The sequence below is a fragment of the Crinia signifera genome, chromosome 5 (genome assembly GCF_055691185.1).
Source record: "Crinia signifera chromosome 5, ASM5569118v1, whole genome shotgun sequence".
Classification (NCBI taxonomy): domain Eukaryota; kingdom Metazoa; phylum Chordata; class Amphibia; order Anura; family Myobatrachidae; genus Crinia; species Crinia signifera.
The window spans coordinates 135,226,081-135,298,169 of NC_139221.1; the positions used below are offsets into that span (position 1 = coordinate 135,226,081).

General features: G+C 43.7%; 1 pseudogene; it reads right to left on the bottom strand.

Annotated features, from left to right (window-relative positions):
- Positions 1-31,400: 31,400 nt before the first annotated feature.
- Positions 31,401-54,953, bottom strand: LOC146005738 (polymerase delta-interacting protein 3 pseudogene; annotated as a pseudogene).
- Between the last annotated feature and the right edge of the window lie 17,136 nt (positions 54,954-72,089).

Here is a 72,089-nt window from a genome sequence, read left to right on the forward strand (position 1 = left end):
CGCCAAGCAGTGCCCTCTGCATCACAAACCACACCCTCTCCTGAAATGCAGAGCCTTCAGAGAAAAGTCCCTGGAGAACCGTAAGGCCTTCTTAAGAGAAAATGGTATCTGCTACAAATGCTGCTCTTCCTCATCTCACCTCGCCAAAGATTGCAAGGTTAGTCTTAACTGCACAGAATGTCACAGCACAAGTCACAACACAGCTTTACACCCTGGGCCTCCCCCATGGGCTTTACAAAACAGCCACAGTGACACAGAGCATGGCGGGGAGCACAATGCAGAGCAAAAAGACACTAATGCAGCAACACCAGAGATGACTGTGCAATGTACCGAAGTCTGCAAAGATGCCATTAGCAACAGATCTTGCTCCAAAATCTGTTTAGTCAGAGTCTACCCCAAAGGCCAACCAGATAAAGCTGTCAAACTTTATGCAATCCTAGATGACCAAAGTAATGGTTCTCTAGCCAGATCAAACTTCTTTGAGACCTTTAACATCAGAGGCCCCAACACCCCTTACTCCTTAAAAACCTGTGCAGGGAGTTTTGAGGCAGCAGGAAGGAAAGCCACAGGCTATATAGTGGAATCCATAGATGGTAAGACACGTCTTCCCTTACCACCAATCACCGAGTGCGATGATATCCCAGAGAAAAGGTCTGAAATTCCTACACCAGATGCAGCCTTTCATCATTCGCATTTAAAACGTATAGCACATCTGATACCAGAACTGGACTCACAAGCCCAGGTATCTCTACTCATCGGGAGAGATCTCCTACGAGTCCACAAAGTCAGAAGTCAGATTAATGGTCCACACAATGCACCTTATGCTCAACGTTTAGACCTAGGATGGGTCATAATAGGAGAGGTATGCCTTGGAAGTGTGCACAAACCAGCTTCTATCAATACCATGCTTACTTGCACTTTAGAAAATGGACGCCCTTCTCTGTTTCAACCATGTCACAACCACTTCCTCATTAAGGAACTACCACACTGTACTCCCATAGATTCTCTTAGTGACGACCAGATCTGTGACAACTACCAAGATCATCTGGGATTCACAGTCTTCCAAAGGACAAAAAGGGATGACCAAGTAGCAATGTCAATAGAAGACAAACTATTCTTGGAAATAATGGAGGAAGGACTAGTTAAAGACAATACCAACAGCTGGGTTGCCCCTCTACAATTTAGAACACCCAGACAACGTCTACCTAACAACAGAGAACAAGCTCTCAAACGTTTCTCCTCACTTAAACACAATCTTCACAGAAAACCAGAGATGAAAGATCACTTATTTTCTTTCATGAGCAAAATATTTGAAAACTGTCACGCTGAGATAGCTCCCATTCTTAAAGAGAAAGATGAATGCTGGTACCTGCCAATGTTTGGAGTATACCATCCAAAGAAACCAGGTCAGATCAGAGTCGTATTTGACTCCAGTGCTAAATTTGAAAGTATCTCCTTAAATGATGTGCTCCTGACAGGACCAGACCTTAACAACAAACTCCTTGCAGTACTCATACGATTCCGAAAAGACTCTATTGCCTTCACAGCTGACATTCAGCAAATGTTTCATTGTTTCCTTGTGAGAGAACAGGATAGGAATTTCCTAAGATTCCTTTGGTTCAGGGACAACGACCCCTCTAAGGACATTGTAGAATACCGCATGAGGGTACACATCTTTGGTAACAGCCCTTCACCCGCAGTTGCCATTTACGGACTCAGACGTTCAGCTCAAGAGGGTGAACTAGAGTACGGTTCCGATGTTAGACAGCTCATAGAAAAAGATTTCTATGTGGATGACTGTTTGAAATCTATGCCAACAGAAGAGACCGCAATCAGCATTCTCAAGAGAGCTCAGGAAATGCTTGCTTGTTCCAATCTCAGGCTTCACAAAATAGCCTCCAACAGCAAAAAAGTCATGGAAGCCTTCCCTACACAAGATCATACCACTGACTTAAGGGATTTGGATTTAGGAACTGATTCGCCACCAGGCCAACGTAGCCTTGGACTCTTATGGGACTTAAAATCTGACTCCTTTACCTTCCAAGTAAGTAGTGAAGAAAGGCCCTTCACTCACAGAGGTGTCTTATCTACTGTCAATAGCTTGTACGACCCCTTAGGATTTGCAGCTCCTGTCACCATTCAAGGTAAAGCCTTGCTCAGAGACCTAACCTGTGAATCATCCGACTGGGATGCCCCTCTGCCTCAAGGAAAAAGGGAATTGTGGGAAGGGTGGAAAAGTTCTCTGTCCGCCTTAACCAACCTTTATATTAGATGCCCATATGCACCTGTACCTTCCACAGAAGTACAAAAGCAGAGACTGTGTGTTTTCTCAGATGCCTCAGTTCAAGCAATTGCTGCTGTTGCATATCTCAAAACCATGGACAATAAAAGTCAATGTAACATTGGATTCGTCATGGGCAAAGCAAAGCTAGCACCTCTTCCAGAACACACAGTGCCCAGGCTAGAACTTTGTGCTGCAGTACTAGCCATAGAAGTAGCTGAATTAATCTCATCTGAGTTGCTTATCGAACTCTCAGAAACAGAATTCTACACTGACAGCAAAGTAGTATTAGGGTACATTTACAACGAGACCAGACGTTTCCATGTTTATGTCAGCAACCGTGTGCTAAGGATCAGGAGATCTACCAATCCAAAACAGTGGAACTATGTATCTACTGCTCATAACCCCGCAGATCACGCCACAAGAGCCGTTCCAGCCAGTCTCCTCAAAGACACCACATGGCTCACGGGACCTGAATTCTTGTACAAGACAGATTTGATCAATCCAGAGGACCCATTTCTACTTACCCCTGCCACTCTTCTTACTCAGAAGACTGGGACTGCTTATGCTCCTTCAGGAGATTTCAACACCAAAGACTTATTTAAACGTCAATGGAGACAAGTTCAAAGCCTTGCAAACACCTTTTGGGACAGGTGGAAAAGTCAGTACTTATCTACCTTACAACCAAGAAGCAAATGGCAAGTTGCCAAACCCAACTTAAAACCAGGTGACATTGTGCTCATCAGAGACTGTCAGGCACAACGTAACGAGTGGCCTTTAAGTCTCGTCACCAAAACATTCCCAAGTAAGGATGGGAAAGTCCGTAAGGTGGAGGTCAAGCTATGTAAACAAGGAGAGACTAAGTTCTATCTCAGACGAGTATCCGAACTGTTCTTACTGTTATAATCTTAGAGTTTAATATATGGTATCAGTGATACCAGACGGGGAGTGTCATGCCTTCAGCATAAGTTTCTGTTGTGTTCTATTGTTTCTCTGTTTTGCATAATCCACTCCTTCCTGTGGTCAGTACAGAGCTACTGTATGCTAGGTAGTTTGTCCCCCTTAGCTTTCTGTAGCTAGCTAGCTAGCAATGCATTCTGGGACAAAGATGATCATCAGGGGCCATATTAAGTTTCACATGTATGCAGACAGACACAGCTCACATGGTCCAGCCCGATACAGCATTCGATGTTTTATCCAATTCATTGTATATGCAACTTCTCCAATTCATTGTATATGCAACTTCTCCAATTCATTGTATATGCAACTTCTCCAATTCACTTGTATATACACCATCTAATCAATCATCGCATATATATACATGATCCCTTTACTGGATAATAAATACCGTTCTTCAGACATCGTATCAAGATAGATTATTGAAAAGTAAAGGAGGGTTATGCTGTAGGTTTCGAATTTGCCAAGCTGCTTAGTGAGAGACTGAACAGTTTGCAAGTATGCAGTAGCACCTTGACGCATGTGCAATACAAATGCAGTATGGGGCAGTACGGATGGTGTAATGGTTAGCATTACTGCCTCACAGCACTGAGGTCATGGGTTCGATTCCAATCATGGCTCTAACTGTGCAGAGTTTGTATATTCTCCCTGTACTTGTGTGGGTTTCCTCCGGGTACTCTGGTTTCCTCCCACAATCCAAAAATCTACTTATAGGATAATTAGCTCCCAACAAATTAACCCTAGAATGTCTCTGTGTGCGTGTACATGTAGTAGGCAATATAGATGGTAAGCTCCACTGGGGCAGGGACTGATGTGAATGTTCAAAGATTCTCTGTAAAGCGCTGCGTAATATGTATGCACAGTGCCCTAGCTACAGTAAGGCAGACCCCGCTGCTGCTTGGGGGAGTGAGCCACAGCGGGGTGTGTGTGGGCGCACAGTAGCTCTGACATTTGGTTGCACCGCTGCTCCCGCTGTGGGTGCCGACGCACAGTCGCGCTGACATTTCCCTGTGCCGCTGCTCCCCGCTGAGGATTCAGCCCCAGCGGGGTCTGTGTGGGTGCTGGCGCACAGTCGCGCTGACATTTGCCTGCACCGCTGCTCCCTGCTGGCTGAGCTGACACAGGAGGATAGTCCTGTCAGCCAGCAGGGTCTGTGTGTGGGCGCTATCATCTGCCCAGCGCGCTGCCGATGCCAGTGATACAGAAGAAGAGTCAGCCGCCCTTGCTAATCCAGATTCCTGCAGTGCAGTCACCACCAAAAACTTATCAGCCAGCACATTTAATGTAAGTTTTCAGATATGTGATGCCAGGCAAGTGAATTTGTGGAAAAGAGCTGGCTATAGTCATTATCAGGTGAATAAGGGGTGCTATAAACATTGTAATATTGCATAGAGTTGGTTAAAGATTATAAAGTGAATGTGGGGGGGGGGGGGGTTTATACATTATAAAGTGAATGTGGGGGAGGGGAGATGATGTGTTATATATTGCAAGGTGAATGTGGGGGAGGGAGGTTGTATACACATGGCACAGTGAATGTGGGGGAGAGGGTCGAGAGCGAGATGCCAGCATTAAATTATGCACCCTAGCTGGTCTGTCTCTTTGCCAGTGTTCCCGCTAGGTGTTTTTTGCAGGGAGCACGTTTTTCTTACTTGTTAATGCACCATGCCCATGTTGCTGCCCTCCACCGTGCAGGCTGAGAGCGGCAGGGGATGGGATGCGGCTGGAAGAGCAGAGCTGATAGACGCTCTCACCAAAGTAGGTGAGCAGGCTGGCGGGCATCTGGAAGAGCTGATATGCTGCTGAGCTTAGCTCCTCTGATGAGAGCGGCAGTCAGCTGTTCTAGCTGCATCCCGCTACCCCACAGCACTGACATGCCGCTACCCTCTAATGAGAATGGAGTGTCATCTCTACCATCTACCGCCATCACAGATGGTAGAGATGACACTACACCACGGGGGGGGGGGGGGGAGGAAAGTTTATAGTTACGCCACTGGGTATGCACTATATAAGAAACTGATAATAAATAAATAAATAAATAATGCAGCACGTGCACAGTCTGCTGATTGCTCAGTTTTGTGAAATATCAACTTTGCGTCCATCGTTTAATTATTATTTAAATGTCTAAGTCAAGCAAATATACATACTCATGCAAGGAAATTCCAGCACCATGGTTTAGAGAACAATGGCCCACCAATTGAATTAGAATATCTAATGGACATTAGAAAAGGCAATGTAAAATAATCAAGCCACTGGGTGGAAATCAAAAATGGAATAAAAACATCTCAACTCCTGCACAAGTAACATGAGCCATGGAAAGGACACAACTGAAAAAAAGAAGAGACAAAAGTTAACACATTTGCTAGAAGCACTTTGCCAGAAATGGCTTATGACACATTATCGTGCAGACTGTACCATCAACAGAGCTTTGAGAGATTGGCAAGCATATTCCCCAATTCCAGCACGTGCAGTTACTGTGTGAACCTGACAGAGCTAAAATGATTTGGCCATATGAACTTATGGCTCCATTATCCCTGTATAACAGCATAGCAAAAAGCAGAGATAATAGAGCAATTCTAAAAGGTATGTGCCCAAAAATACGGAGGTTTTATTGTGTAATGAATGATAACATAATTCTTCATGTGATTACTATATACAGTAGAATAGTATATTCATTGACACTAATGTCAGAATATTTGGTACTCTTTACCTAGAAGGGCGCCCATCGTGGCCATCTCGGGCATTGAATGCACTAAAAAATCGGGTGCGATGCGACCGACGCGATGCCCGCGATTTCCCATAGGGAACAATGTTAAATGTCTCAATTGACCCGATTTTCCTGTTCAATGCCTCAATTGACCCGATTTTTCCATAGGAAACAATGTTAAATGGGCCACAGAGGCCAAATAGGCACCCTGAAGTGTGAATTGGCCACCCCAATTGGTAACGCCACCCCACGATCAACGTCAACCCGAAGCGTGGCGAGCGCAGCGAGCCCGTGAGGGGCGGCGGTACGCGTCCTACGACCTTTACATACCCCCACTATCCATGTCGGCGTGGAGTTGAGAATAGAAAGTGTGGCGAGCGCAGCGAGCCACCGAGCCCGAAGCGTGGCGAGGGGACGCGGATACCTTCACAGGTATCCGCGTCCCCTCGCGGGCTTCACAGCTGTCCGCGTCCCCTCGCGGGGCACGCTGCGCTCGCCACGCTTCGGGCTCGGTGGCTCGCTGCGCTTGCCACACTTTATATTCTCAAGTCCACGCCAACATGGATAGTGGGGGTATGAAAAGGTCGTAGGACGCGTACCGCCGCCCCTCGTGGGCTCGCTGCGCTCGCCACGCTTCGGGTTCACGTTGATCGTGGGGTGGCGTTAACAATTGTGGGGCCATTTCACACTTCAGGGTGCCTATTTAGCCTCTGTGGGCCATTTAACATTGTTTCCTATGGAAAAATCAGGTTAATTGAGGCATTGAACAGGAAAATCGGGTCAATTGAGACATTTAACATTGTTCCCTATGGGAAATCGCGGGCATCGCGTCGGTCGCATCGCACCCGATTTTTTAGTGCATTCAATGCCCGCGATGCACGCGATTTTTTACTAACGATGCCCACGATCAAAATCGTGGGCGCCGTTCTAAGTAAAGAGTACCGAATATTTTGAAGCCTCTAGGAGCTTAAGTATTCAGTAAACTTGATCTGAGAAGAGTATACAATTTAATTTCTATTCTGGAACATGAAATCAGCTTCCATAACCAGACAGGACCACTTTTAATATAATGTGATGCAATTTGGGGTGGTCAGTGCACACACAACTTTTAACATTTTGTAAACTATGTTTTCTGTGGATTTTAAGATCAATATATTGTAATTTACCTGGATTATATTGTTATTTACTGTCACATACTGGAGACAAATTGGGGACGTGTATGTATAGACTTTTAAATATTTAGAACTGAGAGAATATATGCTAAGCTTGAGAAATGCGCATTTCAGGCTAATATCATTGAATTCCTATGTCATGAGCTTCCTGCTGAAGGTATTGAGATCAGAATGTATAATAATCTTGAGAAATACAAATGTCAGGCTAATGTAATTTAATTCCTGCTGTATGTCATGGTCTTTCTGCTAAAGGTATTGAGGTGGACAAAGAGAAAATTAAGGCAATTCAAAATTGGACAGAGCCTAAAGATGTTGAAGGCACCCAGTGATCCCTTGGCTTTCACAATCTATTGCAGCTATTTTATTTCTAAAATAGTCTAACCTGTCACAGTGCTAAATCAGAAGAACTGTCTGTATGTATGGTCAGAAAGTCAGTACAGGTTGAGTGTCCCTTATCCAAATATCCATAATCCAAATTATTCCAAAAACCCGAAAGTGAAAAAAAAAACTTTGTTGTGTATAAAGCACTACTGAGGACATCTGTAACTGGCACTACTGAGGACATCTGTAACTGGCACTACTGAGGACATCTGTAACTGGCACTACTGAGGAGATCTGTAACTGGCACTACTGAGGACATTGATATGTAACTGGAACAAAATATATGCAAGAAAGTTATTGCTTGGCATTCAAATTCAGTAACTGAGATAGTACACAAACTTTGTTTCATGTACAAATAAAATATATTTCATGTATTTATTTCATGTGTTTGATGTGTTTATACAACATAAATGCAAGATACCTCAAGATACATCATTGAAATATAAAAATATTCTGAAATACGGAATAATCCGTTATCCAAAATTCTTCTGGTCCTGAGCATTTTGGGAAAGGGATACTCAACCTGTATAGGACTTAAGAAGGTCTTCTTACTGTAGCTTCTATAATTGTTCAGCCTCTCACTAAGCCGCTTTTAAAGCTTACAGTATAACCCTCCGTTACTTTGCAATATTTCATCCTGATACAATGTCTGGAGAATGGTATTTATTATTCAGTAAAGGATTTACAAGGTCAAGGTGTGTTACACCACAAGAAAATAAATCACAATAAAATATAGCCTTTATTGAATATGTTTAAAACAGCTAAATATAAAACACATACAAACAAATAACAGACAAAGTGAACATAGGGCGAGATTTATTGTGTTGACCGTTTTTGTGAAAATGCGATTTAAACTCAAATCACCGTGTATCGCCATTTTTTTATATCGCATTTTTTTCCAGAAATCGCGTATTGAATGGCTGGCGCAAAGCCGCCTGAAAAGTGCGATAGATGGTGATAGACGGCGATAAGGTGCAAATTGAGTCGATGTAATACGCCATAAAAGTAAGATTTCCGAGTTAGGTTATGTGCGTATTTGCGGCCAACCGGAATGCGATTTACACCAATACATCTGAACAGCCCATACAACATGCTAACCTATTGGCCCACCTTAGTCCCTTGCAATACGCATCACACCCCCTATATAAAGGGGCGCAGACGCCATTTTACCCTTTGAAAGGGAGTAAGGCGTTTGAGATGGAGAGGAGAGGAGGAGGTTTTGTTAGGTTCAGAGGAGGCAGAGGGACAGCCAGCTTGGGCCCAAACACCCCAACCACTGGGAGAGGTAGGGGAGTGAGAGCCAGCACTGCCAGAGGCAGGACAGGGAGAGCCAGCATGCTCCCAGCAAGAGCTGCGCCAGGGAGAGGCCACATGGTGGAAGCTGAGCAGGTGGCTATGGAGGATGCTGGGGGAAGTACCAGGACAGGAGGAGGAGGAGGAGGAGGAAGAGGGTGAGGCTGAAAATGTGGAGGATGATGATGCAGCTCGTACAGCTAGTGGGAGGAAAGTCAGGTTCTCATATGAGGAGAATATGGCCCTGGTGCGTGCACTCCTGCCCCTGTATGACCGCCTACTTGGTCCTCACCATCATTGCACAAGTGTGGCAAGGAAGAAGGGGATGTGGGACAGTATCACCTCCGCGGTAAATGCAGTTAGCACACACAAGAGGAGTGTGCGCAACGTTAAAAAGAGATACAATGACATCAAGCGCCTCCTCAAAGTCAAGCTTGCCCTGGAGAAGAAGGAGGCCTGTCGCACAGGAGGTGGCCCTAGGCAGGAGGTCCGCTTTAAGGCCTATGAGAGGCTGCTACGCCGAATCATCCCACCGGAGGTGCTTCCCGGCATCCACATTGCCGACACAGACAGGCCCCCCACTCCACCGCCAAAGTGTCCACACATGTGAATGTAACATTTTGCTATGTCATGTGCGCATGCTATTATGGTGCTATGCTTTATGTGTCCAAAAGATTGCTGTGTGTTGAACTACATATCCCAGCAAAATCACATTTTGCTACCTTGCATTGCTAAATAATGGACTCTGCATTTTGCTGGGTTATGTAGTTCCACAGATCCATTTAATGTGTGCTGTCCTAAACACTGTAGGCCTGCAGTGTACTTGATTGTTAATCCATATCAATCCTCTGGGTAGTTGGAAAAGCACTTTACAGTCACTTTTACAGGTCTAATCTGCTGGTCTTTCCTGTTATTTGCAAGTGGATGCAAAATATCTAACACAGTCATAATACTCAAATAACCACTTCAGTTCAAAGTCTTCAAATTGCTTATGTAATCATATCAGGGTCAAAAAGTTTGATTGAGGTAAAGTTTTTATCTGCATATTTCGAAAAGTGCCAGTTAGGTGCAAATTTCAAACAGCTCCAGCTCTGGAGTCCCAGCCTGCTGTTGACCAACATCAGCCACATCCGATTGGTCACACTGTCCAGTCTGCAGGTGAGATATCATAGTGTTACACACACACATTGCACAATTCACACATGGCTGTCCCCACCACAGTAGCCTGTGCCAATGCATAATGCATGAGCAACACCTAACCATTCCAACTAAGGTAACATGACCCACCATACACCAATCTGCATAGCATACTTACCACTCTTTTCTCATGTGTAGGTCCTTCACAACCGATGCCTGAACCAACAGATCCCATGCAAAATATGGACGACATGAGTTAAATCATCCTGGAGACGGTGACATCGTTGGAGCCTGCACAAAACCAAGCACACCCAGTCAATGAGGCCCCCTATACGCAGTCACATAGGCAGCAGCCCACAATCATTGCAGCCACCAACACCCCCACTAGTGCGGAGGAGTTGGCGCAATCCATCCATCTTTTTAAGGGGAAACAACTTGCTTTTATGGAGGTGCAGACCACCCAACTAGAAACGGTGAAGGGGTATGTGCGGAACATAGCTCTGCAAATGAGACGAATTTCTCAAAGTGTGCGGGCTAATGTAGGGACACAAATTCGTCTTGTCTCTACATTAGACACACGCTTAGCAGAAATTGGCCAAGCCATTCAGGGTCAAACTACTAATTTTAGAGGTCTAAATGCCAATATGGTTGAACAGACCCAAGCAATTAATGGGCAAACAACTGCGTTGATGTCCCTACAAACGCAAATCAGCCTCAGTGCAACTAGTTTGTTAGGTCAGCACCAAACCACATCTACCCAAAGCAGTAGTGTATCCTCCACACCCATGAGTGGGTCCCCCACTACTCCCCCACAGCGTATTGTCCGTACTAGGGGTGGCGGTGGCACTACTGGTAAGGGTAATACCCGGGCTGTATTTAAACATGAATAATCTTCTTGGCATTTACATGTGTATCATGTTCATTCTTATTTTCATTCACTCTTGCAGTGATTGTTCCTGCAAATGTTTCATATGCTATGGCCTATGGCTAAATTTTTCTGCAAGTAAAAATTATTTGCATCCAGCATTCTTTACAAATGATTACCCACACTGTTCTATTATGTATTGTCAACTAGTCACATTTTAGCAGACACGGGACTTTGGGTTGTGTGTGCTTATTTGTAATGGGATTTTAAGGAAATAGTCACATTTGAAGGGGATAAGCATTGGGAATTGCATACTGTATGTAGCCGCTACTTGTTTTGCAACATTTCAACCACCTTAGATCAATGATCGATGTCACCTCCATCCATTAAGCCTATGTTAATTTGTATTGGCCAACATTTGTACACACAGAAAACTACAGTACTTACTTGACATTGGTATAGGTGTTATCATGTTGCCAGGCATAAAGTATGATGTGGTGGGGTAGCTTGCAGGGGTTGGCCATTATTGTTGGTCTGCTTCTGGGCAATTAACATGGACAGGGAAAAATGTAATGTTACCAATGTATGTGTGTTACAGGTTCCCCATTACTATTCATTGTACACACACAAATTACCTGTGAAATGCTGCAGGATCATCCATGTACGAACCACATCCCCCCTCCGTGTACTTCGCACTACAACATCAGTAGTTTGAGCTTCCTGCACGACTGCTGCAGGGGCCACATCTACATAATTTGGTTGACCCAAAGCTATGTTATGCAGCATGCAGCAAGCCTGGACAACCAAAACCACTTTGGCAGGGTGGTATAGCAGTGTACCTGCTGACCTGTCCAAACACCGAAATCGGCTTTTCAGCACCCCAAAGGTGCGTTACACTACATTGCGGGTAGCAATATGTGCAGCCAGGGCCGGCGCTACCCACTCAGCAAAGGATGCAAAGCAGGGAGGCGCCAGCCTGGAGAGGCGCTCCCTGCTTTTGCTATCCTGCTGCTTTCTTACGCTGCGTCTGACAAGCTAGTCGTGACAGCTTGCAGCGCAGGGCAGGCATCATGAAGCGCGGCTCCGTGTGAGGTCCTTCCGTCCTCTCTCTCTCCTCCCCGATCCCCTGTGTAAGGTCCCTCCGGTCCCTCTTCTCCGTCCTCTCTCCTCCCCACTCCCCTGTGTCATGTCCCACCATCCGCTCTCCTCCCCGCCCCCTGTGTCATGTCCCACCAGCTGTAGTTCCTGCTGCTCGCCTTGCCTGGCTGTCTGAGGCTTCTCACTGCTCGCCTGGCTGTCAGACTTCTCGCTGCTCGCCTGGCTGTCAGACTTCCTCCGTCCCCCATCCTCCCTGCTGCATCCGGGGTCCTGGGAGTTGATATTTCCAGGCTGAACGTGCTGTCCTTCTATGGGGAGCAGGGGCTGCCATAATGGGGCCAGTGCTTCTATTCTAGAAGCTAATACTGTTTTTGTATCCAACTATATATATATATATATATATATGTGTGTACAGTATATAGATAGATATATATAGATAGATATATCTATCTATCTATATATATATATATATATATATATATCTACATATATCTATCTATCTATATATATATATATATAGATAGATAGATAGATAGATAGATAGATCTATATATATATATATAGATAGATAGATAGATAGATAGATCTCTCTCTCTCTCTCTCTCTCTCTATATATATATATATATATATATATATATATATATATAGATATATAGATAGATAGATAGCTAGATAGATCTATATATATATAGATAGATATGTGTGTATATATATATATACATACACACACACACACACACACACACATACATATTTGCCAAGTCAGAGAGGCACTTCCCTCCTCTGGCTGTCCCTTGCTGAATCCCCAGCCGCCTGACTACTGCCAATTAAATGAAACAGCCTCCAGAGAGCCTCGAACAGAGACCCTGAGCCCCTCCAAAAATGCCTGCCACCATAAAGGAGAGAGACATTTGAGGGCCTCCATCGCCTCTATCAGGGTGCCTAGCACTACCCAGAAGTGCTAGCATGCTGAGTGCCTGCATCCCCAGGCAATGCAAATCCCCCTGCAACAAGCATGTAATCCCCTGTGGCATGTAGACCACCGTGCAACAAGCATGTAATCCCTCCATGGCAGTGAAGCCCCTGTCAAGGAGCAAGTAATCCCTTGCATTGAGTAAGAAACCCTTGGCAATGAGCATGTAGGTAAGCAGAACTTATGTGGCATAATATGTAATAGGCTTTTCGTGTGTGGCATAATGTGTAATGGACATTATGTTGTGGGGTATAATATGTAATGGCATTACGGTGTATGGCATAATATGTTAAAGGCCTTGCGGAGTGTGACATAATGTGTTATGGATATTACGGTGTGCGATATAATGTGTAATGGGCATTATGGTGTGCTTAATCCTGGTGCTGTGTATTACTTGGTGCAGGGTGTTTAAGGGGCTATACTTGGCACAGTGTCTTAAAGGCTCTACCTAACGCAATGTGCATAAAGAGCTCTAGCTGGCACAATTTGCATATTTAGCAATAATTTGTGGTGTAATGTGAATAAAAGACACATTGCTATATTGTGTAAGGTGAATTGGTACTATTATGTGGCCACGCTCCTTCCCCAGAAAGCCACAACCAAAATTTTGGGCGCACACTGTCCCTGTGTTTACTGTGTGTGTTATTGTGTGGGGGGACCCAATTCTTTTTCTGGCACAGGGCACCAAAATGTTTAGTTATTGCACTGCTGCTACTTGGCACATGGTGTGGCACTAACACTACAGACATTTTTTTCAGGGTCTGCATTCGGTACTTGCTGTCTTTTTGTAAAGTATGGGAGGGCGCACATTTATAGTTTGCAGGAGGGCGCCGAACACCCTAGCACCGGCCCTGTGTGCAGCATTGTAGCGGTGCTGTGCAGGGCTTTGTGGGTTCCGCAGAGGTGTCATGAGCCACGAATGACACCCATATCCTGAGTCACCTAACATGTAAAGGGATTTGTGTGGTCACATATCATGTGGGTAATTGGTACATACTGTAATAGTAGCAGCCTATACTACATTGTTTGGCCTGGTATAAAGAATTACAACAGCAATGACTCTTGATTAGAAGGTTACACACATGGATGTTAAAGGTAAAGACATAGGTAAGCAAACAGCATATAAACAGTGGTAAGTGACTTACCAAGTAGCCAGCCCTCTGGCATGGTGTGGTTGTGGAAACGGTCCCAGAGAGCTGAGTGGCGCAGGATATAGGCATCATGGCAGTTCCCGGGGTAGCCTGCAACCACACTGAGAATTCTGAGGTTGGCATCGCAGACCACCTGCACATTGAGGGAATGTCTGCCCCTGCGATTGACATAGACATGCTCCCTCACGTGGGGCCCGAATCCCAATGTGGGTGCAGTCTATGGCTCCCAGCACATTTGGAAATGCTGAGAGCCGATAGAATGCCACCTTCAGGTCCTGCCACTCGGACTCACAACGTGGGAATGTGATATATGTGCGCCACAGCTTCTTTAATGCATTTAACACTTGAGAAAAATGTTTAGAGAAAGTGGCTTGTGACACCCCCAAGGCCCATGAGCTCACAGACTGAGTGGAGCCTGTGGCAAACAAGTGGAGGGCGCACATTAATTTCTGCAGCCCAGACACTGCATAGTTGGCCCCCCACAAGGGTCCAAATCATCTCTCACCTGCTCATGTAAGTTCAATAGGTTCTGTCGGTTTAACCTAAACATGTCCACCACCTGTTGATCAGAGAGGGAGTCCAGGTACACCCTAGCACGGTACCGACGAGAAGCACGGAGTGGTCGGGGTACCTGGATCTGGTGGGCAGCAGCAGCATCCCTCCTGCGTAGCTCCTCCAAACGCCCCAGCTCACACACTAGCACCTCCAGTCCACTCTGCAAAATGTCCATCTCAAACAGCCTCACAGGTGTCCTTAATCATGTGGGAGTATATGTAGGGGAGTTAGTAAGTGGTATGTGGGTCACCTGTGAGATATTTAACCGTTTCTACGCTCAAACGGTGGCGATTTTTTGCAAATCGCCACCCTGTACTTGGTCTGTTTTTTTTTTGGCCAAAAATCACATTTTGCTGCCGATTTCCAAATGTGGCAGACGTTAAATTAGCGATTTGAATCTTTTTCAATGGTAAAACATCTGGATGCGATGTTGTAAATCGCCACTTCAGAAAGTGCAAATTAGCGGGAAAAAGTGCGATTTATGCCGCGAATCGCCACCCATTAAGTAGCCGATTTAGGGAAGAAAAAAAAAACAGCCGTTTTTGCGATATAAATCGCCAAAAACACAACAACGATCTCTAATAAATGTCACCCATAGTGTGTGTTTAAAACAGCACGTGTGGGGATGCTGTGTGTGGCATGTGTGTCTCTGTTTTATTTGTACAACTTCATCATCTTGTATAGGGTCACAATTGTCTGTCTGCTGCACCAATTTAATATTTTGTTCTGGACAGATGATGAAAATCAAAGTCAGGTACTGAGATCACCAAGGGAGTAACTACCATAGGTCCAAGGGGTGCAGCTGCTATGGGGCCCAGAGATGAAGGGGGGCCATCTTTGCTGTCTAACTAATATGTTTTAAATACATTTATCACCATCAGTTGCTAAATAGGGGGCCCTTACAAACTTTTGCTATGGCGTCTACGAATATCTAGGTACGCCTCTGGAGATCACTTAATCTGTTAAAATATAGCGACAGTGTCCACAATTATGTATCATTCTGTGCAGAAGCTGACTGTAGTGGACAAATTTGTTTGGTGACTGCCAGTGATAACACCATATGCTGCTGATGCCTCAGATTCAGGGTGATCTGGGTAACAGTCCCAGTACCCTAGAGATAGCAATGATATGTTACTCAAATACATTTTTAATGGCTGCATCTGATCAAAGAAAAGTTGACACAGTGTGTCAACACAGAGCCCTCAGTTTTTCTGCCTGTCGTTCTAGTGCAGTTAATTCTATGTTTGAGCCTGTATTAGCATAAAATGAAATAAAGCACTAGTTATGAAGGAGGCAAGGGGCAGTGTACTGCTAGTACACGTATAAAGGGATATGCACGATAAGGGTAGGAGAGGGTGACTGGGTGACTATGCCCAGTGTGTATGCACAGCGATGATCTCTATCATCGGTGCGGGGAAAGCCGCTCAGTACATACACACTGAGCGGCTTTCTCCCTGCCCGGCGCTGGCGGAGGGGGGGAGGATGGCATTGCATAGTGGAGCATTATGCAAAGCCATCCTGAAAGCCGCTCATCTGCTGGTATAACCAGCAGATGAACAGGATTCACGGCGATGTTGCGGGAGCGCGCAGCAGCGCTCACCGCTCATTGCCGGGCCATACACACTGGGCGGCTTTGAGCTGAAAGCCGCTCAAACCAGCGGTTTTGAGTGACTTTCAGCTCAAAGTCGCCCAGTGTGTATGGGCCTTTAGTATAACTGGCAGACCGATTGATCAACAGTCAATATAGTGTGTCTAATCCCCAAGACCATGGAGGGATGACACTGTAGTGTATTACCCATCAGATGGACAATAGTAATTAGGCGGTGCTAGCTGCATAGATAGCCTCTGAGCTCATAAATTTGCTGAGCTAGAGGCAACGCTATAGTAATTAAGACTGCAGTGGGCAATAAACAATTAAATGTCATATGGGTATAATTCAACTCTAGTAAATAGTTATATATATTGTTATCGCTAACACTGTAACATGTGCATCATACAGCGTGACAGCGATAACTGCTGGGGAATCAGCATAGGCGCTGTTACCGCTGGTCAGACAAACAGTGAATACAACAATTACACAATGAATTAGAGCCCTTAAAAGGGCTAAGTATAAAAAGCACTGGATCAGTGTTGATTAGAGTTTAGGAGATGGACACACTGGAATTAGCCCGCACGACTGGTGGTGCCGGGACGCATCTCATTTCCAGCTTTTTCAAGGCAAGCCACTCTGGTGCCCCAGTATGATATTACTAGCATTGTGTATGTATTATCGCCCAATCACTGTTACCGGCGTCATAGGTGCTCCTCCCCAGAATGTGGGCAGATGTACCTGTGTGGTCATCTACTATTGTAAACAGTTTTTATTTTTATGAAAAGATAAGTATTAGTGTGAATATTTGACACCTTGATGCTGTTTGGCTGACGAGATAAGAAAATATAAATATTGCGATGAGTGGCCCGAGTATCTCTTATATTAGAAAGTGTACACATTTGTAATGTACGCGACTCGGCTGTTCTTATGAAGTGGCATCTGACGTGCCAGCAGACAAAGTTATCATATTGTTTCCATGGCTGCCTTATCCAGTGATATATAGCAGTATATGCTGAAATTAAATTATGAGACATATTTCAAAAATGAGCATGGTGATAGAATTACTGAGGTGACATCTGTATTAACAGATGTAAATGTGTATTTCTCTCTGTGGGGATGCTAATCGATGAGTGATGAGTGAGACAATGTTTTTCTGTATATTGATGCTGGCGGTCAAATTTTATTATAACTAGTAAATTAGTGAGAACCAGTGCCAGATTAAGGTCTAAATGGGCCTGGAGCTGAAAATGTTTAAGTGCCTGGTATGTGCAATAATAGGGGTTGTGGCCAGCACCTAATAATGTTGGGGATGTGACCAGAGTTCTGTTTGGGTGGTCTGCTCAAGAGTGTGTCTCTATTTGTGTAAATACTTTCAACTAATTATATATGCCTGAAAAAGGCAGAGGCTGGCATAGGAAAAATGCTAAAGGTTTAGTATAGGGTGGAAAATGGCAAAGAGGTTGGCATATGCAAGGGCCTGGCACAGAAAAGATGGAAAATAAAAGCTGCAGATACCTTCCAGTGGCAGCTGCAGACTTTGGCCATGTATCGCCACCACTGAGAACATCGGACAATATATCTGCACACTCCCTCCAGCCAAAGAGTGCAATGGCATATATATATATATATATGGTACTTATGTATTATCTGGGCTGCCGATTTTTTTATTGTATGCCTTATCTTAAGGCATACAATCAGATGCGATGCGATGCAATGCGATGCGATGACCCGATTTTTCCATAGGATTCAATGTTAAAATGGACTGAGTCCATTTTAACATGGAATTCAATGGGGAAAAGGGGTCCTTTTCATACCCCTACTATCCAAGTGGGCATGGAGTTGGATATAAACCTGTGGCGAGCGTAGCGAGCCACCGAGCCCGAAGCGTGTAAGTGGAATTAATCAGGGAACGGGCTGTCAAAGTGAGCTGGCGTGTGTAAACAAAGGAATTATCTAGTAACACCAGGTCAACAGGGCTATTGTTTCGCGTATAATGGAGAGCCCCTGGTCTGTTACACACCTTAAAGTGACAACCACCATCACAAATGTGACATAATGGAAATACAAAAAAAGTCAAAAAAATCATAATAAAGAAATATACATAAAGCTCACTTGTGTAAGCAAATAAAGTAGGCAATGCATATAAGGTTCAGGAAAAGCGAGAAGAAAGCAGTAGACAATCCCAAGGGGATACGGAAAAAAAAACTTGTGTTGGGCAACACTATACAGACACTTTGGGCCTTATTCGAGTTCACTCTTTCTGACAAAATCCTTCTTAGATGGACAAAACCATGTGCACTGCAGGGGGGCAGGTGTAACATGTACAGATGGAAATAGATTTGGTGATTTTTTTGGTGATTCTTTGCAGGGTAAATACTGGCTGCTTTATTTTAACACTGCAATATAGATCTCACTTTGAAGTAAAACCCCACCCAAATCTAATTAGATCTGCACAAGTTACATATGCCCCCCTGCAGTGCACATGGTTTTGTCCATCTAAGAAGGATTTTGTCTGAACGAGTGAACTCGAATAAGGCCCATAATTATAGTAATAGGCAACCTAATATGCAATCGTACGATCTGCATATCTAGGTCAAGCGAGCAGTCCCTTCACAGAAAAACATTCATGTTTATTTCCTCATTCAGCCCGGCTTGCGTTCCACGAGTATCCAGCTACGTGAGGCTGTGCAGTAAACATACTCCAGGTGTATGATACAGATGAGCTGTGTTTGGCTTATTTTGGCGGGCTTTCTTGTCCTATATAGATGGCTTGTATTCAGTAGTGAGTGTGCTCCTGATATAGGTGGTTGTTCCACCGAAACAGCCTGTTGAGCCAGTATGGTGAAGGGACCAGCATGGGCATCCACGGGCATTTTGTCACCTACCCGGTTTGGATAAGTACCCCAGCTCTTTTTATGCAATACATTGCCATGTGTAATTGACCTCTCATTGAGAGTTTTTTTCATAAATGTTTTGAAAATGTTTTTTCATTGTGGTGTGCAGATTTCTTTTCCTCTCAAAGGGAAATACAAACCAGATATAGTTAATTTATATGGGATCTAGCACCCACCCACTATCCATGTAAGTGGTGTGCGGTTTTTCTTCTTCCACCTGTAAATACTACCTTATGTGGAGCCAGCACCTGCAAATGATAATATTTAATAAGCAACTAAAAATTTTTTTCACTTTTTTATACTTTTTTTCACATTTTTTTGGGATTAACCATCATCCTTGTGTACCAATTATGGATTTGGACGCGAATGACCTGGCGGGCAAAAAGCTGTTCTTGGAAAAGGACATTAAACAAATCTTGTTTTCCAATACTGATTCTCTTCATTTCGATGTGGACAGTCCTCAGGAGATCCATGATGATCTCATTAAAATGAGAAAAAGACTGGTAGAACTTAATCTCCATGGATTTACGCTATCACAATACCATTGAGAGAAACTTATCCCGAGAGGGTTTAGAATTAAGAACCAGCCCACTTTGGGAAAGAATAACAAAGAGTTTTGTAAACAATGGTGCCACATATTAAACCAATGTAGCCTGGACCTAATGGTGCTCGTGATACAACAGGTAAATAGTGACATTGCTATTTTGGAGAAGGAAATTGGTGAGTGTGAGAAGCAGGGATTAGAGATCCTTAAGAAGGATATGACTACAGATTGGTTGAACAAAATTGAGACCACTGTTAATTCATTTAATGAAGAATTACTGTCCTTCAAAAAAAATAAATACAAAAAGGTTCGTGAGGACTATAAAGAGGTCCGAGTGTACCCATGGGTTTTTTCTCAAACCAATACACGTACGTGGAAACCACGCCCAGTGGGTAGAAGGAGAACCACTAGACCCTATACGGATATAGAATCTCAGACATCGGATTCAGACCAATCCTCTGACACCACTAGTAATTTTTTAAAAGAGGGGGGTTACCACAGGGGCAGACAATGAGGAAAAAATGCAGGCGGGGGAGGCATAAGAGGGGATCAAACATTCCGTTACCCCCAGCCACGGGGGAAGTAACGGTCTTTAACATCTCAGATTATGTATTGTCTCCTGTTGAAACACAGGTACTGTCTAGGGGTCTTTCGTTTGTACAGACCCATAGACAGAAAACCTTTGATTATGAAGTGGAACTTCATAAATTCCAGAGACAACTAAAACTTAAAGATTATTTTTTTAAACAGGACAACAGTAACACCGAAATTAAGGTCTTTAAAAAGAAAAGTGTTTTTGACCCACCTTGTAATAATGCCTCTATCGCCACATTTATGAGACTAGTCAGACATGACTTTATACCATATGTCTCTAAACAAAAATCTCCTACTCTAATGTAACCCCTGAGGAACGAATAGCCATTAAAGCCCTCAAAACCAACAAGCAGATTATTATACGAGCCGCCGATAAGGGAGGTGGGGTGGTTGTCCTGAATATGTGTGATTATGTGGATGAAGTCAAAAGCCAACTAGCAGATGCAGAATGCTACAAAGCATTAAGATATGACCCCACAGTTGGGTACAACATGGAACTCGATAGTATTTTAACAATGGGGTTGACCAATGACTGGATTGATGAAACCACATTTGAATTTCTCCAGCAACCGTTTCCGGTCACCCCATTGTTATATATACTTCCGAAAATCCACAAGTCCCTCCATAGACCGCCAGGGAGGCCCATTATATCATCTCGGAACTCCCTATGTCAGAATCTATCCCAATTTGTCGATTATTTTTTGCAGTCGTTAGTCCTGAGTATTGACAACATCCTAAAAGATACTACAGACTTCTTGACTAGAATTAAAAAACTTGTGACAGTACCTTCCAATTGCCTTCTAGTTATGTGTGATATTAATAGCTTATACACGAACATTAGCCATAGTGATGGACTGGAGGCCATAAGGAAGGTCATTACAATGAATCCAGTTTATACAGGCCCCCCGATTGAGTTCTTTTTGTTATTGATTGAGTTTATATTGCATAATAATTATTTCTTATTTGATAATTCATTCTACTTGCAGTTACAGGGTACGGCCATGGGGTCAAACATGGCCCCGGCCTATGCTAATTTATTTATGCATCATTATGAAACTACACACCTTCTTAACAATAGAACCTTTTCATCTTATATTTCATCTTACGTTCGTTTTATTGATGATATATTCTTTTTATGGTCGGGGGGACCTGAAAAATTGGATTCTTTTATCACACATTTAAATCAGATACCGGGCACCATTAGGTTCACGTACGCGAGCAGTCCCTTGAATATCAGTTTTCTGGACGTTAACGTCCAGATTATCGATAATAAATTTGAAACCTCAATTTTCAGGAAACAGACAGACATCAATTCGGTGCTTAGAGCGGAGAGTTTCCATCCACTACCGCTTAAGCGTGGACTCCCATACTCTCAGTTATTGCGTGTGGTGAGATTAACTTCAGATAAAAATAAATTACCCGCAGCACTGAAAGAGATGGGTAATGAATTCATGATGAGGGGATACAGCCGACATGAAGTAGAAGATTCGATCAAAAGATGTTTACTATTGGACAGGAATGAATTATTGGAACAGGGTAAAAGAGACAAATCTATGAACCGGATGATTCTGCCAACCACCTTTTCGATAGCCTCACCTAAATTGAGAGAGGTCATTTTAAGACACTGGCATATATTGCAAACAGACCCGGTCATGGGTCATTTTTGTCAAGACAGGCCACTATTTGCCTACAAGCGAAGTAATAACTTCAAGGATGAAATCACATACTCTGACATCAGTTTTTCTCCTAACAAAATGAACTGGATTAGTGCAAAACCTGGGGCATTTAGATGCAGTGGCTGCGTCAGTTGTCAATACTTGATGACTGGTGAATCCTTTGTGCACCCAGCCACTGGCCGTGAGCAGAAATTGCAACATCGTATGACCTGTGACAGTAAATTTATTGTTTATATTATTATGTGCCCCTGTCCAATGTTATACATTGATAAAACTATCAGAATGCTGAAAGAGCGCATTAATATGCATCGATCTTCTATCAAGAAGGCTATGACCATCAGAGACCCATTAATTCCCTCTGTCGCTAGACACTTTTTTGACGCAAAGCATACCATGAAGGACTTTAGGTTCATGCCTTTACATCATGTAAAAAATCCCAAAAGGGGCGGTGATCGCCATTTAACCCTGCTACGCAAGGAGAGTGAGTTAATTTACAACCTGGACACTCTTAGTCCGTCTGGGCTGAATGAGGAAATAAACATGAATGTTTTTCTGTGAAGGGACTGCTCGCTTGACCTAGATATGCAGATCGTACGATTGCATATTAGGTTGCCTATTACTATAATAAAGTGTCTGTATAGTGTTGCCAAACACAAGTTTTTTTTCCGTATCCCCTTGGGATTGTCTACTGCTTTCTTCTCGCTTTTCCTGAACCTTATATGCATTGCCTACTTTATTTGCTTACACAAGTGAGCTTAATGTATATTTCTTTATTATGATTTTTTTGACTTTTTTTGTATTTCCATTATGTCACATTTGTGATGGTGGTTGTCACTTTAAGGTGTGTAACAGACCAGGGGCTCTCCATTATACGCGAAACAATAGCCCTGTTGACCTGGTGTTACTAGATAATTCCTTTGTTTACACACGCCAGCTCACTTTGACAGCCCGTTCCCTGATTAATTCCACTTACAGGATATATTAAATATGGCTGTGCGTTCCATTGGGTGAACCCGGATGCGCAGGATTCCTGTTGTCACATGATGCAGGATTGAGGCACGTGATTGGTTGATACAGTGAGCATGGCTGTGCATTCCACGGCCATGACTCCTGCATCCCAGCGCGCCAGATTACAGTGAGATGTTTTGAGATCAAGCGCAGCGTGTGGATGACTGAGCGTTGTCCTAGCGCTGGGGCTCTCTCTCCTCACTTAGCGGTGGACATCAGACGGGAGTCTTATTTTGTGTTTACCTGAGCCGGTACCGGAAGCGGAAGTCCGTGCGTGTCACGGTCCGCCCGGCTTGCATTCCACGAGTATCCAGCTACGTGAGGCTGTGCAATAAACGTACTCCAGGTGTATGATACAGGTGAGCTGTGTTTGGCTTATTTTGGCGGGCTTTCTTGTCCTATATAGATGGCTTGTATTCAGTAGTGAGTGTGCTCCTGATGAAGGTGGTTGTTCCACCGAAACAGCCTGTTGAGCCAGTATGGTGAAGGGACCAGCATGGGCATCCACGGGCATTTTGTCACCTACCCGGTTTGGATAAGTACCCCAGCTCTTTTTATGCAATACATTGCCATGTGTAATTGACCTCTCATTGAGAGTTTTTTTCATAAATGTTTTGAAAATGTTTTTTCATTGTGGTGTGCAGATTTCTTTTCCTCTCAAAGGGAAATACAAACCATATATAGTTAATTTATATGGGATCTAGCACCCACCCACTATCCATGTAAGTGGTGTGCGTTTTTTCTTCTTCCATCTATATATATATATATATATATATATATATAGAAAGCACTTACCCCCTCGCAGAAAGGATTGGAGCCGGCACACAGTAGTAGGTGAAGAAAAAAAGGGTTTATTGCAATTACATCATTGCACAAAGAGACAGCTGCCGACCTGACAGCCGTTTCAACTGCATGTGAGCAGTTTTCATCAGAGGTGATGAAAACTGCTCACATGCAGTTGAAACGGCTGTCAGGTCGGCAGCTGTCTCTTTGTGCAATGATGTAATTGCAATAAACCCTTTTTTTTCTTCACCTACTACTGTGTGCCGGCTCCAATCCTTTCTGCGAGGGGGTAAGTGCTTTCTATTAACCACATTATGTGCCTGGCACCGGAACAGTTTTATCTTTAACCAGAGTGCCAACCTGAGAACCCAACTGTCTATATATATATATATATATATATATATACCAAGGTAGAGGTGCGGCACTCGGACTAACAATACCGGTTGAATAACGAAGATGACTACTCCATCTGACGATGTTTCAGTTCAATAACTGTTTTTAAGTCACTTATATATATGCACACACACATGCACACATACACACACATACGCACACACCCGGCATCTTCCCCGGCACTCCGGTGTCCGAAATCTGAGTTACCTCCTTAGGGGTGAGTCCATTCTATATGGTAGCAGGAAAGTAGGCAGCACACAAAAGGCTCCAGACTTATTAAGAAAAGTGCTGGTGCAGTTTAATCTCATATATTTAGCTACATGTGTCAATCATTCTGGGAGTGTGTCTATAATGCTGGGAGGAGTCAAGGCTCACTCAGAGCATCTTTTACTACGCCCACACACAGTCCCAGAATGACAGACAGGACTCCATGCGGCAAGGTTACTTGCTGTGGCTTTTGAACACATAGCTGCCAGAGCTGCCCCATCGCTACAATCCCCCAATGCTCAGCAAGTCCCCCTCTCCCCACCCCTCTCTCCCACCACCGCTAATCAGCTTACCCGGGTACAGATGGGGCATTCGCGCAGGAAGCGGATCTTTTGGATGGATCAGATAAACGAGTGAGTGAGCCGCCGCCGCTCACAAACAGGTGATCCGTCATTCTTTTAGTTTCGTTTTCCATTACAATGCATTTGCCTGAGCTTAGCACTGCCACCTGTGGCAGCTGAGATGTACTATCTCTGGAGATTGAGTACAGTGCTGCGACTGCAAGTGAAAGAAACAATCACAAGGCTGCTGCTGCTAGGGATGGCCATCGGTGCAGACGCCATCGATGGTTGCAATCAATGGTGATTCTGCACCCAGCCATGGATTAGTGTTTTACTCGGTCATGTATGTTCTTATTTGTGCAGCTCACTGTTTAAAAAATAAATAAAGACTGTTGCTTTTACCGTTTACACCAATAAAAGATTGTACAACAAATTATGCTTCATTATTATCCAATTAGCCCATTTTTAAAAGTCAGCCAGTGATCCGTCTAAAAGATCCGGATCTTTGCACAGATTGATCACTTGATCCCAGCTCTTTTTAGTGACCCATTCTGCCCATCTCTATTCCCAGCCATGTATATCACTAAGCAAGTCCCCGCCCAAAACCAACCGTCCCTGTCACCGTCCACCCCGCTGCCGCTTAAAAGCTGACCTGGCCAGGTATGTGTGTGTCCGAAACAAGTCCCCACCCAGACCCGACTGTCCCAGTCACCCCCCACCCCGCTCCCATCTACCACCGCCGCTAAACACCTACACTGTCCAGATATATCACTGAGCAAGTCCCCGCCCAGAACCCCCTGTCCCTGTCACCACCCACACCCCTCTCCTGCCACCACTAAACAACTGTGCCTGGAGAAAGTCCCCGCACAAACACAGCTGTCCCAGTCTCGCACCACCCGCTCCCAACTCCCACCACCACTAAACACCCGCAACTCCTACACACCAGTATTTCCCCACCCACCCCCTCCTGCACAAACCATATTTCTCGCAACAACTGCTTTCCCCGGTTAAGGGGGCGGAGCCTCTTAAAACAGTGTGAAGAGCGCCCATAGGGTGCGATGAATCACCTAGTGTGTATATATATATATATATATATATATTCAGTGGTCGAAGTGGAAATTTTGAAGTGGGGGTATGGAAATTTTGAAGTGGGGGTATGGAAAAGTAAAGAGTGACTATAGTGCGCACCTTCGGACACCCCCCTGTCCATCAACGTCCCCTGCCAGACTGCCCCGTTGTACAGGGGTATTACAAAAGCACAATATGTGCTGCTGAGTGATCAGAGAGCATCCTGAGGGGGAAAAAAAACTTTTTTTTTTATCTTCAGATTAAAGTGGGGGTATGCCATACCCCCGTATACCGCCCCACTTCGACCACTGTATATATATATATATAAAACAAAGGGGGTGTTGTGGCCTTTTTTCTGCGCTAGTGTTGGGGCAGCACTTCTATAGTGCCTTGCTGTTAATAAAGGCACAACTGATACAAATAGAAACAAGAAAAAGAATAGGAGTGCGCCCAAATACAATTTTTTCACCACAAAAATTATACACAGTTAAAACATCTTTATTTATTACAGCAATTGAAACATAAAAATTAATAGTACAATAATACGGTTTTACATAAAATTTGATCAGTAGATCCAACAGAATGATCCAACATCACAATAGGACTTGTACAGATACGACCCTACGCGTTTCGTCCGTTAGGACTTCCTCAGGGGTGATCTGGATCCAATTAGATCTTATAAATCGAAAAAGCTGAGATTATTTTCCAGCATAAAACTAAAAAAGGGGGGAAGCCGTTTATGAACGGTCTAATAGAATTTAGAGTTTTGATTCTTGGACGAAGTATCACACAGGCTCCATAGTAACCAAGAATTTACACTTAATGTTGAGCGAAGGTGTAGATATACATTGGCGACAGTGGACAATCGATTTGGAGTGGATAATTTCCAGGTCAATCCTCAAAAGTGTACTTCAGAGAGTCAGGAGCTAGGTGTATCCCCAATGAGAGTACCGCATACTCTCATTGGGGATACACCTAGCTCCTGACTCTCTGAAGTACACTTTTGAGAATTGACCTGGAAATTATCCACTCCATATCGATTGTTCACTGTCGCCAATGTATATCTACACCTTTGCTCAACATTAAGTGTAAATTCTTGGTTACTATGGAGCCTGTGTGATACTTCGTCCAAGAATCAAAACTCTAAATTCTATTAGACCGTTCATAAACGGCTTCCCCCCTTTTTTCGTTTTATGCTGGAAAATAATCTCAGCTTTTTCGATTTATAAGATCTAATTGGATCCAGATCACCCCTGAGGAAGTCCTAACGGACGAAATGCGTAGGGTCGTATCTGTACAAGTCCTATTCTGATGTTGGATCATTCTGTTGGATCTACTGATCAAATTTTATGTAAAACCATATTATTGTACTATTAATTTTTATGTTTCAATTGCTGTAATAAATACAGATGTTTTAACTGTGTATAATTTTTGTGGTGAAAAAATTGTATTTGGGCGCACTCCTATTCTTTTTCTTGTTTCTATATATATATATATATATATATATATATATATATATATATATATATATATATATATATTTATATATATATATAAATTGGTGTGATGGCGGCACTCAGACGACTTGAAATAACTGGAGAACACACAGGTTCAAGATCTTTCGAGATTTAATTTTATATATATATATATATATATATATATATATAAATAGACATAAGTCCAATGCACTCACAGTTACAGGTTTTTTTCAGGATGGTGCTCCCATCAGGCACATATTTGCACACGGTCCATATCCAAATTAATTAATTTTTTACATAAGTTTTAACTTTTATATCAAGAATAAATATAATAAAGTTTTTTTTTTTTTTTTTTTAAATCCACACATGAGAAAAGAGACCTTTATGGCAGTGATCATACGAATATCATCGTGAGTATCGGTACGCAGTGCATAAATTGAAAAGATACCTTGATGTGAAAGTTTTTGAATTTTCTTACGTAAGTAAGGTACGCATCCACGGAGACTCACGATCCGTTGATTATAAAGAAACCCATATAGGATTACCCTCACTGCATTGCTGTGTAAGTGAGGGAGGAATGCCTACAAACTGGGACACATTCCTCTTTTAAAAGGATTAGGACAAACGATTATCGTTCTCACATTAAAAACACATCCTCTTCTCTTCCTGTCTTTTACCTCCCCCATTATTAATCTGTGAGATCAAAGTGAGCATAGAGGAGAAGAAAGGTCACCTCACCGGATTAAGAGATCATAAGATAAGTATTAAGAAGAAATCTATGATTAACCTGAAGTAGCGCCACACCCCTACAAAACTACCCCTTTCTGTACCATTCAATCGGGACTTCAGGGAATAGTCCCCTTTTAGGTAGAGGTGGGCAGCATTACTCCAGAAAGAAGTGCCCAAGCCTCTGTTTCTCGCATACATTCTATCTACTGGGAGTCTAGTTTTGTTATCTTAACCCCACTTTATGAGCACCTCATTGAGCACTACTTTCTGGTAATAAGAAATAGTTGGAAGTCGTCCTACCAGTTCATAATGCTTGAACTTGAGCATACGTCAGATCCAATAGCCAATAATACTTTCAGCAACCAACTAACTACTTACTAAATATCATTCTAAATAGAAGGCATGTCCTACAGAACTTAAAGCTACCAAAGAATTATGTGTTTCCAATATTGGAGTAAACTCAGAGGAGATCTCGCGCAGAAATATTTCCATTCATATTGCTTAAATACACAATAAACTCTAGATATTTTGACCAGATTTGTACATCACCATGTGCACACTGGAGAGGGAATAATTATGTGCTCTGTTGTAATTCATTGTAGTGTGCAAATAAGTAGGGATGTGCACCGGCCACTTTTCGTGTTTTGGGTTTTGGGTTCTGATTACCTTCAGGTTTTGGGTTCTACTGGGTTTTGCCAAAACACCCCCTCAACGTTTTGTTTTTTGGGTTTTGGGTTCTGATTTTTTTTAAAAAAGCATAAAAAACACTAAAATCACAGAATTTAGGTGTTTTTTTTCACCTACGCTATTATTAAACTCAATAGCATTCATCTCCACTGATTTCCAGTCTATTCTGAACACCTCAAAATATTGTTTTTAGGCCAAAAGGTTGCACAGAAGTAGTTGGATAACTATGATAAGCGACACAAGTGGGCGGCACAAACACTAGACTGAAGCGGCACACTTAATAGTACCTCTGGACTGATATGGCACACTTAGCATCACCCCTGGACTAATACAGCACACTTAGCAGCACCCCATGAATTATACGGCAGACTTGGCTCATCCCAGGAATTATTTGGCAGACTTGGCTCACCCCTGGACTAATATGGCACACTTAGCATCACCCCTGGACTGATACGGCACACTTAGCATCACCCCTGGAGTAATACAGCACACATGGCAGCACCCCATGAATTATACGGCAGACTTGGCTTACCCCAGGAATTATACGGCACAGATGGTGGCACCCCTGACCTGATACAGAACACATAACGACACACATGGTATTATACGGCACAGATGGTGGAACCCCTGGACTGACACAGCACACATGGAATTATACAGCACACAAAGTGATACTCCTGCAGTAAAAAGAGTTATTCTTTTAATCAAAAATGGCAGCACCCTGGATTGATACAGTAGAATTAGCAGCACCCCATAAATTATACAGCACACTTGGCTAACCCCCGGACTGATATGGCACACTTAGCATCACCCCTGGACTGTGACGGCACACTTAGCAGCACCCCATGAATTATACAGCAGACTTTGCAGCAACCCATGAATTATATGACACACTTGGCTCACCCCAGGAATTATGCGTCACACATGCGGACATCCCTGACCTGATACAGCACACATGGAATTATACGGCACAGATGGCAGCACCCCTGGACTGATACCGCACACATGGCGGCAGGCATAGAATTATACGGCAGACAAATTCCTGCAGTAAAAATACAAATTTTTATTCTTTTAATTATAAAAAAGAGCAGCACACCTGGAATTATATATACAGCACTCTTGGCTCACCCCTGGACTACAGCGCATTTAAAAGCCCTTGCAGTAAAAAAAATAAATTAACACCTTTTTTTTATTTTCATAAAAAAAAGGGCAGATCCCCTGATACGGGACACATAGGGGCACCCCTGGAATTATACGTCACACATGCGGGCCCCCCAGGACTGATACAGGACACATGGGGGCACCCATGGAATTATATGACACACATTCGGGCACCCCTGGACTGATACAGGACACATGGGGGCACCCATAGAATTATATGGCACACTTGTGGGTACCCCTGGACTGATACGGGACACATGCTGGCACCCCTGGACTGATACAGCACACATGTGGGCACCCCTGGACAGATACAGCACACATGTGGGCACCCCATGACTGATACAGTACACATGTTGGCACCCCTGGACTGATACAGCACATATGTGGGCACCCCTGGACTGATACAGCACTTATATGGGCACCCCTGGTCTGATACGGGACACCTGCGGGCACCCCTGGACTGATATGGGACACATACTGGCACCCCTGGAATGATATTGCACACATGTGGGCACCCCTGGACAAATACAGCACACACATGCGGGCACCCCTGGACTGATACAGCACACATGTGGGCACCCCTGGACAAATACAGCACACATGTGGGCACCCCATGATGGATACAGTACACATGTGGGCACCCCTGGACTGATACAGCACACATGTGGGCACCCCTGGACAAATACAGCAAACATGTGGGCACTCCTGGACAAATACAGTACACATGCGGGCACCCCTGGAATGATGCAGCACCCCTGGACTTAAACTGGGCACTGGCAGCAGTAATTAAAAAAAACTTTTTTTTTTGCTTTGAATTTTTTTATTTCTTTAAAATAATGCAGCCCCCTCTGTAGCAATAGCAGCCCCCTCTATGCATTAATCATCCCCCCCAGCAGGTTTCCCCCTCACCCCCATCAGCAGACAGCACGGACACATGCGTGCTGTCTGAAATCACCAGCCTGTTTGAAAATGGCGCCGACCGCCGGGAACTATATATCCCCAGGTCTCGCGAGAATCCGACGTGGGATGATGACGTTTTAGCCTCGATTTGGACTAGGAAAGATGGCGGGAACCCGCGAACTCCTCGGATCCGGCTTTGGATCAGGTTAGTTCAGGGTGTTCGGATCTCTAGGATCATCTCTACAAATAAGTAGTGCTTATGAACTATGATGTAGTACATTTGAAGTGTATTGAGAAATTAACATATGCCTTTACATAGGTGATAATTCAAGTCGTGTAGAATGCTGTGGTCATTTATCTGCAGGATAATATTAGAATGGTGAAGCATAGTAACATTTAAGGAATGGTGATGCATTTTTGGTACTATACAGTTCCTTATGCATTCAAAAATAGTTACTTATTTAATTACTGTATTACCTTGAATGTGTGCTGCTATCCTAACTGTGCATAAATCCATGCAGCGTTTACTACTACAGACGTGATCAAGTAAAATAAAATGGAATTATTTAAGAAAATAAACTTGTGTGATTGGGTCTGGGGTTGGATTGAATTCATCTCTCTGTCAAGGAAGAAATAAAGCTGATCTATTGTGATCAAATGAACCGCCTCCAAATCACCGGACATTGAAAGTGAGTGTTACCATTAAGATACCAAGGAGGGAAAGGAAGAGAGAGTGAGGGAGAGAGAGAGAGAATGGGCGGGATGTTCTAGCATGATGCTCACTCAGTGCTGTAGAGAGAAGGATTACACAATTTAGTTAACACTCATAAAGGCATTAGCAAAATTTTGGCTGTGACAGTGCTTATCTTCATGGACATCTTATGGAAGATAATTATTATTATTTCTTTGTAAGTACTGTATATTATTAATGTTACTATAGCATGCATGCTTAAATTGCTTTACTGTCTTAGCCAAGACTAGTCTACCACCTCTGATGGGAGGCTATTCCAGTTATATACAGGTCGAGTACCCGTATCCGAATATCCGTTATCCGAATTATTCCGAAATACGGACATTCCAGAAAGTGAAAAAAAAATTTTTTTTTGCTAAAAACTCACTGGGGACATATGTAACAGCATCACTGGGGACATGATATGTAACTGGCACTATATATGTGCAAGACAATGATTGCTTGGCATTCAAATTCAGTGCTGAGATAGTACACACATTTTGTTTCACATTTTGAAACCTTGTTTTTTGAACAATTAAAATATGTTTGTGTGTATTTTATGTGGTAATAAAATATATTTGTGTGTATATTATGTGTTTATACAGCATAAATGCAAGATACTTCAAAATACATCATTGAAATATTAAAATATTCCGAAATACGGAATAATCCGTTATCCAAAATTCTCCTGGTCCCGAGCATTTTGGATACGGGATACTCAACCTGTACTACCCTTTCTGTGAAGTCATTTTTCATTACATTTCTCCTAAACATATCTCCCTCTAGTCTCATGTTCTTTATCTCTTCTACGTCTCCTCCGTTAAAGAATGTCTCTCTCATTGACCTTGTTAAAAACCTTTGCATAGTTGAAAATTTCTGTACCCACTTTCTCTTCTCTGCTCCAAATTATACATATTAAGATCATTTTGTCTTAACGGATTAGTTTTGTGATGTAGAACATGCATCATTTAAATGCATTTTTATAAACTCTCTAATGTATTTATATCCTTCTGAAGATTAGTTCTACATAACTGGACACTGCGTTCTAGTTAAGATTGTATCAGTGACCTATACAGTGGCATCATTACTTCTTTATTCCTGCTTCTGATTCATCTTCTTATGTTCCAAGCATCGGACCTACATTTGTATGTCTTTGATACATTGCTTTCCTGCCTTTAAGTCACTTGAAATGAAAGATGAGCGAGTTTGGATTAAACGGTTCTAATCGACAAGTTTTCACAATTTATGATTTCTCAGATTGGCTATAGGCTGTCCCATGTGTTGGAAAGCCAATAAGATCCTGCTTTGAGATCCAAGTAAATCCAAGTTAAATCAAACCCGCTCATCTTTACTTGAAATAGTCTCCCCTAAATGCCTTAACTCCTTGATAGTTACCATGTTGAAATGCAAGCTACCTCAGGTGGGTCGGTGTCATTTTTGTTCTTTTTGGATTTATATGTTCTCTCCAGATCAGCACTGTGGGTTTTGCTGATCCACCTTGCCTGGTTTTCATGCATACCTTGGTCTTTGGGTGTGGCTGTTTGCTAGGCCTTTGGGTATTTAGGTATGCTTCCAGCATTGAGAACCTGCTGGTTATAGCCTTGTTAGAAGCTGATTATAGTCCTGTCTCAGTCCTGTCCCAATCCTGTTATATTGCTGTATAGATCTGTTTAGTCCTGTTATACACTTAGTATATTCCAGGTTATTTTTATGTTTCTAGTGATTCGCAGAGTTCCTAGCTATCTAGTGTCTGAGATTACTCCAGTGTTCAGTTTGTTCCAGTCTGTGTCTAAGAATTCCAGCAAGCACTCCTGCTGGGTGTCCTGTGGAATCCTGCTTGTGTCAGAGAACCATTGCTTCCAGTGTGTAAGATCTTTTCTGTGTCCAGTTTGTGTAAGTACCAGCGGCTTCCCCACACATTGTGGTGGAAATGGCACCTTTCATTACTATCTACGGTTGGTATTCTCACAGCGCCAGCTGGAGCCATAGCTCTTGTTATGAGACAGAGTCATGGATGCAGTTGGGGTGCAGATCTAATCACATGGTGACATATCTAGTGCATGTTTCTCATTTGTTTGTCTCCTGGCAGATGCCAGAGGGATTGGTCTAGCCTGACGATGGTGTTGCTTAGGTGGATAGGTTGCCAATTTATATGCAATACCTTGGTTATAGTTTTGTTTGGTTTATTGCGACAGATTCAAATTATAGTGGTAAGGGCCGCAAATCCTGTGTTTAGCTCCTGTTTTGCAAGGTTGCATACTCTTATGTTTGTTTATGTGCAGAGCCTAGTTATCTTTTGTTATTTAGTCAGATTATCCTTTTACTAGTACCTTGACTCGGTTGAAACTTTGTGTCACTGTGAAAAACCAGGTGGCAACCGAGTACAGGGTGAAGCTTGTCTGCCCTGGAAAGGCGGCTATTAGTGACGAAGTCTAAAACCAGCGCAGGTGCCAGCCAACTCAGGGTATAGTAAGAGAGGCAGGGTCAGGTTCAGGTACTGCTGTGACTTCACCACCTCGGCCACAGGAGTACAAATCAGGCTGTAATCAATATCTTGCAGTCCTGTCAGGCACAGCAAGGGTTAACCCTGAGTACACCCCAGATAATCCTAACAACAATGTTTTCCTTTTTATACTAAAATCAAGCCCTTAATCATAATTTGTCTAAAACTGTATACAATCAAAAGTTAAATATTTATTTATTTAAATACTAAATAAATGACAAAAATATTAATTTCATATAATTACTATAAATTAGAGATGTGCGGGCTCGGATTTCAGAGATCCGAGCCCCCACGGACGTCATCATTCCGAGCCCGATTCCGAGCAGCGCTCGGAGATTCCCGCCTGACTCGGTCCGTCCGCGTGATTAGAACGTCATCTCCCGGCGTCGGATTTCGCGAGGCTTTATAAGCAGCTGCCGCGCCCCGCCATCTTCACTCCAGTCAAGTAGTGGGTTGGGAGAGGGTGTGTTGGTGCTGCTGCTGGGGCTTAAACTTGAGCTTGACCTTGAGCTTTTGCAATCGCTGGTGCTGTCTCTCAGTGCTGCTGTGTAGTAGTCTAACTGTGTACTTGTAGTACTACTGTCTCCTCTGTGCGGTCTACCTCTGGTGTGCTGTGCTGCCTGTAATTGATTATTTTATTTGCTGGGGCTGTCTCCCTCAGTGCAGCTGTGTACTCTGTTCTAAGCTTAGGACAACAGTCTAACTGTGTACTTGTACAGTACTACTGTCTCCTCTGTGCGGTCTACCTCTGGTGACCTGTGCTGTAATTAATTATTTTATTTGTTAGGGCTGTCTCCCTCAGTGCTGCTGTGTACTATGTTCTCCTCTGCTTAGGAGAACAGTCTAACTGTGTACCTGCCTGTAGTACTACTGTCTCCTCTGTGCTGGGGCATACCTCTGGTGCTGTGCTGTGCCATTTATTATATATATAATTATTAATTATATTAAATATAAATATATATAGTCCACTGGTGCTGCACTGCTGCCTGCACTGAATCTGCCAGTCTGGCTGTCTGTGGTCTGGGGCTCACTGGCTAATAAATAATTAAATACTGCCTGCCTAATAAATAATTAAATACTGCCGTATATCTCTACCTTTGTGGTCTGGGGCTCACTGGCTATACTGCCGTATGTACCGTCTGGTCTGGGGCTCACTGGCTAATAAATAATTAAATACTGCCGTATATCTCTACCTTTGTGGTCTGGGGCTCACTGGCTATACTGCCGTATGTACCGTCTGGTCTGGGGCTCACTGGCTAATAAATAATTAAATACTGCCTGCCTAATAAATAATTACATACTGCCGTATATCTCTACCTTTGTGGTCTGGGGCTCACTGGCTATACTGCCGTATGTACCGTCTGGTCTGGGGCTCACTGGCTAATAAATAATTAAAAACTGCTGTATATCTCTACCTTTGTGGTCTAGGGCTCACTGGCTATACTGCCGTATGTACCGTCTGGTCTGGGGCTCATTGGCTAAAAAATAATTAAAAACTGCCGTATATCTCTACCTTTGTGGTCTGGGGCTCACTGGCTATACTGCCGTATGTACCGTCTGGTCTGGGGCTCACTGGCTAATAAATAATTAAAAACTGCTGTATATCTCTACCTTTGTGGTCTGGGGCTCACTGGCTATACTGCCGTATGTACCGTCTGGTCTGGGGCTCACTGGCTAATAAATAATTAAATACTGACATATATCTCTACCTTTGTGGTCTGGGGCTCACTGGCTATACTGCCGTATGTACCGTCTGGTCTGGGGCTCACTGGCTAATAAATAATTAAATACTGCCGTATATCTCTACCTTTGTGGTCTGGGGCTCACTGGCTATACTGCCGTATGAACCGTCTGGTCTGGGGCTCACTGGCTAATAAATAATTAAATACTGCCTGCCTAATAAATAATTAAATACTGCCGTATATCTCTACCTTTGTGGTCTGGGGCTCACTGGCTATACTGCCGTATGTACCATCTGGTCTGGGGCTCACTGGCTAATAAATAATTAAATACTGCCGTATATCTCTACCTTTGTGGTCTGGGGCTCACTGGCTATACTGCCGTATGTACCGTCTGGTCTGGGGCTCACTGGCTAATAAATAATTAAATACTGCCGTATATCTCTACCTTTGTGGTCTGGGGCTCACTGGCTATACTGCCGTATGTACCATCTGGTCTGGGGCTCACTGGCTAATAAATAATTAAATACTGCTGTATATCTCTACCTTTGTGGTCTGGGGCTCACTGGCTATACTGCCGTATGTACCAACTGGTCTGGGGCTCACTGGCTAATAAATAATTAAATACTGCCATATATCTCTACCTTTGTGGTCTGGGGCTCACTGGCTATACTGCCGTATGTACCGTCTGGTCTGGGGCTCACTGGCTAATAAATAATTAAATACTGCCGTATATCTCTACCTTTGTGGTCTGGGGCTCACTGGCTATACTGCCGTATGTACCGTCTGGTCTGGGGCTCACTGGCTAATAAATAATTAAAAACTGCTGTATATCTCTACCTTTGTGGTCTAGGGCTCACTGGCTATACTGCCGTATGTACCGTCTGGTCTGGGGCTCATTGGCTAAAAAATAATTAAAAACTGCCGTATATCTCTACCTTTGTGGTCTGGGGCTCACTGGCTATACTGCCGTATGTACCGTCTGGTCTGGGGCTCACTGGCTAATAAATAATTAAAAACTGCTGTATATCTCTACCTTTGTGGTCTGGGGCTCACTGGCTATACTGCCGTATGTACCGTCTGGTCTGGGGCTCACTGGCTAATAAATAATTAAATACTGCCATATATCTCTACCTTTGTGGTCTGGGGCTCACTGGCTATACTGCCGTATGTACCGTCTGGTCTGGGGCTCACTGGCTAATAAATAATTAAATACTGCCGTATATCTCTACCTTTGTGGTCTGGGGCTCACTGGCTATACTGCCGTATGAACCGTCTGGTCTGGGGCTCACTGGCTAATAAATAATTAAATACTGCCTGCCTAATAAATAATTAAATACTGCCGTATATCTCTACCTTTGTGGTCTGGGGCTCACTGGCTATACTGCCGTATGTACCATCTGGTCTGGGGCTCACTGGCTAATAAATAATTAAATACTGCCGTATATCTCTACCTTTGTGGTCTGGGGCTCACTGGCTATACTGCCGTATGTACCGTCTGGTCTGGGGCTCACTGGCTAATAAATAATTAAATACTGCCGTATATCTCTACCTTTGTGGTCTGGGGCTCACTGGCTATACTGCCGTATGTACCATCTGGTCTGGGGCTCACTGGCTAATAAATAATTAAATACTGCCGTATATCTCTACCTTTGTGGTCTGGGGCTCACTGGCTATACTGCCGTATGTACCGTCTGGTCTGGGGCTCACTGGCTAATAAATAATTAAATACTGCCATATATCTCTACCTTTGTGGTCTGGGGCTCACTGGCTATACTGCCGTATGTACCGTCTGGTCTGGGGCTCACTGGCTAATAAATAATTAAATACTGCCGTATATCTCTACCTTTGTGGTCTGGGGCTCACTGGCTATACTGCCGTATGTACCATCTGGTCTGGGGCTCACTGGCTAATAAATAATTAAATACTGCCGTATATCTCTACCTTTGTGGTCTGGGGCTCACTGGCTATACTGCCGTATGTACCGTCTGGTCTGGGGCTCACTGGCTAATAAATAATTAAATACTGCCGTATATCTCTACCTTTGTGGTCTGGGGCTCACTGGCTATACTGCCGTATGTACCGTCTGGTCTGGGGCTCACTGGCTAATAAATAATTAAATACTGCCTGCCTAATAAATAATTACATACTGCCGTATATCTCTACCTTTGTGGTCTGGGGCTCACTGGCTATACTGCCGTATGTACCGTCTGGTCTGGGGCTCACTGGCTAATAAATAATTAAATACTGCCGTATATCTCTACCTTTGTGGTCTGGGGCTCACTGGCTATACTGCCGTATGTACCGTCTGGTCTGGGGCTCATTGGCTAATAAATAATTAAATACTGCCGTATATCTCTACCTTTGTGGTCTGGGGCTCACTGGCTATACTGCCGTATGTACCGTCTGGTCTGGGGCTCATTGGCTAATAAATAATTAAATACTGCCATATATCTCTACCTTTGTGGTCTGGGGCTCACTGGCTATACTGCCGTATGTACCGTCTGGTCTGGGGCTCACTGGCTAATAAATAATTAAATACTGCCATATATCTCTACCTTTGTGGTCTGGGGCTCACTGGCTATACTGCCGTATGTACCGTCTGGTCTGGGGCTCACTGGCTAATAAATAATTAAATACTGCCGTATATCTCTACCTTTGTGGTCTGGGGCTCACTGGCTATACTGCCGTATGTACCATCTGGTCTGGGGCTCACTGGCTAATAAATAATTAAATACTGCCGTATATCTCTACCTTTGTGGTCTGGGGCTCACTGGCTATACTGCCGTATGTACCGTCTGGTCTGGGGCTCACTGGCTAATAAATAATTAAATACTGCCATATATCTCTACCTTTGTGGTCTGGGGCTCACTGGCTATACTGCCGTATGTACCGTCTGGTCTGGGGCTCACTGGCTAATAAATAATTAAATACTGCCGTATATCTCTACCTTTGTGGTCTGGGGCTCACTGGCTATACTGCCGTATGTACCGTCTGGTCTGGGGCTCACTGGCTAATAAATAATTAAATACTGCCTGTCTAATAAATAATTAAATACTGCCGTATATCTCTACCTTTGTGGTCTGGGGCTCACTGGCTATACTGCCGTATGTACCGTCTGGTCTGGGGCTCACTGGCTAATAAATAATTAAATACTGCCGCATATCTCTACCTTTGTGGTCTGGGGCTCACTGGCTATACTGCCGTATGTACCGTCTGGTCTGGGGCTCACTGGCTAATAAATAATTAAATACTGCCGTATATCTCTACCTTTGTGGTCTGGGGCTCACTGGCTATACTGCCGTATGTACCGTCTGGTCTGGGGCTCACTGGCTAATAAATAATTAAATACTGCCATATATCTCTACCTTTGTGGTCTGGGGCTCACTGGCTATACTGCCGTATGTACCGTCTGGTCTGGGGCTCACTGGCTAATAAATAATTAAATACTGCCGTATATCTCTACCTTTGTGGTCTGGGGCTCACTGGCTATACTGCCGTATGTACCGTCTGGTCTGGGGCTCACTGGCTAATAAATAATTAAAAACTGCTGTATATCTCTACCTTTGTGGTCTGGGGCTCACTGGCTATACTGCCGTATGTACCGTCTGGTCTGGGGCTCATTGGCTAATAAATAATTAAAAACTGCCGTATATCTCTACCTTTGTGGTCTGGGGCTCACTGGCTATACTGCCGTATGTACCGTCTGGTCTGGGGCTCACTGGCTAATAAATAATTAAAAACTGCTGTATATCTCTACCTTTGTGGTCTGGGGCTCACTGGCTATACTGCCGTATGTACCGTCTGGTCTGGGGCTCACTGGCTAATAAATAATTAAATACTGCCATATATCTCTACCTTTGTGGTCTGGGGCTCACTGGCTATACTGCCGTATGTACCGTCTGGTCTGGGGCTCACTGGCTAATAAATAATTAAATACTGCCGTATATCTCTACCTTTGTGGTCTGGGGCTCACTGGCTATACTGCCGTATGTACCGTCTGGTCTGGGGCTCACTGGCTAATAAATAATTAAATACTGCCTGCCTAATAAATAATTAAATACTGCCGTATATCTCTACCTTTGTGGTCTGGGGCTCACTGGCTATACTGCCGTATGTACCGTCTGGTCTGGGGCTCACTGGCTAATAAATAATTAAATACTGCCGTATATCTCTACCTTTGTGGTCTGGGGCTCACTGGCTATACTGCCGTATGTACCGTCTGGTCTGGGGCTCACTGGCTAATAAATAATTAAATACTGCCATATATCTCTACCTTTGTGGTCTGGGGCTCACTGGCTATACTGCCGTATGTACCGTCTGGTCTGGGGCTCACTGGCTAATAAATAATTAAGTACTGCCGTATATCTCTACCTTTGTGGTCTGGGGCTCACTGGCTATACTGCCGTATGTACCATCTGGTCTGGGGCTCACTGGCTAATAAATAATTAAATACTGCCGTATATCTCTACCTTTGTGGTCTGGGGCTCACTGGCTATACTGCCGTATGTACCGTCTGGTCTGGGGCTCACTGGCTAATAAATAATTAAATACTGCCATATATCTCTACCTTTGTGGTCTGGGGCTCACTGGCTATACTGCCGTATGTACCGTCTGGTCTGGGGCTCACTGGCTAATAAATAATTAAATACTGCCGTATATCTCTACCTTTGTGGTCTGGGGCTCACTGGCTATACTGCCGTATGTACCGTCTGGTCTGGGGCTCACTGGCTAATAAATAATTAAATACTGCCGTATATCTCTACCTTTGTGGTCTGGGGCTCACTGGCTATACTGCCGTATGTACCGTCTGGTCTGGGGCTCACTGGCTAATAAATAATTAAATACTGCCGTATATCTCTACCTTTGTGGTCTGGGGCTCACTGGCTATACTGCCGTATGTACCGTCTGGTCTGGGGCTCACTGGCTAATAAATAATTAAGTACTGCCGTATATCTCTACCTTTGTGGTCTGGGGCTCACTGGCTATACTGCCGTATGTACCGTCTGGTCTGGGGCTCACTGGCTAATAAATAATTAAATACTGCCGTATATCTCTACCTTTGTGGTCTGGGGCTCACTGGCTATACTGCCGTATGTACCGTCTGGTCTGGGGCTCACTGGCTAATAAATAATTAAATACTGCCGTATATCTCTACCTTTGTGGTCTGGGGCTCACTGGCTATACTGCCGTATGTACTGTCTGGTCTGGGGCTCACTGGCTAATAAATAGTTAAATACTGCCTGCCTAATAAATAATTAAATACTGCCGTATATCTCTACCTTTGTGGTCTGGGGCTCACTGGCTATACTGCCGTATGTACCGTCTGGTCTGGGGCTCACTGGCTAATAAATAATTAAATACTGCCTGCCTAATAAATAATTAAATACTGCCGTATATCTCTACCTTTGTGGTCTGGGGCTCACTGGCTATACTGCCGTATGTACCGTCTGGTCTGGGGCTCACTGGCTAATAAATAATTAAATACTGCCGTATATCTCTACCTTTGTGGTCTGGGGCTCACTGGCTATACTGCCGTATGTACCGTCTGGTCTGGGGCTCACTGGCTAATAAATAATTAAATACTGCCATATATCTCTACCTTTGTGGTCTGGGGCTCACTGGCTATACTGCCATATGTACCGTCTGGTCTGGGGCTCACTGGCTAATAAATAATTTAATACTGCCGTATATCTCTACCTTTGTGGTCTGGGGCTCAATGGCTATACTGCCGTATGTACCGTCTGGTCTGGGGCCTCTCTGCCTAATACTGCCGTACCTGTGTGGTGTGTGGCTCACTGCCCAATACTGCCGTATCTACCCTCTGGTCTGGGGCTCACTGCCTAATACTGCCGTACCTGTGTGGTGTGTGGCTCACTGCCCAATACTGCCGTATCTACCCTCTGGTCTGGGGCTCACTGCCTAAATACTGCCGTATATCATTATCTACATGTCTGGTCTGGGGCTCTCTGCCTAATACTGCCGTACGTGTCTGGTGTGTGGCATACTGCCGTATCGACCCTCTGGTCTGGGGCTCACTGCCTAAATACTGCCGTATATCATTATCTACCTGTCTGGTCTGGGGCTCTCTGCCTAATACTGCCGTACCTGTCTGGTGTGTGGCTCACTGCCCAATACTGCCGTATCTACCCTCTGGTCTGGGGCTCACTGCCTAAATACTGCCGTATATCATTATCTTCCTGTCTGGTCTGGGGCTCTCTGCCTAATACTGCCGTACCTGTCTGGTGTGTGGCTCACTGCCCAATACTGCCGTATCTACCCTCTGGTCTGGGGCTCACTGCCTAAATACTGCCGTATATCATTATCTACCTGTCTGGTCTGGGGCTCTCTGCCTAATACTGCCGTACCTGTGTGGTGTGTGGCTCACTGCCCAATACTGCCGTATCAACCCTCTGGTCTGGGGCTCACTGCCTAAATACTGCCGTATATCATTATCTACCTGTCTGGTCTGGGGCTCTCTGCCTAATACTGCCGTACCTGTCTGGTGTGTGGCTCACTGCCCAATACTGCCGTATCTACCCTCTGGTCTGGGGCTCACTGCCTAAATACTGCCGTATATCATTATCTACCTGTCTGGTCTGGGGCTCTCTGCCTAATACTGCCGTACCTGTCTGGTGTGTGGCTCACTGCCCAATACTGCCGTATCTACCCTCTGGTCTGGGGCTCACTGCCTAAATACTGCCGTATATCATTATCTACCTGTCTGGTCTGGGGCTCTCTGCCTAATACTGCCGTACCTGTGTGGTGTGTGGCTCACTGCCCAATACTGCCGTATCTACCCTCTGGTCTGGGGCTCACTGCCTAAATACTGCCGTATATCATTATCTACCTGTCTGGTCTGGGGCTCTCTGCCTAATACTGCCGTACCTGTCTGGTGTGTGGCTCACTGCCCAATACTGCCGTATCTACCCTCTGGTCTGGGGCTCACTGCCTAAATACTGCCGTATATCATTATCTACCTGTCTGGTCTGGGGCTCTCTGCCTAATACTGCCGTACCTGTCTGGTGTGTGGCTCACTGCCCAATACTGCCGTATCTACCCTCTGGTCTGGGGCTCACTGCCTAAATACTGCCGTATATCATTATCTACCTGTCTGGTCTGGGGCTCTCTGCCTAATACTGCCGTACCTGTCTGGTGTGTGGCTCACTGCCCAATACTGCCGTATCTACCCTCTGGTCTGGGGCTCACTGCCTAAATACTGCCGTATATCATTATCTACCTGTCTGGTCTGGGGCTCTCTGCCTAATACTGCCGTACCTGTGTGGTGTGTGGCTCACTGCCCAATACTGCCGTATCTACCCTCTGGTCTGGGGCTCACTGCCTAAATACTGCCGTATATCATTATCTACCTGTCTGGTCTGGGGCTCTCTGCCTAATACTGCCGTACCTGTGTGGTGTGTGGCTCACTACCCAATACTGCCGTATCTACCCTCTGGTTTGGGGCTCACTGCCTAAATACTGCCGTATATCATTATCTACCTGTCTGGTCTGGGGCTCTCTGCCTAATACTGCCGTACCTGTGTGGTGTGTGGCTCACTGCCCAATACTGCCGTATCTACCCTCTGGTCTGGGGCTCACTGCCTAAATACTGCCGTATATCATTATCTACCTGTCTGGTCTGGGGCTCTCTGCCTAATACTGCCGTACCTGTCTGGTGTGTGGCTCACTGCCCAATACTGCCGTATCTACCCTCTGGTCTGGGGCTCACTGCCTAAATACTGCCGTATATCATTATCTACCTGTCTGGTCTGGGGCTCTCTGCCTAATACTGCCGTACCTGTGTGGTGTGTGGCTCACTGCCCAATACTGCCGTATCTACCCTCTGGTCCGGGGCTCACTGCCTAAATATTGCCGTATATCATTATCTACCTGTCTGGTCTGGGGCTCTCTGCCTAATACTGCCGTACCTGTGTGGTGTGTGGCTCACTGCCCAATACTGCCGTATCTACCCTCTGGTCTGGGGCTCACTGCCTAAATACTGCCGTATATCATTATCTACCTGTCTGGTCTGGGGCTCTCTGCCTAATACTGCCGTACCTGTCTGGTGTGTGGCTCACTGCCCAATACTGCCGTATCTACCCTCTGGTCTGGGGCTCACTGCCTAAATACTGCCGTATATCATTATCTACCTGTCTGGTCTGGGGCTCTCTGCCTAATACTGCCGTACCTGTGTGGTGTGTGGCTCACTGCCCAATACTGCCGTATCTACCCTCTGGTCTGGGGCTCACTGCCTAAATACTGCCGTATATCATTATCTACCTGTCTGGTCTGGGGCTCTCTGCCTAATACTGCCGTACCTGTCTGGTGTGTGGCTCACTGCCCAATACTGCCGTATCTACCCTCTGGTCTGGGGCTCACTGCCTAAATACTGCCGTATATCATTATCTACCTGTCTGGTCTGGGGCTCTCTGCCTAATACTGCCGTACCTGTCTGGTGTGTGGCTCACTGCCCAATACTGCCGTATCTACCCTCTGGTCTGGGGCTCACTGCCTAAATACTGCCGTATATCATTATCTACCTGTCTGGTCTGGGGCTCTCTGCCTAATACTGCCGTACCTGTCTGGTGTGTGGCTCACTGCCCAATACTGCCGTATCTACCCTCTGGTCTGGGGCTCACTGCCTAAATACTGCCGTATATCATTATCTACCTGTCTGGTCTGGGGCTCTCTGCCTAATACTGCCGTACCTGTCTGGTGTGTGGCTCACTGCCTAATACTGCTGTATCTGTATAACTGCCTGCTGGTGCATACTCACTGACATATGTAATTGCACTCCAGTGGTGCTGTTCTGTGACATAACTCCACAATAATAATGGAGATCCAAAATATGGAGGTTAACAAACAAAGGAAAGATGAAGATGCACTTCCTCATAGTTCTGAAGCTGCTGCCACTAGTCATGACATAGACGATGAAATGCCAACAACGTCGTGTGCCACGGCCGATGCCCAGTGTGAAAGCAGAGGGCATGTACAATTGAAACCAAACTTCCGTAAAAGGAATAAAATTATGAAATGTAAATCGTTGGAAGAGAAACTTAAACTTGGCAATATGCCATTTACGACACGGAGTGGCAAGGAACGGCTAAGGCCATGGCCTAACTTCATGACTAGTGGTGCAGCTTCAGATGACGAGGAAAGTCCTCCTCCGCTCTCCCCGCCCAGTAGGAAATCAAAGAGAGTTAGGCTGACACCGACTCAAAAAAGTCTGAAAAAATTTCAGAAAAAAAAACAGAAAAAAATTCAGAAAATAAATCTGGAAAAAACTCATCCTTCTAAAGACATATCCCAAATCCCCACGGAGAGTCCGAGGGTGGCGGTGGTTGTGATGCCGGACCTTCCCATCACTGTACGTGAAGAGGTGGCTCCTTCCACCATTTGCAGTATGCCCTCTGCATATGCTGGAAGGATCACCCACAGTCTAGTTCCAGATTTTATTAGTGAAGGTGATGTTGTACACCAGGAGGAGGATATTGATGTAGCTGTCACTGAGGAGGAAGTTGTCGAGGAGGATGGAGACTTGGTTTGCTTAAATGGCGCACCAGGGGGAAATGAGGCACCTGTGGGGGAAAAAGTTGTTGTCCATGGGATGAAAAAGCCCATCGTCATGCCTGGACAAAGGACCAATAAATCCACCTCTGCGGTCTGGAATTTTTTTTTATCCGCATCCGGACAACAAAAGTATTGCCATTTGTAGCTTATGTAAAACTCCAATAAGCAGGGGTAAGGATCTTGCCCACCTAGGGACAACCTCCCTTCAGCGTCACCTAAAGACGCGTCATGGTTCAGTGTTTAGTCCAGAAAGTGCGTCTAGCAGTCCAGCGACACCTAAATCACTTGGTCCTCCTTTTGGAGCCAAATGCCTGAAAAGCACACCACCAACTCCCTCCTCGACAAATTCCTCCTCGATCCGGATAGGGGGGAGTCCTGCAGTCCATCTCACCTGCATGAATGACTCCATAGATTCCTCCGGAGGATCCTGCAGCACTACGCCTTCTACTACTACTACTGCCGCTGCTGCTGCTGCTCCTGGAAGTCAGTCATCATCCCAGAGGGGAAGTCAGTCATCATCCCAGAGGGGAAGTCGTAAGACCGCTACGTCTTTCACTAAGCAATTGACCGTCCAACAGTCATTTTCCATGAGGATGAAATACGACAGCAGTCATCCTATGGCAAAGCGGATAACTGCGGCCTTGACAGCTATGTTGGTGTTAGACGTGCGTCCGGTGTCTGCCATCAATGGAGTGGGATTTAAATGGTTGATGCAGGTATTGTGTCCCCGGTACCAAATCCCGTCTAGATTCCACTTCACTAGGCAGGCGATACCCGCGATGTACAGGGAGGTCAGAAAAAGTGTCCTCAGTGCCCTGAAAAAATGCGGCTGTACCCACTGTACACTTAACTACAGACATGTGGACAAGTGGATCAGGGCAAACTAAGGACTATATGACTGTGACAGCCCACTGGGTAGATGCATCGCCTTCCGCAGCAGCAGCAGCAGCATCTCCTGCATGCCAGCTCCTTCTTAGGCAGGCTACGCTGTGTATCACCGGTTTCAAGAAGAGGCACAACGCCGACAACCTCTTAGAGAAACTGAGGGAAATCATCTCCCTGTGGCTTACCCCCCTTAGACTCTCCTGGGGATTTGTGGTGTCGGACAACGCCAGTAACATTGTGTGGGCATTAAACATGGGCAATTTCCAGCACGTGCCATGTTTTGCCCACACAATAAATTTGGTGGTGCAGCATTTCATAAAAAATGACAGGTGTGTGCAGGAGATGCTTGCGGTGGCACGCAAAATTTGCGGACACTTTCGGCATTCTGCCACAGCCTGCTGAAGGCTGGAGCGGGAGCAAAAACTCTGCAACCTGCCCTGCCATCAGCTGAAACAAGAGGTGGTGACGCGCTGGAACTCCACCCTCTATATGCTGCAGAGGATGGATGAGCAGCAAAAGGCCATTCAAGCCTACACAGCCACCTACGACATAGGCAGAGGAGCGGGGCTGCACCTGACTCAAGCGCAGTGGAGGCTGATTTCCGTGTTGTGCAAGGTTCTCCAGCCGTTTGAAGTAGCCACACGTGAAGTCAGTTCCGACACTGCCTGCATTAGTCAGGTGATTCCCCTGATCAGGCTGTTACAAAAGCAGCTGGAGAAAGTGAAGGAGGAGCTAAAGCGGAGCGATTCCGCAAAGCATGTCGCTATTGTGGATGAAGCCCTCCATACGCTTTGCCAGGATACGAGGGTGGACAGTCTGTTAAAGTCACAGGAATACATTTTGGCCACAGTGCTCGATCCTCGGTTTAAAGCGTATGTTGTGTCTCTGTTTCCGGCGGACACAAGTCTACAAAAGTGCAAAGACCTGCTGGTCAGGAGATTGTCATCTGAATGGGACCGTGACACGGCCCCAGCTCCTCCTTCATTTTCTCCCCCACCTGTGCCTGTGAGGAAACAGCTGCGATTTCCCACACAACCCACTGGCGGGGATGCAGGGCAGGCAGAAGGGAGTTTGGACATCTTGTCCGGACTCAAGGACCTGCCAACGATTGCTGACATGTCTACTGTCGGTGCATTGGATGCTGTCAACATTGAAAAAATGGTGGATGATTACTTTGGTGACAGCATCCAAGTAGACATGTCAGACAGTCCTTACCTGTACTGGCAGGAAAAAAAGGCAGTTTGGAAACCCCTGTACAAACTGGCTCTATTTTACCTGAGTTGTCCCCCCTCCAGTGTGTACTCCGAAAGAGTATTCAGTGCAGCGGGGAGCCTGGTCAGTGAGCGGCGAAGGAGGTTGCTCCCGAAAAATGTTGAGAAAATGATGTTTATAAAAATGAATTATCACTTATTCAATGAAGACCAGGAATTGCCTCCAGAGATTATAACTGGACCTGTGATTGTGGAGTCCAGCGGGGACGAATTGATAATCTCTGAGAATGAGGAAGTACACACTGAAGGGGGCGAGGAATCCGAGGAGGAGGAGGAGGATGATGATGATGATGAGTGACGATGACATCTTGTTACTGTAGAGCCAGTTTATACAGGGAGATATTATGAATTGGTTTATTTTTTTGTGGGGGCCCAAACAAACCAATTATTTCAGCCACAGTTTTGTAGGCCCTGTCGCTGAAATGTTTGGTTTGTTAAAGTGTGCATGTCCTATTTTCGCAACATAAGGGTGGGTGGGAGGGCCCAAGGACAATTCCATCTTGCATCACCATTCATTATTCCTACTGCTGAGAATCATTCATATGTGGGACTTGTCTTTTCAATGCATACAACTGTTTGCATTCCACCTCATTGCTGCACCTTCATGGGTGAGAACAAGGGCGTAACTACCATTGGTGCAGGGGGTGCAGCTGCTATGGGGCCCAGAGCTGAGAGGGGCCCACTTTGCCTGTCAAAGTTACATGTGCTGTATATATTTTTCAGCATTAGATGATAAATAGGGGCCCTTACAAACTTTTGCTATGGGGCCCACATGTATCTAGTTACGCCACTGGGTGAGAATGTGATCTCCCTGACCTGGGGGACTCAGGGCTGTTGCAGGAAGGCTCAATTACACTTCTATTTGGGCGGCTACACTTTTTTTTACCTGTCTGGTCTGGTGCCCACTGCTGACAGTCATTTTTAATGAGGGTATTGTCTTTCAAATGCATATAGCTGTTTGCATTCCACCTCATTGCTGCACCTTCATGGGTGAGAATGTGATCTCCCTGACCTGGAGGAGTCAGGGCTGTTGCCGGAAGGCTCAATTACACTTCTTTTTGGGCGGCTACACTTTTTTTTACCTGTCTGGTCTGGTGCCCACTGCTGACAGTCATTTTTAATGAGGGTATTGTCTTTCAAATGCATATAGCTGTTTGCATTCCACCTCATTGCTGCACCTTCATGGGTGAGAATGTGATCTCCCTGACCTGGGGGACTCAGGGCTGTTGCAGGAAGGCTCAATTACACTTCTATTTGGGCGGCTACACTTTTTTTTACCTGTCTGGTCTGGTGCCCACTGCTGAGAGTCATTTTTAATGAGGGTATTGTCTTTCAAATGCATATAGCTGTTTGCATTCCACCTCATTGCTGCACCTTCATGGGTGAGAATGTGATCTCCCTGACCTGGAGGAGTCAGGGCTGTTGCCGGAAGGCTCAATTACACTTCTATTTGGGCGGCTAAACTTTTTTTTACCTGTCTGGTCTGGTGCCCACTGCTGACAGTCATTTTTAATGCACATCAGGGTCAGGATCAGGCACATCATAATTAATAATCAATCAATCATAATCAATCTATCATAATCAATCAATCATAATCAGGATCAAGCCTGGGCGGCTGCAATTAAAGTTCTTTGTGGGCGGCTAAAGTTTTTTTTAGTTTTCCAGTTACTGCAGTTTTATACATAGCTTGGTTTTTGTAAGTTAAAGACTTGTCAGTGCAATTTTCTTTTACAATATACTTTATCTTTGCATGGACTTTGTGTATTTGGTTAGCATTCTGAGGTGTACACTGACTGCCTTCACCTTGAGCACGATCAGTTTCTGAAGCAGCAAAAATCCTTTTGTTTTGAAGATAGTCACTTTCTTTTCCGTTAGTTGTACAGGCTGACCTACTAACAGACACAGTTGCTTCGGCACAAGTTGTTGGAAATTTTTTAGGAGATAAAGCTGTACAAACCTTCTGGCCCCCCTTTTCAATTTTTAATTGATTTGCAAACATTTTGTAGTATTTGTCATATGTGCATAGCCTTTTAGAGAGAACTGCTTTTTCCTCATCAGATAACCTTTGTAATGATTTGACCTTCGCATCTCTATCCTTTTTATTTAATGACAAGAACGATAAATACTTCTTTAATTTCTTCATCAACTGTTCTTTATTCATGAAATGGTCCGATAAAGCCTTTCCTCAAAACTTAAGTAAAGTTATGTTTCCTTGATAATACTTTCACAGCTCACAAAATTCTCATCACTGGCTTCCTTTTCTTTGCCACTTGATACCTTGTTTTCACAATAAAGATTGGTTTCTTTTTGATGACCAGTTGGGTAAAATTACACATCTTTTTGGGCGGCTAAACTTTTTTGGGGGAGGCTGCATTTAAACTTCTTTGGGGGCGGCTGCAATTAAACTTCTTTGGGGCACAGGGGCACTCGGGGTATCCTGTAGTGGGCTGCCACACATTTTTTTAAATATGGATCTTTCAGCACAGAGACCAACTGCACATCAGGGTCAGGATCAGCCAGGTTGTTAAACGGGGTTTCGACCATGAATCAATCACATCATAAAATTAATTAATAATCAATCAATCATAACCAGAATCAAGCCAGATAGGGGTCTTGTTAAATATTAAACTGACCAAAACAGATACACACACACAACTAGGGGTGCAAGAAAAAGACTGCCCTAAGGCGGTCAGAGGGCGCTGTTATGGGATGTAAGTCAAAATGCAGCAGCTACTTAAAAGGGACTGGGTAGGTCCCCAAAAGGTAATAATAAGGAAAAGAAAAATAAAGTAGCGCTCGCAGATGAGGAATATCAATATCAATATAAAAATTTATTACACATGAATAAAACAATAAATAAAACAATATAATGAAAAAATGAACAATAAAATATGAATGAATAAAAGCTCAGGCCCTCAGGGAATGCCACTTTAAAGGGATAGTAATAGGATCCGTCCTATTTGTGCCGTGGGGTGAGGAGTCTCAGTATGGACCAATAGAGTTCTTTGTGAACTGAGATGGTATTTAATGATTTCCACTTGATTCAAGTTTAGCGAGTTTAGAAGATGAATATAATTACCACTACTTGTCCCTTGGGAGTCTTGTGTCCGTTTAGGACTGCTGAAGGAGCTGTGATCTCCGTACAGGGTTGTGGATGAAATCTTCTCCGCTTGGTGATGGCATGTATGGAGCCAGGTGGAAGGTCTCAGAAAGATGGTATTTCTCCAAGAAAAAAATAGGTGGAACACGGCTGGTTGGATCCAGATGACGCAGTGTGACAATGGCAGTGAGGGGCCAATATGAGCATGCAGCTTCCAACATGTTTCACTGCCTCTAGGGGCAGCTTTGTCAAGGATATGCTGCTAACAGTCCTTTAGGGGTATTTATACCTGTGTCTGATAATCAAACTCAGTGCACCTGTGTGCTCAAGAACATTTCATTGACTTTAATACTTATAATTTCAATTAGTAAGAAACAATAGAAGGCAACAGTAAGGTAAATAACATCCAGAATAAACTTTCACATTAATATGACAAAAAATTAAGCTTTCAGCAGAACATAAACATATGTAATGGGAACGCGCTATTGGACGGCGATCAGGTGTCCAAAAAACTGTTTCCTCAAACATCAAAGCATTGTCATGATAACAGGTCATATGTGTGTGGTTCAACCTATGGTAGGTGTGGGGCGGGATTCATTTAGGTGAGAGAGGCTGGCGCGATGTTTGCGTGCGTTCCAAGCCTCTATTCGGAAGTATACTTCCGGTTTCTTTCATGCAGTCTGGTTGCTTAGCAATAGGCTTGCGTTCCAGACCCCGTTCTGAAGCTAATACTTCATAAGTGACGGAGGAGAGTTAAACTAAAAAATACAGCGATTATACATTTATTGTACATTATTATTATGTGGAGGAGCATGACACACATCATTATTGTGTGAAGGAGCATGACACACATGGAGCGCTCGTTTCGTAACCCCTATATGAGGTCACGTGACTTAGTACTAATGCAAGGTCCTTTATATAAGCATAATGATTTCATATATTCACCTTGTATATACACATAAACTAGAGAATCCGTTGGGACTTAGAAAGGGAGGGTCTCATTTGGTTAGTATTCTCTAGTTTATGTGTATATACAAGGTGAATATATGAAATCATTATGCTTATATAAAGGACCTTGCATTAGTACTAAGTCACGTGACCTCATATAGGGGTTACGAAACGAGCGCTCCATGTGTGTCATGCTCCTTCACACAATAATGATGTGTGTCATGCTCCTCCACATAATAATAATGTACAATAAATGTATAATCTCTGTATTTTTTAGTTTAACTCTCCTCCGTCACTTATGAAGTATTAGCTTCAGAACGGGGTCTGGAACGCAAGCCTATTGCTAAGCAACCAGACTGCATGAAAGAAACCGGAAGTATACTTCCGAATAGAGGCTTGGAACGCACGCGAACATCGCGCCAGCCTCTCTCACCTAAATGAATCCTGCCCCACACCTACCATAGGTTGAACCACACACATATGACCTGTTATCATGACAACGCTTTGATGTTTGAGGAAACAGTTTTTTGGACACCTGATCGCCGTCCAATAGCGCGTTCCCATTACATATGTTTATGTTCTGCTGAAAGCTTAATTTTTTGTCATATTAATGTGAAAGTTTATTCTGGATGTTATTTACCTTACTGTTGCCTTCTATTGTTTCTTACTAATTGAAATTATAAGTATTAAAGTCAATGAAATGTTCTTGAGCACACAGGTGCACTGAGTTTGATTATCAGACACAGGTATAAATACCCCTAAAGGACTGTTAGCAGCATATCCTTGACAAAGCTGCCCCTAGAGGCAGTGAAACGCGTTGGAAGCTGCATGCTCATATTGGCCCCTCACTGCCATTGTCACACTGCGTCATCTGGATCCAACCAGCCGTGTTCCACCTATTTTTTTCTTGGAGAAATACCATCTTTCTGAGACCTTCCACCTGGCTCCATACATGCCATCACCAAGCGGAGAAGATTTCATCCACAACCCTGTACGGAGATCACAGCTCCTTCAGCAGTCCTAAACGGACACAAGACTCCCAAGGGACAAGTAGTGGTAATTATATTCATCTTCTAAACTCGCTAAACTTGAATCAAGTGGAAATCATTAAATACCATCTCAGTTCACAAAGAACTCTATTGGTCCATACTGAGACTCCTCACCCCACGGCACAAATAGGACGGATCCTATTACTATCCCTTTAAAGTGGCATTCCCTGAGGGCCTGAGCTTTTATTCATTCATATTTTATTGTTCATTTTTTCATTATATTGTTTTATTTATTGTTTTATTCATGTGTAATAAATTTTTATATTGATATTCCTCATCTGCGAGCGCTACTTTATTTTTCTTTTCCTTAATACACACACAACTAGTACTGCCTCATCTACCTGTCTGGTCTGGTGCCCACTGCTGAGAGGCAATTAAACTTCTTTGGGGGCCGCTGCAATTACACTTCTTTGGGGGGCACAGGGGCACAGGGGGTATCCTGTAGTGGGCTGCCACACATTTTTTTTAAATATGGCTATCCACAGATTGTTCAGCCTGCCATTTGAGATTGGGATCTTTTATCACAGAGACCAACTGCACATCAGTGTCAGGATCAGCCAGGTTGTTAAACGGGGTTTCGACCATGAATCAATCACATAAAAAAATTAATTAATAATCAATCAATCATAACCAGAATCAAGCCAGATAGGGGTCTTGTTAAATATTAAACTGACCAAAACAGATACACACACAACTAGTACTGCCTCATCTACCTGTCTGGTCTGGTGCACACTGCTGAGAGTCATTTGTATGAGGGACTTGTCTTTTAAATGCATACAACTGTTTGCATTCCACTTGATTGCTGCACCAATCGCCCACTGCTGGTTGCAGCTCTCACCCTGCATTAATTTGGGAGTCTGCCACTGCAGTCTCTTTTTTTGGAGCCTTGAAACTTTTCGGGATGCTGTACTAGCCGACACCTTTAGGTGGACTCTGGTCTGTCTTGTATCCAGCACAGTGGTCTCGTGTGCAAGAGATTGTTCTCTGTCCTCTTTTGGATTTGTGTCACCATCACCATCTTCATGGGTGAGAATGTGATCTCCCTGACCTGGGGAGTCAGGGCTGGGGCAGGAAGGCTGCAATTACACTTCTTTTTGGGCGGCTGCAATTACACTTCTTTTTGGGCGGCTGCAATTAAACTTCTTTGGGGGCGCCTGCAATTACACTTCTTTTGGGGCGGCTGCAATTACACTTCTTTTTGGGAGGCTTAATTTTTTTTATCCTCCTTTTTTAATCCTCCTTATCTGCACAGCCGGGTCCATCAGTTACTGCCACTGCTGCAACCAATGCTAGTGATGGTTACGCATGCCCTATGGCATCACCACGGGCAGCAAAGTTTTCCAGCGCTGCATGGAGCAACAGTTCGCTGGCTTTCCATTTGACATCATTGCTGTCAGCATCCTCCTTATCTGCACAGCCGGGTCCATCAGTTACTGCTAGAGATGTGCGGGCTCGGATTTCAGAGATCCGAGCCCCCACGGACGTCATCATTCCGAGCCCGATTCCGAGCAGCGCTCGGAGATTCCCACCTGACTCGGGTCCGTCCACGTGATTAGAACATCATCTCCTGGCGCCGGATTTCGCGAGGCTTTATAAGCGGCTGATGCGCCCGCCATCTTCACTCCAGTCAAGTAGTGGGTTGGGAGAGGGTGTGTTGGTGCTGCTGCTGGGGCTTAAACTTGAGCTTGACCTTGAGCGCAATATTTTGCAATTATTTACCGTCATTTTCGTTCCTTCTAGGGGGCTGAAAACAGACTCTGTTGGAGGTGGTATGGCTGGTAGGGCCTCCTTTGTAACAAGAGTACGTGACATATTGGTCAGCGTTTTAGTCCGTAGTAAAGGTACTGTTGGGGCAGGCGGTGTAGCACTGGGAGCAGTGTACGTATCAGTCTGTACAACTTTAGTGAAAGGTAATGTTTGGCCAAGTGAAAATTGGTTGCCCAATGTTCCTGGTCTTTTCTGTAAAGTATTTGCAGCTGTGAATTTCATCTGTTTGGAAGGGATGGGAGCAAGTTCCATCTCATCATCATCATCATAGTCATCATCCTGAGATGAGACCTGTTTAACAGGCTGGTGGTTGACCACATTTATTTGCATTCCCTTGACAGAGTTATTCAGACCTGAAATGGTCTTGTGTTGTGGAATCTGGATGGTTTTTGTGAGGTTTATTGCCGATGAACCTTGTGCCATAGGTGATTTAGCAGCTACTGTTGGAGCACTCCTCTTAAAGTAATCTTTTCACGAGCGTCCATCACTTTGATAGGCTTGTCTCCTGCCATGATCTGTTGCTTTCTCGAATTCAGCATTTCACGGGCGTCCTGCACTTTACCCCTTATGCGGAAGCGAGCATCTTTGGCCACCAACTTTTCACGGGCATCTTTTATCCCTAGTTTTTGGCGTGCATCAGTCACACCAATTTTCTGACGAGCATCAAATGTTCTCTGAAAACTGGTGGCAAGTGGACGATTGTTCACAGATGGTTGGAGTCTGGATCTCACGTTTCCTATACCTCCCCTGTTACTGACCCTGCGGTACATCCCGGTGCCCACGGACATTCCCCGTTTCCTGATCAGTTCATCCAGCGACACGTCGACCATATTCCTCCAACCACACAGCTGCTATATCTAATTTGATAAAAACAAAAATAATACTTGTGCTGTGTGGGACTGTAAAAAAGAATTCCATGCTGCTTGTGCACTGACGTCTGCCACTGAGTGCCACGGCCAAGCAGTACCTAATAAGAAAATTAATTATTATAAATTCTGCTGGTGCACAATACTAGTATTGCTGACGTATCTACCTGTCTTGTGCCTAGTACTACTGTCTTATCTACCTGTCTGGTGCCTAGTACTGCCATATCTACCGTCTGGTCTGGGGCTCACTGCCTAATACTGCCATATCTACCTGTCTGATCTGGGGCTCACTGCCTAATACTGCTGTACCTGTCTGGTCAGGGGCTCACTGCCTAATTTTTTTTTGGAGCCTTGAGACTTTTAGGGATGCTTTACTAGCCGACACCTTTAGGTGGACTCTGGTCTGTCTTGTATCAAGCACAGTGGTCTCATGTGCATGAGATTGTTCTCTGTCCTCTTTTAAAATTGTGTCACCATCACCATCTTCATGGGTGAGAATGTGATCTCCCTGACTTGGGGGAGTCAGGGCTGGGGCAGGAAGGGTACAGGCTGAGTGGGGGTAGGGCACCCTTGTACTCTGCTGCTTTTGCCGGCTCCGGCCGGTAGCATCTCCCTGGTGTCACGGCTGGCACTCTGCAGGGCCTCCCTCTTGCCTTCCTCATGATGCTGGCTGCTGGCTCTCTCTGTGTGCGCTGCTGTCCATCACCGCCGGGTCTCCTGCACGGAAACGCTGCCCGGCTCTCTCCTCTCTAGCGGGTCTCACTTCTGCACGCTTCCAGGCTGCGCACTCTGCTGCTCTCCTCTCTGTGGATCTTTAGGGTGCCCAGCCTGTCTTCTCTCTCTAAGCACGTGTCATCCTCTCTCACGCTGCTGCAAACCCTCCTCCGTCACGCTGCACAGTTTCATTTCACCTCTGACCTCTCCTTTTGCGCTCCTGTGACAGTGCCCCTGTAACGGTGTGGTGTAAAATGGTACCTGAATCTGGAGCTGATTACGGCGGCAGCTTCTGGATTCCTCACGGCTTCTTCCGGAGAACCTGTGGCAGGGAATGGCACAACCCAAGGAGAACCCACAAAAGACAAGGCTACTATGGCTAGCAGCAACAAATATTTATTTAAAGGAGATATGTAAATGGGTTGCTGCAATACACTCACGTACTTATGCAAAACAGTCACTTTATATCATTCAGTAATTAAAGCTATAACTAATCAATGACCAGATTAACGAGAGAACGATTACGCAATAATTTACATCACAACAATAACAATATGACAGAATAATATTATGTCACAACATGTCCGCCAAGTGGCGCTATGCACCCTATATACACTGCGCGGTAGTCCCTGGTGCAAAACAACACAGTTCCTGAATTTGAATAACGGTCCCGCGAAGGAAATCCTCACAAGGTGATTAGGCCATAACTTAGTGTGCACACTACTTTTATGTATAACAAAAGTGATCAAAAATCCTCTCTAAGAGGGGCAGGCAGATTCCCATCCCGTAGGGCAATCTCCTGTATCAGAGGCAAACAGGCAGTCCTGTTAGTGGGGGTATCCAACACCCCAGTACCTGAACAATCAGCTGCAGTTGCCAGCTCCTGCTGGTCACGACTCCTGGCTGGCCACTGCCTGTCTTGGGTGTTGTGTGGTCCTCTGGGTGACTCCCAGATGGGCGGCAATGTCCCTCTCTGCCTAGTTCCGTGCTGTAGGTCTCTGCAGTCACTCCTACTGGGCTCTATCTCCCTTCACATGCTGCTCACCCCTTCTTCTGATCAGCAGTGCTGGCTGTCATTAACTGCTGGGTCCTTGCTCCCAGTGCCTGGTCTCAGATGTGTGCTTCTCTCTGCACAGCATCTCTGTCTGCATGCTTCCTGGCTCAGGATACAAGCTCTTCTCCCCTCTGCACACTTTCTCTCTCTCTCTCACACACTGCTGCTGGGATCACCTCTGACCTCCCAGCTTCCTGTCTCATGTGCAGGGGAGCTGGGACACTAGCTGAGTCTGTTAACCCCTCACAGACCTGCAGCTTCCACAAGCAAAGGAGGTTTTCCTCTGAGCAGCATTGGCTGCAATTAAAATCTCTTTGGGGGCACAAGAGTACACCAGGGGTGGACTGCCACACTCCCTGGGCAGCCAATCAGGGGGGTGTCAGGCTCCCTGCACGTGGTCTGAGCTGGGGCTGTTTAACCCCTCACATCCCTGCAGTTTTCCTCCACAGGCTATCCACAGGTTGTTCAGTCTGCCATTTGAGATTGGGATCTTTCAGCACAGAGACAAACTGCACATCAGGGTCAGGATCAGCCAGGTTGTTAAACGGGGTTTCGACCATGAATCAATCACATCAAAAAATTAATTAATAATCAATCAATCATAATCACAATCAAGCCAGATAGGGGTCTTGTTAAATATTAAACTGACCAAAACAGATACACACACAACTAATACTGCCTCATCTACCTGTCTGGTCTAGTGCCCACTGCCTAGTACTACCGTATCTACCGTCTGGTGCCTAGTACTTCCTAGTACTGCCTTATCTACCGGTCTTGTGCCTAGTACTGACTTATCTACCGTGTGGTGTCTAGTACTGCTTCATCTACCTGTCTGGTCTGGTGCCCACTGCTGAGAGTCATTCGTATGAGGGACTTGTCTTTTAAATGCATACAACTGATTGCATTCCACTAATGAGAGTAATTGATTGCTGCACCAATCGCCCACTGCTCCTCGGCTGCACTGTAAACAGTGCACAATCAAGCCAGATAGGGGTCTTGGTGCTTGTTTTGAGGTTGTAGCAGGGGAGTGCAGCTACGAGTCGTAACACCTTGAGAGAAGATCAGTACTTCTCTACCGGCAAAGGACATCCTCCTCGACAGAGCGCACAGCTTCACGAGGGACGCATGTGAAGCAGTGAGCAAAGGGAACACCCGCCTAGCGAGCCAGATCACCTGAATCCACCCTAGCGATCAATAGAGTTACAGAAGTCGCAGCCAGATAGAACTCTTCCAGCTGCCACCTAGTCATTGATTAGCCCCCTCCCCTCCACCCATTAGGCAATGATTGACGAGACGAATGGTAATAATAAATAATAAATGAATAATATTACTAATCACCAAATTAAAAATCAGATGAAATTAATTATAAATAATCATAATCACAATGAAGACAGATAGGGGTCTTATGAAATATTAAACTGACCAAAACAGATACACACTCTGCACCATCGAGCAGGTGATCACTGACATGCCAGGTGCAACGGTCTTTAGCACCCTGAATGCCAAGTGTGGGTTTTGGCAGATCCCTCTGGACAGAGCCTCTTCCATGCTTACTGCCTTCATGACCCCTATTGGGTGCTACGTCTTCCTACGCATGCCCTATGGCATCACCACGGGCAGCGAAGTTTTCCAGCGCTGCATGGAGCAACAGTTCGCTGGCTCTCCCTTTGACATCATCGCTGTCAGCATCCTCCTTATCTGCACAGCCGGGTCCATCAGTTACTGCCACATCTGCAACCAATGCTAGTGATGGTTTACATTACATTACATCTTCCATCTGCCACCTTAAAATTGATTAGCCCACTCCCCTACACCCATTAGGCAATGATTTAAGAGACACTGGTAATAATAAATGAATAATAATCACAAAATTAAACAATCAGATTACATTATCACACAATCAAGCCAGATAGGGGTCTTGTTGGATGTTAAAGTGATCGAAACAGTTACACACTTGCAGACAAACTCTGTGCTGCACAAAATGCCCACCGCTCCTTGGCTGCACATGGTAAACAGTGCATGATCAAGCCAGATAGGTATCTTTTATGGGCCTATTTTTTTAAACTGCCATCATGTCTGCCGCTGCAGTGCCACTCTTACATGAGCCACTTGTGTGGCTTAGCATAGTTATCCAGCTACCTCAGTGCAAACTTTGGCAATAAAAACAATATTGTGAGGTGTTCAGAATACACTGGAAATGAGTGTAAATGAATGTTATTGAGGTCAATATAGCGTAGGAGCAAAAAAAACGCCAAATTCTGCAATTTTAGCTGTTTTTAGGCTTTTTTTAACAAAAAAATCAGAACCCAAAACCCAAAAAAATCCAAACACAAAACACTTAGGAGGTGTTTTGCCAAAACCCATTAGAACCCAAAACCTCAAGGTAATCAGAACCCAAAACCCAAAACCCGAAAAGTGGCCGGTGCACATCTCTACTATAAATCAGATCAATGTTCAATCAATCAATCAGATCAACCGAGGATGCTGCTCTTACTGTCCTTCATAAGATTCTCTGTCATTTGGAAACTAAGGACTCCTATGTTAGATTGTTATTTGTGGACTATAGCCGTTGTGCCTGCGGTATTAATCGCGAAGCTTCGGGAGATAGGTTACAATCCTCCCATATGTGACTGGCTGTTGGACTTTCTGACGAACCATCCTCAGTCAGTTAGGGTGGGTTCCACTTCGTCAGAACTTGTCCTAAACATAGGTGTCCCTCATGGGTGTGTTCTGAGTCCTTTTTTGTACTCTTTGTACACCTCAGATTGTTTCTCAAATTCAGAGTCCAACCTCATTGTCAAATTTGCTGACGATACTACAGTGGTGGGTTTGATTAGTGGGGGAAAGGAAGACAGCTATAGGTTAGAGGTGCAGAAATTAATTGAATGGGGTGAGGTTAATAACCTTCTTCTAAATGGTAAAAAGACCAAGGAGGGGGTTATTGACTTTAGAAGATCAAGAAGGTCGACTATTAATCCGTTGATTTTAAATGGTGAAGAGGTGGAGAGGGTTACAAATACAACATTTTTGGGCATTACATTTTCGGAAGATCTGTCCTGGTCCACACATACAGCAATGGCAGTTGGAAAGGCTCAGCAACGTCTTTTTTTCTGCGAAGATTATGGGCAGCTGGCCTATCTAGGCCTATGCTTATGAACTTTTACTGCTGCGTAATCGAGAGTCTGTTGACTTATGCCATTGCAGTATGGTATGGAAATTCAAAGTGCTCTGATCATAGATCCCTAAATAGGATAGTTAGGGCTGCTGAAAAGGTCATTGGCCAACCTCTGCCTAGGATGGCAGACATTTTTTAAAGAAGGGGGAAAGCGAAGGCTAAAAAAATCATTTTAGACCCTAGTCATCCCTGCTATTCTCTTTTCTCCCTGTTGCCCTCTGGGAAATGTTACAGGTGCTTGAGTTGCCGTACTAGCTGGTTGCGGAACAGTTTTTTCCCATTTGTTATTTTGTGTTTGAATTGTGATATATGAATGTTGAATATGAGTATTTCCTTCTTCTCTTCTTTTCTTCCTTGTGAATTTCAGTTTACATTTTTTCAAAGTTGTAGTGACAATAAATTATTATTCTATTTTATTCTATAAGTAATATAGTTACTTGTTTAGTTTCATGGTGGCCAATATATCGGATGTGATATCGGCCGATATATCGGCCAATCTGATGTGATCCGATGCAAATTTTTATGTGTTCATAACCCCACTATCCACTATGCATGGAGTTGATTTCATATCGTGTGGCGAGCGCAGCGAGCCACCGAGCCCGGAGCATGGCGAGTGTAGCGAGCCCCCCCGCGGGGACACAGATTACTGCGCTTGCCACACTACATAAAATCAACTCCATGCGTAGTAGATAGTGTGGTTATCAACAGGTACAAAATCGCATCGGATCAGCCGATATATCGGCCAATATCGCATCCGATATATCGGGCGCCGTGAAACGAAACAAGTACCGTAATATAAATATATTTGATACTACAGTATATCAACAGTAAATTATGTCCGCAGCAACATTTCCTTCATGTAACATAATACACTCATTTTAAATTACAAGAAATGTCTAAGTACTTTCAAAATGTTTGCAATCACTTTTTAATAAAAAGGTCAACAGACTATAACTGGGGTATTTCCAATTGTTGATAACGTCTGTGGTGTTATCAAATATAAGAAAACAGTTCTGTAATTTTTATTTTAGTTAATGTCAAGCACTTGAGTCACTGCAGAAGAACAATAGCCTTATATTAAAGCCTGCGGAAAAGAGTGTTGCTGTTGTCATCATTGATTGTGAGTTCTTTTACGATAGCATGCTGTTTCTTTTAAGTGTTTCACTCAATTACTGTATGAAATAGTGGGTAAAGCTTCAGCGTTATTTGATATAAGGATATCCTATAAATTCCTTAATATCCTGGTAAAAATGAGCCTAATTCTGATAGGTATGGTATTTCATAGCCATCTGGATACATTGTGTAATATGAATTCTACCAAGCACATACAATATGCATAGTCATATATATATATATATACAGTATATATATATATATATATATATATATATATATATATATATATATATATATATATATCCACACAAAGAAGATAGCACTCACCAGGGCTTGTCAGTTTCAAAAAGCGTGCTGCTGTGTTTATTTCATCAGCAGATCATACATACACATATAGTCAGGTCGACGTTTCGGCCACAGAACGTGGCCTTACTCATGACCACATCAAAGACAGACCAACAGATCCCTATCAATAGTACCTCATAATGTACCTGTACCTGGCGACACCCACCAATGCACTAGCAAATCACAAAACTTAGCTTACAGGTTAACACCCATAGCCATCAAACAACCAATGTAGGAAAGGGGAAAACGGCATACTCACAGTCTCATAGCCATCAGGTCTGGCGGTAAAACCGCCATTAAAACCGGCGTGCGTTGCACTGAAGCCGGAAATGTAGACTGCTGCGTCTCAGCAGCCGGAAGTGCGTCATTTGACGCCTCAACACAGCCGCAGCGTCATGCGTTCTACTCGGGAAATGAGTGGAGCGCACAGCCATTTTATAAACAAACCCTTACGCAGCTTAGCTGCGCTTCAGATTAAAGTGACAGTTAACGTCACTGACACAAACGCGCTCAATCCATCCCTCCTAATAGAGCGCATAAACGTCAGTGCACATCAAAAAACGTTCATTTTAACATATATAGCAGGGGTCACCAGTTCAGGACATCAGAGGGGCCTATTCATATTAAAAACATTAAACACACATCAAACAATACAAAACGCAAAAATTATAATAAATAAACAATGCAGAAACCAGAGCCAGTAGCAAAGGCTTAGGCATCCGCCTAAAGTGTGGGCGCAAATGCACCCTACAAAATTTACAACTAAACAGACATATAGATATTCAGGACCTCCGGTACAAATCAGGGTTCAAACATTATTTATCATTTCTCACTAGCCTAATACACATCACAAAAAATCTTTTTCTCAAAAAATGCGCAAAAGGATGTCACTGTCCTCTGCCATAGATCATAAAAAAATATTCAAATGGTTGTGCTCATTAAGCCCTTTAGGGGCTACAGACTCAAGGTCGTGAATCCAGCGGGACTCTTTCCTTAATAACAATAGATCACGGTCTCCCCCTCTCCTCAGTGGGGGGACCCAATCAATGATCATGTACTTTAGCATGGTGACTTGATGTCCTTTAGCCACAAAATGTGCCGCCACAGGCTTGTCAGTGGATCCTCTCTCATAGGCCAAACGTATGTCCGAGCGATGCTGGGTCATTCGCTCTCGAAAGGACCTCCTCGTCTTCCCTACATAAATAAGACTGCAGGGACACTGCAAGATGTATATAACAAAATCCAACTGACAATGCAGCTTATATCGTATCTGTATCCTCCTTCCTGTCTGTGGATGTGGAAACGAACTCCCCACCATCAATGATCTGCACGTGATGCAGCCGAGGCACCTATAGCACCCGTTTTTCCGGGCTAGCCATTCACTTTTGCTTTGCCCTTTAGTGTCATCAGAGTTCGCATTGGTACGATAAAGAAGATCCTTGAGGTTGGAACCTCTCCTGATGCCAAGTAATGGTGGACCTTTCTGGCCCGAGTAAGGTCAGGCTCAGTTTTCAGAATGTCCCATTTCCTTTTAATAGATCTTTGTACCGTGCGTAATTTTGTATCGCACTTGACACTAAAGAGCATCCTCTCGGAGTCAGCTCCTTTCTTCTTCGTGGTCTCACCACGAAACAAAGCTTGTGCCCTGGTGAGGCATTTGTTAATACAACTCTCATCGTAGCCTCTCTCACGGAACCTTGTTTTAACTTCTTCAATCTGTACCGTCGCCAGGTCAACCTCAGAGTTATTTCTTAAGACCCGCATAAATTGCGATACCGGTAGACTGTTCTTAAGGGCCTCAGGGTGGTGACTTGTAGCTGACAGCAACGTATTTCTGTCCGTTGGCTTACGATATAGTGTATGTGCCAGCCTGCCATCCTTTTTAAAAACCATCACATCGAGAAAGTTCATTTCCTGAAAATCAATAGCTGCTGTAAATCTCACAGGGGACTCGAGGTGGTTTAAGGACTCAACCATGGACATAAACGATTCCTCACTGCTCTGCCAGACAATGAAAACATCGTCAATAAATCTTCGATAGTATCGGATGTTATGACCATAAATCGGTAAAATATGGCACTGCTCGTAACTGTCCATATAAATATTGGCATATCCAGGGGCCAGGTTAGAGCCCATGGCCGTGCCTGAGCGTTGAAAGAAGTACTCCTTATCATAAAGAAAGTGGTTACGCTCTAACACAATCCTCAGCAGAGATAACACAAATTCGATAGGCGGCCCTAAATAGGGACTCCTACATAAACATCTTTTCACAGCCTCTACACCGCCATCATGAGGGATGACGGTGTAGAGTGAACTAACATCCATAGTCGCCAAAAAACAATTTTCTGGAATATCACCCAGGCCTTTCAGGCCCTCCAGGAAGTGACCAGTGTCTCGAAGGAAACTCTCAGTTCTGCAAACACAATCTTGCAGATAAAAATTGACTAGTTGCGCCAAGGGCTGATATATATATATATATATATATAATATATATATATATATTCATATTTATTTTCTCTTTGTTTCAGTATTTGGCCTCGTGGAAGCACAGCTGCTTTCAATCAAAACTGTAAAATGCCTATGGTGGTAAAGTTCACAATCTAGCACTTGTATAGATGTGGCCCTCTGTACCTGAGAGGTGATTGCATTTAACATAATTTTAATAGTGTGTTGGGCATATATTTTGTATAGGGTCTTGCAAAGAATTAATGATATGCTTCAAGCTTAAATGTATTTATCAATATCTTAGAAAAAATCATGCTGTTATTTGCATTGTACACACAGGTTAGCATTATATTATTGTTAGCAAGATACTGTACAGCAGCAAACCTGTTTCTGCTTTTGCTAGCAATATCTAGCCAAAATTAAGGCATTGGTTTTTACAATTTGTGCATAAATATAAGAGAGGTGCTGGATTTTACAACCCAATGCTTTTTAAATAAACCCAACTTTTTGTTTTGTAAAGATAAAATGCATTGATTTCATGAGTGCCTAAATTCTATGGGTGAGATTTAATAGGATGAGAGATTCAGAAAGTGAGAGATTTGGTATGAAATCCCCAGGTTTTTTCTTAAAGTGGCAATCATTTACACTGTTAAACCAGTTTGATTATGAAGTGTAAATGATTGCCGCTTTAAAAAAAACGGGAGATTTCTTAAAAAATCTCTCACTTTCTGAATCTCTCATCCAATTAAATCTCACCCGATATTTCAGACAGAGCCCCAGTGCTGGAATAAGGTCTGTGGTGGCCCTGGACAAAAAAGGTCTGTGCCCCCCCCCCCCTAATGGAGGCATCACCACCCCCCAACAGAGGGATCACACCCCCCCTTGGAGGCATTAACACCCCCCCCTCTCTTGACAGAGGCATCATCCTACCCCCTCCTCGACGGAGGCATCATCCCCCACCCGTACCTGAGCAGTACAGGGATCTGGGCAGGGGGGCTATGTTTAGTGCTGGTGGGCAGGGGGTCCCTGTGGCAGATGGACAGTCAGTGGCTGGGTCCCCGGGGCAGATGGGAACTACTAGTTCACATCTGCTGCAGGGACCCCGCCGCTGAGTTCCCGCTGCTGAGTTCACATATGCTACAGGGATCCCCTGCCCGCCAGTGCTACCTGACCCCGCTGCCTGCCACCCACCCACCACCCCAGCAGTGGTGTGGCGGGTGTAGGGGCCCCAGATGACGACCACCCCTGTCACCCCGTGGCTAATCTGCCACTGCAGAGCCCCACAAATGATATCTTGATTTTGTAATGAATTACAGTATGTGAAATTCTACAAATATAATTGAAGCTGTCATAGAGTACCATCAATGAACAGATGCTCAAACAGAAGGAATTAATCAATGCTTGTAATGGAGTCTGCGGGGTATATTTACTAAAATGTGTATTTATAGAAGTGGAGATATTGCCCATAGCAACCAATATTGTAGCTATTGTAACTATTATCTACCGAAAGGTGCTAGATAAAATGTTACGTTAAATCCGATTGGGTGCTATGGGTAACATCTACACTTCTACACACATCTACAAAAAATGCACATCAAGTAAATATACCGCTGAGGATCTATATTATCAGCAGAACAACTGGGTAGAATATTTATCATTGCCATCGATTGATTATTGTAATAGTAAAAATACATCTACATTGCCAAGCCTTGTGAAATATGCATATCATCCTTAATATATTCCTACAGATAATATTTCAAGTGATATAAGAACAGTGCTGGAATTAAACAAAAACTGAAGGAGACTTGGTCAAAAGTCACAGATCATTTACAATAAATTCAGTTCAGACATAAACTACAAGCACATAGATTATCTACAATATGCTACAGTACCTCCTAATTTCCTGCTGCAGGAGATATGGTCTTTGTGTTCATAGAATATTTGAGGATCTCCTCAGTCTTCTTCAAAATTTACTAATTGATATTTCAGGGAATGGTTGAATGTTTGCCTTTCCAAAAAAAAGTCCTTTAAACATGAATGGAAAAAGGGGATGCATGTCGATAGAATGCAGAGGGGTCAAGCTGGTATATACAGTAATTTGAGATACTGTATGCAGAGATGTTTTTTGGTGTGGTTTGGTTGATAGTCTTATGTTTTTTATATTTTGTATCCAGGGAATCAATGTAAGGGCTGAAAGCAGAGCAGCAGAGTGCGTTGTGGGGCAGATCAGTCTAACTTCTGCAATAAGAATACTTTATATAGTAAGTTTGGTAGTTTAATTAAAGGCAGACCAGTAAGGAGACTATAAAATTAATCTATAGGGAGATAAGGAATTAGAGCTTTTACTGTATTTTGTGTGAGTTATTGCCACATCCTTGATATGCTCCTTCCCTATAGATTGTAAGCTTGCAGCAGGACCCTCATTCTCCAAGTCTGTCTGTACCCAGTTTGTTTTATCACTGTCTACTATTGTAAAGCGCAACGTAATATGCTGCGCTATATAAGAAACTGGAAATAAATAAATAAAAATGTATATAACAGGATTTGGATACTGATTGATTGTTGGACACAATTGATAAGGTAGACACCTAGACAAAAAGCTTAAGAAGTAGGATTTATTGTTGTGTTGTCATCAAAATTAGAGATATTAGATATATAAAATTAAATTATATTTACTGATGGATAAAGTAACTGTTTATTAAAACATTAAAGGGGGTATTCAGCCGGTGAAAAAGCCATTCTTGCCTTCAGACCCCATCACCATATTCAATGTTTGGGCAGAATCCTCACCGTAGGAGGCCGGCGAGGCTCCCCTTAAATGGCAAGGTTCACCGCAAATGCATCAAGTCCGTCGCATTTTGTGGTGAGCCCAACTAATTTAATGCCACCTCGCATCTGGAAACAGGCGAGAAGGAAAATGGCGAGTGGTGAGGATTCATAGAAAACCCTGATGACGCAGTATTGGCCCTTCTATGTGCCGATAGCTCACTGTCAGGGCATTGAATACCAGCCTCAATCTGATGTGACAAGATGAAATGGCAGAATGACATTCAGTAATGCAGGTCATCATAAATGGTGAGAGGTATGGAGAGCTTATGTAAATTTGGGCATCTTTGACACACAGATGATACTGAAAATCAATCGAGCTAATTAGTCCATAGAGAATTGCACCTAGGACTTGTCCAACTGATAAAGTAAGGAGGAGGTGGATCCATAGTACTGAACTTTGAAAAAGCTATTTTTAGGATGCAAACCAGCAAAAGACTAACTTATGAAGGCTAATGGAGAGTAGTCAACAGACTGTACCAGAAATATCTAGGAGAATTAGAGGTTAGTAATGGCCTTTAGACTTAAAAGTGTTCATTCTTTAAGTCAGTTCAGTGTTATGAAAAATACAAGATACAGTAGTTCAATAAATGATGTGAGAAAGTGTGTGAGATGGCTTGGAGGGGCATTAGAGCTTGACCAGAGGATTGAAATTTGAAAGAAGCTTTATATCTGATGAAGAACAAAATAGGAGCAATAACTGCCTGCTTGAATGATAAAATAAAGATATGATGCCGTCAAAATGGGGAATAACTTGACAGAACCAGAGAGTTGGGGCTGTTTTGTGAGATTATGTTGGTTGACTCCCGTGGCCCACTCTGTTAGTGGAAGAGGGTCATAGTTATACAACTGAGAGTTGTGATGCTTTCTTTCAAAGGTATGGAGCAAAAGCTGTGCAGGGTAGCAGCAGAGCCTTGGAGCCGATTTCCAATTGAGAAGAAATTGTGGCATATTTTGACAGAGATCCTGGCAGCTCCTGTATATTGAAGACCTGAGGAGACTGGAGCTGCTTCAAGAGACATTTATATACTGATCATTTAACCTACAGACCTTATCAGACCACTTTTTAGTTCTTTACCAGACGAGCCTCTGATAAGACCCCCGTACACTTGAGCGAGTTACTGTATCACATGCTAGCATCACAACTGAATACCCCAGCAAGTGACCCATCAGTTGCCTGATGGCTGGATTGGATGCAATATATAATATGCAGCCCTTTTGCATAAGATATATCATATGCGATCCCTGAAATTTATGTGGGTATGACAAATCCTGTGCAGTACTTCTGATTTAGGGGCTTTGATATTATGCACACAGGACAGTGCAACAGATGGGAACATAGGTAAAACACATGTGAATTGCAATTTTTCATCTGATTTATCGTCCGATGTGTTTAAATTGGATGAAATCTGGCAAAAGGAAGTATTTTTCAATACAACAGCATTGAAATAAAAATTCCTTTTGGGACCAACAAAAATCAGGAACACCCATTTCATTTTTTTCACCTTTTACATGGTAGTTGGAAAAAATATACTTTTTACTTTTTATGGCAATGTTTGCTTGCTCCTCTATTCCTTTCTCCTCTTTGATTACTGTTTATGTCCACTTATTATTTAGATTTTATGACTTTCATTCTGTCTGTACCATAAAGAATAACATCTGATGTCCTGAGTTAATAATAGAAACCCTTTTTTGCTATGTATATTTTTGTGTTTAAAGCTATTGTATGAATTATATGTATACTATAGACCATGGGTCTTCAAACTGATGTTGTAAAACTACAAATCCCAGCATGCCTTGCCACAGTTTTAACACTCCCTTATACCAAAACTGTGGCAAGGCATGCTGGGATTTGTAGTTTCACAACATCTGGAGGGCCACAGTTTGAAGACCCATGCTATAGACTTACAGTTGTTTCTCAGTTCATCTAGACTTACCCTTGATGAAATCATTAGATGAAATGTGTTGAGTATTTTGCTACAGCTACATTTATACATGAAATTTGATTCATATAGAAACTCACAGGAATGTGTTAACATTGGATGTATGGCAATCTCCATCTTGAATATTCTAAATTGTTCTAAATTGCTATTAAAATGTTTTTTTTTTATGCATTCAATGTATCTATAAGATTCATTGTAAGGTTTACATTTAAACAGGTAATATGTTGCAATGCAAGCATTTCCATTTTAGTTCAAAAATACTGGTCACCTTTATTTATTTTTACACTACATTTTATTGTTGACCCCGAACCAATGCCCCTCCCAAATTTAAATCTGTGCCCACAATTTTTAATTTGATCCCCAATAGGGTAATAATTATGCCAATACTCAAGATTGCATTTTCAAGTTGGATTTACTATTAAACAAAAAATCAAGCCCTTAATCATAATAATGCTAAAACTGAATATAATTTAACATTTACTGCTTTATATACTAAATAACTTACAAATAATTAATTCATTTCATATACTTACTATAAACGAGGTCAATGTTAGAAAAAATCTTAATTACAATAGGAGAGTAAAGAAAATACATAATGCATATACAAATATTTGATTCAATATCAACAGTAAATTTTCCTTCATGTAACATAATACACCCATTTTTAAATTCCAAGAAATGTCTACGTACTTTCAAAATGAATAGATCATAAGACCATATCTGGGGCATTTCCAATTGTGGATAATGTATGTGGTGTTGTCAAATATAAAAAAAAATAATTCTATAATTTTTATTTCAGGCAATGTCAAGCAATTGAGTCATTTAAGAACAACAACAGCATTATATTAAAGCCTGCAGTTAAGAGTATTGCTGTTGTCATCATTGATTGTGACTTCTTTCATGATAGCATGCTTTTTCTGACAATTACTGTATGAAATGCTGATTATAACATAGTGGGCAAGCTTCAGAGTTAGAAGATAAATAAGGGTTTCCTTTTAATTACTGAAGATCCTCTTACATATGAGCTTAATTCTGATCGGTATTGTATTTTACAGTCAAAGGGATGTTGGTTAATGGTACCATATAACTATGATGCTAAAACTGCCAGAGGTGGGAGAAAGACACCTTCTGTAACATCAGATCACCATCACAACAATCGGTCAAAGCTTACACAGACTGACTGAGCTGTTTAGCCAGTTTAAGGGCATTTGTGTCTGATTAAGCTGATCCTGGGCTTGACATGCTTGCAAAATTTTGTGGAATGGTCCCTGTCATCACTCTTGCCATGCCACCTTAATGCCATAGAAATCCAATGATACTACAGCTAAGGGAAGACTGCAACAATCACATAGACTCATTCTGCACATGAGCAGAACATATTATGTGCACGTGTAGTTTCCCCACAATCGAATTTCTACTTGAGTGCCAAGTGAGTTTGTCAAAAAAGGTGTTATAATTGCCAAGCAAACATTTTTATTCATAATAATGACCTGTAATGTTACCCTTATATAGGAAATATAGGGCGAAATGTAATGGGAGGCGATTTTATTTTTTTTGCGTTTTTTTCCGCAAAATATGCCGTTTTCGGGCATTTCCCGAAAATCGCATATTTTATATGGTGCGATTTGCGGCAAAAAGGTGCGATTTTTAGTTAGATCGCATCCAGATGTTTTCCCATTAAAAAGTATAGAACTCGCATATTTAAAAAAATAGTTAAAACCAAAAAAAAAGAAAAAAAAATGGCGTGCTGTCCCCCCTCCTGAGCATAACCAGTCCAGGATCTGAAGTAATCCAAAAGGGGTACCTGAGGAAGGAAATCCTACTCACCTGGTCCCCGGCGACGACCCCGGCATCTTCTCCGGCAGACGCGCTGCTCCCGGCTGGTACCCGCTCACGGACTGGAGAGGCGCAGAGATGTTTCATCTTCCGCACCTCTCCTCAGAATAATTCCATTGGACGCCTAGCGGCCAATCAGGAGCCGAGAAAGTCGGCTCCTGATTGGCCACTAGGCAGCCAATAGACTCATCCTATTACTTTTCGCACTAAATCTTTTTACACCGAATTTTATTTTAATTTGTATAACAAATGTGAATGACGTTGGCATTTTTTTAGGATATTTTGAACATCTCTCACAGAGAGTGTTGGCACTCAAAGGGTTAAATGCCAAAGGGTTAAAGTCCAGCACAGCTTTGCTGGTATGGATCATTGGATAGACATAAACTATGCAGACAAGTATTAGGTTGACACCCTAGGTCGACATGACTGAATGTCGACATGTTGTTAGGGTGACAGTCAAACGGTCGACATAGAGTTTTTCACATCTTTTAACCCGAATGTTGACACAGTTGACATGGACACTAAAAAAGTGCATCACGTCCCCTCACATGGCTCGATGCACTCGCCATGCTTTGGGCACAATGCCTCGCTACGCTCAGCACACTATTTCATTCTCCCACCATGCCCTAGTGGATGGTAGGGCATTAAATACCACCTGTCGCCACATGTCGGCTTAAAAAAAGGTGAAAAACCCCATGTCAACCTTTTGCTTGTCAACCTTCCCCATATCGACCTAATGCTTGTGTCAACCTAATGACCCTGTCAACCTAGCCCCATGTCGACCTTCAGTCATGTCTACCTTCATGCGTGTTGACCTAGTAATGGGTGTTGACCTAGTAGTGTCAACCTAATGCTTGTAGACCTAGTGACCGTGTCCCATCTTTGCTGATAATCATGGTAAACAGAACTAATTTGCTGTGAAAAGTGTGCCTGTGGCTATGCACGGGCACATACATAGGCTCATGCTTCCATAGAAATGCATTAAGTGTAGACATCCAGCAACTAGTCATGGCTGGGTGAGAATAGTCACTGCCAAGAACCACGCAAAGGAATCGAGACATACTGTATACAAATCTATGTAAAGTATTTAAAAATTCTAAGTATTTTTTGTCTACAGGCTTCAGATAAGTCAATCAGTCTTTTTTTTTATAAATCAGTGATTAATATTTACAGGAATGACTATAGTTTAGAAACAATTAGTATATCTTAAAGTTGCATTACCACATGCTACAATTAGCAAGGTTTTTTTTTTACATGTTTAACATGATTCTTATGTGAGATTAAATTTGACCTGAATTTCATATGTCCTCATTCTGCCATTCTGCAACTGAAAAGTCACCAGCGGTACAGTTAAAAAAAGAAAGGCTTGGTCCTGGTTCCATAAATGATGTTGGAACACCTGAGTGGGGATTGTCTTGTGAATGTACAAGCATTGAAAAAGGGTAAACTAAACTCTTTCTAATAAATTCTGTATAGCATACATAAGGAGAAGGGGGGGGGGGGGGAGAGATGTTCAAAATATCTGCTAAAATTGCCAGCATCACTCACATTTTTTATATAAATTTAAATAAAACAGTTGTACAAAAAAATATTATATTTCCTATATAAGGTAAACATTACAGGTCAATATGATGAATAAAAATTTT